The sequence below is a fragment of the Astatotilapia calliptera genome, chromosome 15 (genome assembly GCF_964374335.1).
Source record: "Astatotilapia calliptera chromosome 15, fAstCal68.1, whole genome shotgun sequence".
Lineage (NCBI taxonomy): Eukaryota > Metazoa > Chordata > Actinopteri > Cichliformes > Cichlidae > Astatotilapia > Astatotilapia calliptera.
In genome coordinates this window covers 23730815-23801085 of record NC_137436.1, presented here as the reverse complement: position 1 = coordinate 23801085, position 70271 = coordinate 23730815, and the positions used below count along the sequence as shown (strand labels likewise).

The 70271-nt window shown below is 41.3% G+C and overlaps 4 protein-coding genes and 4 non-coding genes across 11 annotated transcripts in view; 3 read left to right on the top strand and 5 right to left on the bottom strand.

The window, feature by feature from the left end:
• Window positions 1–23070, top strand: part of cnksr3 (cnksr family member 3) — a 41666-nt gene extending 18596 nt beyond the window's left edge. The window contains exons 2-13 of the mRNA XM_026194824.2: window positions 2448–2611; window positions 8633–8835; window positions 9734–9821; window positions 12440–12481; window positions 14609–14728; window positions 15076–15135; window positions 15294–15362; window positions 16255–16404; window positions 19601–19731; window positions 19827–20011; window positions 21702–21788; window positions 22633–23070. Of these exons, the coding sequence (XP_026050609.2) occupies window positions 2448–2611; window positions 8633–8835; window positions 9734–9821; window positions 12440–12481; window positions 14609–14728; window positions 15076–15135; window positions 15294–15362; window positions 16255–16404; window positions 19601–19731; window positions 19827–20011; window positions 21702–21788; window positions 22633–22937 (1604 nt within the window). The 3' untranslated portion in view covers window positions 22938–23070. The remainder of the gene's footprint in view (window positions 1–2447; window positions 2612–8632; window positions 8836–9733; window positions 9822–12439; window positions 12482–14608; window positions 14729–15075; window positions 15136–15293; window positions 15363–16254; window positions 16405–19600; window positions 19732–19826; window positions 20012–21701; window positions 21789–22632) is intronic.
• Window positions 23071–29580: 6510 nt separating this feature from the next.
• ipcef1 (interaction protein for cytohesin exchange factors 1) lies at window positions 29581–43847 on the top strand. 2 transcript variants are annotated; one of them, XM_080290108.1, is made up of 9 exons: window positions 29581–29691; window positions 35960–36129; window positions 37225–37298; window positions 37504–37575; window positions 38264–38319; window positions 39738–39826; window positions 41801–42056; window positions 42134–42306; window positions 43301–43847. In XM_080290108.1, the coding sequence occupies exons 2-9, from the start codon at window positions 35971–35973 to the stop codon at window positions 43499–43501; spliced, it is 1080 nt and encodes a 359-aa protein (XP_080146234.1). In that variant the 5' UTR covers window positions 29581–29691; window positions 35960–35970; the 3' UTR covers window positions 43502–43847. The 2 variants fall into 2 exon arrangements, with proteins under 2 accessions (XP_080146234.1, XP_080146233.1); XM_080290107.1 differs by lacking the exon at window positions 29581–29691 and adding an exon at window positions 29706–29845.
• Window positions 43848–48424: 4577 nt separating this feature from the next.
• Window positions 48425–54670, bottom strand: rps7 (ribosomal protein S7). 3 transcript variants are annotated; one of them, XM_026194840.2, is made up of 7 exons: window positions 54519–54670; window positions 53920–54005; window positions 52561–52632; window positions 51798–51941; window positions 51182–51246; window positions 49248–49398; window positions 48425–48536 (listed from the first exon to the last, which is right to left on the bottom strand). In XM_026194840.2, exons 2-7 carry the CDS (start codon window positions 53992–53994, stop codon window positions 48459–48461), a joined length of 585 nt encoding a protein of 194 aa, XP_026050625.1. In that variant the 5' UTR covers window positions 53995–54005; window positions 54519–54670; the 3' UTR covers window positions 48425–48458. The 3 variants fall into 3 exon arrangements, with proteins under 3 accessions (XP_026050625.1, XP_080146235.1, XP_080146236.1); XM_080290109.1 differs by having other exon boundaries at window positions 54100–54525; XM_080290110.1 differs by having other exon boundaries at window positions 54192–54525.
• LOC113007203 (small nucleolar RNA SNORA73 family) lies at window positions 48818–49035 on the bottom strand. Its single transcript, XR_003269882.1, has one exon. It is a non-coding gene; the product is annotated as a small nucleolar RNA SNORA73 family (small nucleolar RNA).
• On the bottom strand, window positions 50230–50447 carry LOC113007202 (small nucleolar RNA SNORA73 family). The gene has a single exon (XR_003269881.1). It is a non-coding gene; the product is annotated as a small nucleolar RNA SNORA73 family (small nucleolar RNA).
• Window positions 51410–51627, bottom strand: LOC113007201 (small nucleolar RNA SNORA73 family). The gene has a single exon (XR_003269880.1). It is a non-coding gene; the product is annotated as a small nucleolar RNA SNORA73 family (small nucleolar RNA).
• On the bottom strand, window positions 52180–52397 carry LOC113007200 (small nucleolar RNA SNORA73 family). The gene has a single exon (XR_003269879.1). It is a non-coding gene; the product is annotated as a small nucleolar RNA SNORA73 family (small nucleolar RNA).
• On the top strand, window positions 54630–61894 carry rnaseh1 (ribonuclease H1). The gene is made up of 8 exons (XM_026194839.2): window positions 54630–55133; window positions 56090–56214; window positions 57414–57608; window positions 57773–57872; window positions 58014–58068; window positions 58762–58846; window positions 58961–59085; window positions 61567–61894. Exons 1-8 carry the CDS (start codon window positions 55006–55008, stop codon window positions 61681–61683), a joined length of 930 nt encoding a protein of 309 aa, XP_026050624.1. The 5' UTR covers window positions 54630–55005; the 3' UTR covers window positions 61684–61894.
• Window positions 61895–70271: the final 8377 nt, after the last annotated feature.

Here is a 70271-nt window from a genome sequence, read left to right as displayed (position 1 = left end):
CCTGCAGCAGGTTCTGGAAGCAGATCTTCAAATCAGATGCAGGACTGCTGGGTGCAGTCCAAGAAGCTGGAGTTGGAGTCTGTCATTCTGCAGGATGAGAGTGGTGACCAGATCACTCTATGAGGAAAGCTCAGTACTAAGTGCTTAACTTTCAAAATGATAGGAAGGGGATCAAAAGACAATGCATGTTTAAATCCGTTGTTTAAAGTCTGGCCCTCTGAGAATGTCCTGAAGTGTTGCCCATCCCAGATGGTCTAAATTTTACCCTGTTGGGGGATGAGCAGACGACCCGTATCCTCCTGCTGGGGCCTGATTTGGAGTGCTTCCCAGACAATTTCACCCCCTCAAACTTTGCTGAAATCCTGTGAGTCTTTATTCTGGCCTTTTATAATAAAGACCAAAATTAATCGAATCTTACCGTTGTACTATCAGTAAGCAAACAAACACGCTTTGTATTCTCGGTGCAACTCTGTGTCAGAGGCTGCTGAACTCGGAGGTGTCCCGTCAGCAGTTAGTTAAGAGGAATGTTCCTCCCTGCTGTCAGAGAGAAAGCGTGGGCCATCTGTCGTCCCGAACACAAACAGGAGTCGCAGCTTCTTTAATGACCACATGCTGGGGCAGTTGTTTTCTTCTCACCCTCCCAGACATTTTGTTGGCCAGTTCCTGCTCGGCTTCTGCATAACATCATCATCATCTGCCATTTGTTGAAAGCTTGTGTGCTAAAACTCTAACATTTATTTTTAGTATGATGCAGGATTCAAGTCTGAACTTAAATCAAGAAAAAGAACTTGTTGAAATGTTTTGAACAAAAACAATGCTGTGGAGTGAACTTTGAGATGGAGGATTTCACGCTGGCAGAACGGAGAGTTGTAGAGGCTGTTGAACTGTTAAATTGCTGTAGACAGTTCTTCTCTTTAGCGTACAATGTGTGCACGTATGCTTAATATATTTTTTTGAGTTTTTCATATTCTTCCCAACCAAACACATCCAAAAACCCTGCAGCGAACATTTTCTGTGCTCATGTGTGTCAGACAGTAACTGGTGCGTGATTGCTCATTTTATTGATCCAGCTAAGAGAACTCTTTGAACTCGTTCACAGAGGTCAGAGGTGAATGTTGGGTGCAAAGTGGCGCCGCTGAAACGGGCGCCATCTCCCTTGAGGTCTCATGAGGTCACGGGGCTGAAAGTGGGGTGCCCAGTATGACCATACCGGGCCACCAGAGAAAGATGTCATTAAGCATGCAAACCTGCGCATTAACCACTACTGGCAGAGCTATTAAATGTTAAATGAACCAACACTTTATGGATTGATGATTTGAGTATTTCTGGCATTTTAAGTGACAGTAGCCGTAGATTTGTGATGATGGTACAGAGGATTAGTGCTACGAGTTCAATACACGTGAGCTCCCCGACGATGTTCACATGCACGCGTGTGGTTGAGTTGGCTGTCAAGGATTGATTCATGCCAGAAATTCAATTTGTTCTACACATGTGGGGGGGAAAAGGTCTCATCCTGTTCCCTCCTTTCACAGTAAAGCTCTCTTCTCGCATATTCTCTGTTGTGATAGAGTAAGTCATGCATTAATAACTACTGCTTAAATTGTCAAATGTATTTCTTCAAATCAAATTAGTTTGAGTGTTGTTCCTGCAAATGTTTCACAATAAAAGCCTCATTAAGATGTGAAGGGTTTCTGTACAGTTACAAGTGCTATAGGACTTTCAATTTGAAATATACAGGAAGTGTTGAGATTGTAAGAAACAACAAAATGAGGCGACTGTAACAGAGAGACTGAGATTTTAAAAAACTAAATGGGGCTAATTAAAATTGTCCTAGCTATTTTTAGCTACTCAGGTAAAGTTAGATAAATAAAATCAGAAAAACATTATACTTGAAACAAAGTCTAGGACTAACAAACAGACAGTAAGTTATTGAAAGAAACGTATTCCTTTATACAGGAATGTGTTTCTTGGTCTGTTATTAGGTGACGAAAATAGTTTGCTTGTTGGTTGGTTGACGGAGGTGATGGATTTAAGAAAAGGTGTGGTTTGGTGAGCTGGCAGGACGCTGCCAGGCTGTTGGCTGTCACAGTGACTGATTGAGTCAATAAGGCGATGTTGACTCAGCAGCTGTTTGCTGTAAGACCTGAATGGATCATTGAGAGATGACTTTCACTGAAACTCAGATGCTGAAGTCATGCTCTGGTTTACTTGCATGTGTGTGCCTTAAGAACTCCAGGCTGATTGGTGATCCATGATATACAACCTAGAAATGTGAGCGATCAAAAGCACTTCTGTTATAAAACACTAATTGTGTTGCATCCCTGATGAATTTGTCAGTTTACTCAAATAAATTTCAAACCTGAGTTTTGCTGAATTAAAATGGTGAATTTCATCAATAACCTGTTCTGTGAACATTAAATGTGCTTCATTGTCGTTGTCTCTCTCAGGTCTGGATGACAGCTTGCAGCAGTACATCCCATCCTTCCAACAGCTGCAGGTGGATGGGGAGAAGCTGCTCAGGATGTCCCACCAGGAGCTGCTGTCTCTGGGCGTGGCGAGGGTTGGACACCAGGAGCTGATCCTGGAGGCGTTGGATCTGCTCTGCGCTCTGGTCAGTTAGAAATCAGAAAATCCCACATTCTCTTTTTACTTCTGATAACGTTCCTGTTTAGAAATGTTCCTCTACTATATAACTGTGGATTTCAGTGTCCGCTGTCATCACTCATGAGTCAGCATGTTAAATATACCAGTTTCAAGTCCTTTGAGATATGTCTTTAGCAGTGTTGACCTCCAATTCTTGTTCAATCAAACAATTTCTAATGATGCTGATGAGAAACTGCCAAAGCTTCTCTCCGTGTGAGACTCTGCTGAGATGGTGTCTGGACCACACAAACACCTGGCTTGTGTTACAAACCATAAAAATGTTGTAGGCGAATGCATGCACTGGAGTTAACTGAGTTAGCAGTTAGTAAAGGGGATATCTCAATTTGAGCTTCCACCCATTTTTGGCCACTTGTCATGTTTTTCTGGCTTGTCCAGGGAGTCCACTCCAGGGGAGGCTCAGGACTGGAAATGCCTTGGAAAGTCTGGAGAGTCCAGGAAGGAGGGAGGTTTGGGAATCTTTGCTTAGACTCATTGGCTGATACTTATAAGTTCAGCAGCAGAGCAGAAGATGATCCTTTTCTGTCCATCACTGATGGCAGTGCTGTAAACCTTGTGTAAAAGTTTCTAGAGCAAAGATTTGTTTCTTTTAAATAAATGTTTCAGTTGCATTTAAAAACAGCACCACAGCTACCACCATGCACATTACACGCTGCCTGAGGGGGCATTAAAACAGCTCAGTGTTCATCATAACAATCATAAGACCAGTGCTGTGATCAGAATCCTACTGCGTCTGATATATTTGGACAGTTTTTCTCAGAAAGTCTGAAAACTGAGCAAGAGAGGGATTTTCTAGGAAACTACAGAGTTTATCTTTGGTTTTTTAGGTTTAATGCCACAAATGAATGAAAGTTGAGCAGTAGTTTGTGTTGTGATTCTCCTGTTGTGCCCTTTAGTGGAACTGAGTTTTGGTTTAGTCGGTCGTGGCTAAAAAGTTCAGTATTCCTGTTTTCACTCAAACAAATCAACGGCAAACATTTATATGATTTCTAAAAAAATTGTTTCGCTGTGAAACACAGAGCTGTGTGATATGTTTTTAATGCCCAGAAGGTGTCAAACGGGAGCAGAAATCTTTGTTTAAAAGCACGTCAGTTATGCATGAAAATCAGTAATGAATGAAATAACCAGTGACTTAAGCCGATGACACGTGGACATTGAAACAAAGAGACGACAGAAGAGTAAATGATCCGGTGACTCAGCATGGAGAACGTCATAAGAGGAAACTTCATCTATCATAGAGTTAATATTGGAAGGAAAACAGAAAGGGTAGTAGTGATGTTGAAATTAAATTATCCTGAAAGTCACTCCAGCTTAGGCTGGTTAACCATATCCAGACACAAAGGTGGAGTTAACTAGCAGGTAGGTTGGTTTGCAAAAGGCAGACTGGATGTGCGAATCACCTGACCCTGAAAAACTAACATTGAGGCTTCATAATAGCTGTGTAGTGGCTGCAGACTTTGGTGTGACCCGTTTAAAGTTTTGAAGCACACACAGAGCCCCTCAGTCAGCTGTTTATGGGCTCTAACGTCTGTGTGGTGGTGAAAAGGGGGATTTACAGGCTGTGCTGAGGTTTAATGTTGTGACTGGCCTGAATAGGATTCAGTGGCTTTTTTTAAATGGAGACTGACACTCTGCTGTACCCGCCAACAAATGGTGACGATAAAAGAACAAGTGACCACAACAGACACTTATCAACCGCACTAACTACAAATTACTGTGTCCACCATATCAACTTTTCTCCAGTATAGTTGTTCAGATTGTCTGACTGCTATCTGATAATATGACATTTACACGCAGACATCTGTAACTGAACTTTTCAAAGTTTGTTTAAATGTGAAAAGCATTAAAACACAGAATACTTCATTGGCTGAAGAGAAGATTCCTAAAACTCCCAACATTTCAGGGAAAAGTCTTTTTTTATATATATTTTTATATATATGGCTTTTCCTCATAACAGCTGGGGCTGTGCGATATGACCAAAATCTCATATCCCGATATAAGAATTCTATCATCCGATAACGATATAAATCACAAAAATGCAACATTTTCTGTAAATTCTGTGAATCTCGGGCAGCTCGACTTGCGGGAAGTGTTTCCAGCTGCGCGTCATGTAGCTGGAGTCGAGTGTTTTAACCGATGCATGAAACTATACATTTTTAGACATAAGTTGTAACGGCCGCCGTTTTCTTTGAGTATTTATTACACGGCGTGCTGCAGGGAAAAGCCTGTTCTAACGTTTGAGTCTAAGGTTTATTTTTTAGCACCTGATGGCTCTTTTTTACTTCTCATCCGTAAATAATCTGCTCTTTCACGTGATTTAGTTTATTTAGAAAAGTCTCAACTGGATCTTGAGCTTTATTGTGAAAGCTTTATGTGGACGCCCTCAGACATCGGTGCGTTGGTGGTTCTTTGTGTCTGGGGGTGGGCGTCCAGGTACACACCGGCTCACTCCTTGGCGGCCGCTTATCGGGGCCTGGAGCCTGGGGCTCGCTCGGGCCCCTTCGGGGGTGGGGTGCCCCCGGCCTCTCGGCCTGGGGCTCGGTCACTCAGGCACAGCTGGCGGCCGGCGGAGCTCACGGGCGCGTCACTGCAACTCCCCCTGGCTTCTGCTCCGCGGCTGCTGAGTGAGCCCTCATCTGGGACTCTCCTCAGCTCTTACTGGAACAGTGGCGCGGCTGCCCCTCTGTTGGTCTTCCATGGTTTCTTGTGTTCTGGGGGCCTCTGGATGTCTGGAGTTTTGATCTCCTCCATACCTGCTTCACACCCTGGAGGACGGGGCTGTGGCTCCCCCACACTCCCTAGCAGATCGTTACATGGAGAAACCTTTGGAATACAAGCGCGCTGATCCACACAGGTATGCACACGGGTGTTCACTGCTCGTAGACCCAAATTACACCTTTCTTGGCTGCTACTTCGAAGCACATCTGTCCTGCGTGCTGCACAACAACATTGAATATTTAGTATTTACTGCTGTTTACACTTAGCTAGATTAATGCGATGGTGTTGTGTTTAGTATGTTGCTTTGTTTTTTGTTTTTTTTGTCTTTTTTTGCTTGTTTTCTATTCTTCTCTCAACAGGTGATCCAGGAGATTTTTTTATTTTTTCTCCCCCCCTTTCTCACTGTCCCTCTCCCCTTCTGTTTTTCCTTTCCTTCCTCTTTCTTTCTCCCTTTCCTATCTCTCACTCATGTCTGTCCCGTCTGTAACATCTGAAAATAAAATATAATAAATAATAAAAACAAAGATCGACCAAATGGACCAATACGGCAATGCCACGATGATCCATTTGGCAAAGTAAATCCATTGGGTATCCTTGTTGGTCTTCAGACAACAATTCTGATGGCTAAAGAACCAAATGGGACAGGCGGAAAAAAAAAAGAAAAAAAAAGAAAGCTTTATGTGGAACATAAACAAGCGGACATGTGATGGCGTTACCGTCGTTGTTCCTAACCACAACGCATAAAAAAACAGGCGCTTGTCCGTCCGTAGTGTGGTTATATAAAATATAGGAGAAAGAGAAAAATTTATGAAATTAATATAGCCACTACAGTGACCATCAAAACGGTGAAAAAATATTGCCGTAAACAGTTTATTTTGCGACACCACGAAACAAACGATAGTATAAAATGAAACAATAGATGTTTTTATATCGTCATCCGATATATATCTGATCCCTCAAGCCATCCCTCAAGATTTTGTACATTAAAAGCAATGCATTGTCCGGGATTGTAACATTTAGTCCTTTACTGAATCAGTGGAATCGTTAGTACAGTCAGTGGGGGATTTGCCCAAATAAATGACAATTTATTTGCTTCTGGTTCATAACGGCTTTGTCTGTCATATGATTCAGTCTTTAGGAATGTCATAAGGAAAGGCAACTTAAAGAGTGCTAGTCAGACCCCTCCTCATACTGTATTTGTGTTTGCAATTAGCTGATCTTTATTAGATTCCTGACCCCAGGCAAGGCTGAACAACCTGACAGTAGCGTATTTCAGAGCTTTAGTCTGTATCCCACATCCTCCCTCAGCCATGTGACGGGCACAAGCGACGTGTCATTTCCTGAAATGCTTTCACTTACCTCTGGAAAAATACAGTTATGACATCACACTGAAACTAACCAATCAATGCTGCGATCAGAGCACACACAGCTCCAAAGTTTCAGGGAGCGTTTTCCTGCAGCATTCAAGCAAGGTCAAATGATGTGTTGTGGATATTTTTTGCAGCATGAGGCAGAGTTTGCTGCATTTTGGGGTGGAGCAGGAAACAGATGTGACCCTCCCACCTGTCAGAGACCCCCCCCCCCCCCCCACCCTTCCCCTGACACACACACACACATTCAAACAGTTTTCAGCATGTAGAGGAAGAGTTTTGTTCCAGCGTCTTGTCACATGATCAGTTTTCAACTGAGGCTCATTTAACAGAACAAGAGAGGCCTTTTCTCTCCCGACTTTAACCCTCAGTACATACCACAGACTTATTCTGATAATTGGAGTGACATTAGGCAGCCACAGGCTCTTAATGACCCAGATTTTGTGAAACAATCATGATGCACTCAATGATCAGGGAGGCCTGCAGTTGGGTTCACCGCTGTTGAGGGAAAAAGATGTTTTTGTTTCAGCTCAGGTCTCCTGATTGACTGGAGGCAGCTGTCTCTGTTCCACAACAGACGTAAAAAGAAATTACAGAGATGATGCTCTGGGGATAATAATGTGGAAGAAAAGAGGAAACGAGCATTGTTTTATACTGACAGTTACAGTAAACATTTTCTATAGATTTCGATGTGTTTGGCATATTAATTTATCCAGATGTTGGCAAGATTTCTGGTTAATGTTGCATTTTATAAATGATTTTGTGTGCAGATTGTGTGAGATAGTTGTTCTCTCTCTTCTTTATGATTTTTGGCAGTTTTGCCTCTCCATATGAAAAGAGTGGAGCTGACACAATTAATCTGCTACCAGAGAAGCTTCTATTTATGTGAGATGATGAAAATTTGTTGGTTCAGTTTGTTCAAATGTGCAGATTGGGTACTTTCTCTGTTTTTGAAGACCTTATAAATTTTGTTTGATCTGTAATACTTCTAGAGATCTTTCACTTCAGTGCCGTCATTTTCTGAAAGTTTTAAAATACTTGAACCTCCTAAAAACCTTCTGATAGTTATGCTCCTTGTTTCACTCCATCACAGCCCAGCATCATCCTGAGCTCTTTTCTGATTGACACCTAGGGATCACATCCTTTCTAACACGATTTGAAAGTTCTGCCTGAAACATGAGGTCAGGTGTCATGTTGTGTTATGAAGGATGTGTTTTCTGCGTTCAGTCAAGGTGGAACGTCGATTTGGCTCCAGATGTTTTGTTTGCATGAGGCCTCAAACATCTGAATCGCTGCAGGCGGCAAAGCGAATCAAAGGTCGTGTTCAGACCTGCAGATGTAATAACACATAAACGTAACACATCTGCACTTATTCATGAAAATAAACAAAAAGGTATCAGATTCATTAAACTGATTAATTAAACACGTGGCATTGATGAGTCATTTAGTTTGACGTTGATGTGGTGGGGAATTTTTTTTTTTTTTTTTTTTTTTAAGTCGCATAATCGCTATGGCGACTGGTTTGCAGGAATGTGTGTGGGGTTTTTGTGTGTGTGTGTTTTCATTAGGGAGACAGGGTGTGTTTGTGGTCAAGGGTCGTGGGAATCTCTAAATTCCCTCCAATCATTCCTGAACATTGTTGTGTGTTCTCAAACAAAAAGTACTTTGAGGTGCAAAATACAATGTGGACTACTCAAACTGCAGCTTCGTGCAGTGTAACGTTTCCGCAGTGCCTCTTTCAGAGTTTCCTGTGGCAGCATACTTGTGCTAAGGTTAGTGAGCCAGGAAATAGTGACAGTGCTGATGGGAAGTGTAGTCTTTATGTTTAATAATTGAGTAAGAAGCAGGTTTGTTTCACTGAATCTTTCATCTTTCTTTAACAGAACTATGGCGTGGAGTCGGACAACCTGAAGACTTTGGTGGGGAAGATGAGAACAGCGCACCACAACCTGAGCAGCGCCGTGACGCAGCGCAGGAAGAACCCCGCCTACCACAGCAAAAATTCCAATCAGCCCACCAATGAATTCCTCACCGCCGTGGTCGAACTGATCGGCACCGCCAAGAATCTGCTGGCCTGGCTGGACAGGTAACCACGACGGCATTCAGAGTATCCTGGTATTAAAAACGAAACATTATTTGCTCATTAAAACAACCGCGATCTCGTAAAAAGCATAAAAATAAAACTGGATACCATGATGTCACAGTTGATGTTTTCATCCAGGCTTTCTTTTGAATTTGTAAATTTAACTGTACTTGCATAATTGCTCACACAACACTTTCACTAACATGGCATTTGTTTTTATTAACGTGTCAGTCAGAAGTTCACTCATAACGTGCAGCTCAGTGCACAACTTTGTTCCTTCTAAGATAGCGGTTGTACTCTCCCCTCCGTTCTGATTATTTTAGTATCGTGTTTCCTCGCAGCGCTGCTCCAGTTTACTGCATCGCCGCTTTGACTGCTTCAGCTTTTTTGCAGCTTGTATCAGCTTGAAACACATTCCAGCTTGGCTGCAGCAGCTGGAAACAAACATGGATGCCCCATAATGCACCTGACATCTGAAGTGTGTCAGCTCGCTCACCCAGAAACACCTGGGGCCACTTTTTATTCAGTCTCCATCCAGTTATCTCATCCAAAAAATTTTCATACTCGATATGTTTGGGTTGGAACAGCTATTATGATCTGAAGTTAATGAAAACTTACAGAAAGTCAAATTTTCATTAATTTCTTTGATGTTCTGTCCTTTTTTTAAAATGTGTTTTAAAGTGTTCAGCATTGCATGCTGTTTTTTTTCACTGTTTTTCACTTGCTTACCATTGGCTGTTCATGGCCGATCAGTGTGAAGCAGTAAAAGATCAGAGGTAGTGTATAAAGAGACCGAATAGTCTGTGGCCCTGCTCGTATTTTGAATCCGTTTTAAAACACAGCCCTGTTGTCTGCCAGCACTGACATGATTCTATAATTTTAGTTTCTCTCTTCTTGCTAGGACTCCTCTGTCGAGTGCCAATGACTTCACCTCAACCAAAGGCAAGATCATCCAGCTGTGTTTGGAGCTCACCTCCACCGTCCAGAAGGTCAGTGACGCTCAGACGCCGCTCTGTGTTTTCTTCAGTGTTTCTGTGCTTTCCTGAGTGATTAACAGATCCACTCTTGGAAATACAATCTCCACATGAGACCTTAAAAGAGAAACAGATCTCTGATGTTTTCTGTGTGCAGCAGCTTGTCATAAAGACACATCAGAGAGGAAGGAGGTCATGAACTAAAATGTTTATTTTCTGGATCTGTTGTTGTTGGTGGTGATGATCATGAAGAAGCTCCAGATAACTACTGTATACATGAGCACAGTCATTTTGATGGCATATCTCCTTCCGATAGCTGAGATCCTTACATGTTTCATACTTTAGAAACTTTGAGATTATTACTAAAATGTAAATGAAAGCACAAGATGTGGAACTTCAACAAAACCAGTTCATGGAGAGTGGGAAATGTCAAGTACGTGTCCTGAATACATTTTAAAAGTTTTACATTTATAATTAAGAAGCATCCCAATTCTGTGAAGACGTATATTCATGCACCATCCTAAAATGCTGCTGCCCAAAGAACATGTCATCTAAGCAGTTTTACGCTCCTTAAGCTATAGACTGTATTTAAAAGATGGACATACCCCTGATGTCAGCTTTTGAACACATTTTGAAGCCTCAGTTTTCATATTTTGGTAGTCCACTTTACTGGAGCCAGAAGTGACCATTTGGTTGAGGTAGTGGAGCTAAGTTATCAGCTAATGCTAGCTGGCTTGATTATAAAACCTGCGAATTTCTCTTAATTTCAATGTCTTTACCACACAGAGGAATAATATTTGTCAGAAAGTTGCATTAAAATGCTCTAAAAGCACTGACAGCAAAAACATAGTTGGGAAGTTTAGCTGAGGTAAAGCCTAACAAACGGAGACTGGCTACAACCACTCACGTGCTTTTCACCCGTCATTTAAAGTGACAGGCCCCTAATTATACACAAGCATAAACTATTAAGAGACTTTTTAAAAAATTCCCTCACTGTACAGTTACCATGAGGAGGGGAATTAGCGTCACAGAACAGTTTGTTTCACATCTCCTTCTCAGCTATCAGTTATCCCATAAAGAAAAGTGAAAAAAATCAGGTTTTCTCAGCTCTGTTAATGCTAAATCCACAGCTTAAGGATCTATTCTATACAAAGTCTTGTGCAACCAAGCATAAAGTCATGAATCAATGATGAATTGTATGTAACCCTTTACATCGTTGCAGAGTCTACCTGAGGCAGTCGTGCTGTCACACGACAAAATATGAGGGAACTAATTGTGTGAGAAGTTCAAACATGATGCATATTAATGCAGCTGAGGCGTACAGACATGTTTTATGCAACGGCAGAATACTTCAGCTGCAAATCAGCCAGACGTTTCATTAGTTTAGAACTTTATAATTTCCTTTAGGGACGGCAAAAGTTTGTTTCAGAGCTTCACATTTTGCAATAAGCTGGATTTCTCTTCATTTATTGAAGTATTCAGAAGCGGATGTGCACTTGGAAGTTTTCTGCAGCGTGCCACCTCCCTGCATGTGTCTGCAGAGCCTTCTGAGGCGTCGCCCTGCTGCGCTGTCATGCAATCATCCTGTCAGCGTGTTTACGGGGAACTGTTATTTCTCCGACCGCAGCAGGAATCCTCTCGGTGTCTCTGGGAGGCGTTCACCGTCCCTGCCTCCTGGTTTCACTCTCCTGTAGGCTGTCATTTCTCAAATATTTGTTTTGCCGCTGATTCCCTTTCTCCTTTCCCGTGTTTGTTTGCCACACTCACAGTTCTGGCTTCTGAATGGAAAACCTGCCAAATTTGATATGAGCAAGTTCTCCTTTTCCCCAGATGTGAAAATGCTCCACTGCATCTGTTTTCTGAAACAAAAAACTTCTTTAACCATCAAGATGAAAATATTCTGTCTGCTGTACAGTAACACGATATTAGCCTGAAAGTTCTTTCCAAATACAGAACAACATAAAAATAAATTTACTGTCGTCATGACTTTTAATTCTCTTCCATAACTAACTGTAAAGGTATGACTGTCAAGGCGAGACCCCATACAAAACACAGCTGTAGTTGTTTGGCACCAGAATGTTGTGTGGAAAAAGTCTTATTTAGCAAATGATTAAAAAATTACAATATTAGAAAATTGATCAGAAAACAGTAAGAATAGGAGTTAAAGAAGAGGAGGTGAAGCATTGATTGATTGCCATCACTGAATGACATTGTATGGAGATTTTGTTTGATATCAGGTTTTACAAATTCAGTCTTCTAACGTGAAATATTACCAAGGACATCCAGACTTCAGATCTGTGTTCATGAACTTCTCGTCCATCCTGACACCTAATTCAATTTAGTGTGAACAGTATTTGCTTTTGAAGCAATACTAAATTGGGTCACATAGTTTAATCATGTGACTCTGTTTTCCTTACCAGCATGGGTAATTTCCCAACTCTTATCAGTTGTTTTTGTGTCATACGCCACTTCAAAATAAAAGCATACAATTAAAAAAACCAAAGGCAGGGGCTGCCTTGTTTCTCTGATATTTTTTTGTTTTTTGTTTTCTCTCACAGTGATGATAATAAAGCAGATGTTGGACAGATGTTTGTGAGATCTCTTAGTCTCTGTGTTTATGTCTGTAATTCCAGGACTGCACAGTTTATGAGATGGAGGAAAAGATTCTGGAAGTGGTGAGTGCTGCTTTTGCTTTTCTTTCCTCTGTTCGAACATAGGTGTGTGTGTGTGTGTGTGTGTGTGTGTGTGTGTGTGTGTGTGTGTGTGTGTGTGTGTGTGTGTGTGTGTGTGTGTGGCTCAGGCACATCCACTTCCTGTCTTAGATAAGACTTCCTGTTGTTTCAGGATTCACACTTGGATGAAGTTCAGTCACTTTCCTTCTCATAGCCAGTTTGTCATGTGACCTCTTTTTATACAGTAGCACTGCTGTACTGTTACAGCAGTGGATGTTCATTTTACACATGCACGTTGTTTAAATTCATGTGGTCAGAGGATATTTGATATGTAAGTAATCAGAGTTTTCTTACACAGGAAAAGCGCTTTGAGTCTACTTTTTCTGTACTCGTCACATCTATAAGACGTTAACTTGGGCAAACTTGGCTTATAGTGACAAGTGGACAGAAAAGCTTCAGCTTACAGTAAACAGAACGTGGCTGGAAATGGACCTGATGTTTAATGTACACACTGTTTTAATCCTCATGGAGACAGATGGGCGAGTATAATGTGAATAAAAGTGTCTTTCATGAACTAAAGATTTAGTCCTAAAAACTGCTGAAGTATAACATTGGTTTTGCATTATTTTTTTAGTAATATTTCCAGTACTTTATGGGATAAATATCTATGAAGCAAATTTACTTTGTCTTTGTAAGGGGAGCAATAAAGTCACCATATTTGGAAAAAAACAAACAGCAGGAAGCTGACCAGCTATATCCCCAGAGGAGCATGTTTTCCTGGTTTACTTGTAATTTCCTGCTGGTTTGTGTTTTCCTGGTCAGCTCTCTGCTTCCCATGAGCTCGGGCTCGGTGCTGCGCTCCAGGCCTGGGTGTCTGGTCATTTGTGATGATAATATGAGGCTGTTCTCGTTCTGCAGAGGCATCAAGCTCTTCTCCCGTACAACAAAACCAAGCACCGTCCCCACGTCCGTATTTGGAGCTTTTATTTGATGCTTTTCCAACTCCTGTTGCATCTGTTGTTTTCTTTCCCTTTTCCACTGAAAGGTCAGAGGTTTGGATCAGGCAGATTTGGTGCAGGAGGCGATTCAGCATTTCAGACTAAATTTAGAGCACTTTATAGTCATCATGAGAGATGTAAGCTAAGACCACCATGCTGCCAATGGCTTTCTGTCTTGAATCATGTTTTATTCTTTATTCGAGAGAAAACGCACGACAAAAAGTACCTGGTTTCGTTTTCAGTCCAACGATATTACACAAGCTATAAAACACTAAAATGTAACCACAAGACAAGTCATAAAATCAAATATGCAGTTGATGTCGTTTAAAATGTAACCGTGAAACTCAAGCAGTGTACAAGCTGGTGTGTAGAGTTTGATTCCAGAAGGTTAGCAGTCAGAAATGTATTATTTTATTATTTATATAATTAGACATTGTTGCATATGGTCAAAACAGTATTTGCAGTTCAAGGATCAGAAATGCCACTTAAAAAATGGTAACCAATAATTTTCTCGATTAGATCATGGAAACAAGATAATTATTGTCAAGTCTTTCAACTGTGAAATCCAAACCAGCACATTTATTCTTACATGTGCATGTTTGTTCTACAGCAGGGTAGGGTTTAACCAACAACAGCAATATGAAAAACTAGTGTTAAATAAGGCAACACAGACTTTAACTCATATTTACACAAACCAGTCAGGTGCATAGTCACCACCTCGGGCCCATTTTGAGGATGGAAAGGCCCAGGTGTATAAATCGCAAACCTACATAGATACGCACCTACATAATGAATGACACCTTTACAAAATCAATGTAAACCACGTATATGCATAATTATAAACCGCTAATTATACAAAATAACAATGTTTTCCCTGGCATTTTTTAATAACTACCAGGTGGGTGACACCTGTGGTTTCAAAAAGGCTTCCAGTTTTATAAAAGTGTATAAAATCTGAATCAGACTCTTATATCTTTTGAAATAATTTTTGGGGTTACAGTATGGGACAGAAGAGTGAGCAGTGTAATAACACACTGTAATACAATTGTTGCCTGATAACTGGGTGAACACTTGCATGTATCCATCCATTGGACAAGCTGAACCTATTTGTATATATTTTCTTGTTTTTCAGTCCCGAGCGCTCAACAGCATCTGTGAGAAAACTGTCCAAGCGACTTCTGACCCCGCAAAAAGGGAAATGTCCTGTTTGGAGGAGGTTCACATCACCAATGTCAAGCCTGGGGAGGGACTGGTGAGGATTTTCTTTTAAAGGGCATAGAATAAAAAAATAAAATACACAAATGGGACAGAAATGATCATTTCCCTGTTGGGCTATGTCAGCGGGACGCCGCTGTCCGATAAGTACTGACTGCTGTAAAAAGAAAAACCCACAATATGACCCCACTTCCCCTCAGAATCATTAACAGGTATTTTAGTGCTACGCCATGAACCACAACCAGCGTTGAATCAAAAACAGAAACAGATGTAGGTCCAGAAAGGAAAACCCCATCGCCACCGCTGCAGCGAGGAATTACAGAGGAACTGTGGGAGGTGTATTTATGCAGAAGATCCATGTTTAAGTTCTGTTTTATCTTTCAGGGGATTTACATCAAATCCACCTACGACGGGCTTCACGTCATCACGGGAACAACAGAGAACGTGAGTGAGCCTCTGGGTCTTCTTCGCCGCTCATGTGCCATTTATAGACTTAAAAAATCTCTCCTGAAAGTCTTCATCACTACCAGAGATCATGGAAACATGCAGTCAATGAAATGTTAGTCTGTTAAACTCTGCGCTTCTCTTTGTGTGCTGTTCAGTCTCCGGCAGATAAAACCCAGAGGATTCACGCTGGAGATGAAGTCATTCAGGTCAACAAACAGACAGTGGTGAGTCGAATAGCCACAAGTTTCTCATCATTTTGGGAAATGGCCTTAGTCATTTTCTTAGATGGAGAGATCCCACACACGTCTGCGAGGCAGGACGTAGCTTCAACACTTGACTGTAGTGTCAAGTACCTGAGGATTCTCAGGTATTAGTTGTATAACAATCTTCCTGGATGACACGTGAAACATGTTCACAAACTTCACAAAGTCCAGCTGTCTCTTTTTTTTTTTTTTTTTTTTTTTCAAGCGACAAGTTGTATCTTCTTTATTTTGTCTTATGTATAAACTGAAGTGTTGCGACTTTTCAGTATGCAGGACTTTTTCCTTTCTGTCATATATTTAGTGCTACAACAGTGAACACTAATGTTAAACGTGGCCTTGTGAAATAAAAGGTCAGACTTCAGACTGCTCTGAACCATTTCAGATAGGCGAAGAAAACACAAGCTCCACCCACCTACAGTTCAGATATGCTTATTTTTAGCAGGAGCAGCCAATCAGAAGGAAGTTGGCTTTAACATGTTTTTCACTAATGAAGATATCACAATATTTATTAAATGTACATACTCCAAATAATTATTAGTGAGATTTATAGATTTTACAATCATGCAAATGCATTGATCTTAATAAAATATTTATTATCATGTAAGTGTAAATGTGATGTGAATTACATGAAACTGACTGTAAGCCAATAAACAGCTTGTTTCAGACAGTACTAAACCAAGGCCAAGTATAAGAGTTGGATCCGTTTCCGCAGGTTTCATAACAGTTCACAGCTCACAGTACGTGAAATGCTTCATTAAACGCTGACGTTCAGGGTCGTGAAGTTTAAGGTCTTTCCTCATGCTAGCGCTCTCTAGAGGCTGCAATTCTCTGACTTTTGCTCTGGTTGGTCCAGGTGGGCTGGCAGCTAAAGCACCTGGTGGGGAAGTTGAGGGCGGAGTCTGGAGGTGTTGTCTTGATGCTGAAGAAGAGGCCCTCTGGACCATCTGCCAGCTTCGCACCGGCTCCACTGAAAAACCTGCGCTGGAGGCCGCCGCTTGTGCAGGTGAGCCGCCGCTTGTATTGTGCTGAAGTGCTTCTCAGCAAAATAAACGACTAACACCAGGGACTGTCTCCTCCTTTTCATCCTTCCTGATGGAGGCCCTCTGTGGTGGCAGATTGTTCTCCTGTCGTGGAGAGGTCAAATGATGTGGGAAATCCCAAGCTGGAGTAGAAATGGACAAGTACTTGTGTTGCAGTTTTTCTACCTTTTTTATCCACAAGTTCCACATAATTTGATGAAACCAAAAACATGATGACTGCACAATAAAAATGAGGAATTCAGGCCTAAAGTTCTGTGTAAAATGCAACGCTTGAACATGATCTGGAGTCTTTTTGTTTTCTAATGTATTCTCGCTTCTCTTTTTCGCTGTAACATGAGCTCAGTATTCGGACTTCCCAAAATGAATCTGAAATGCAGATTAACAGTCCTAACAGCCCCCGTCTCAGGAGCGTTTATTTGTGTGCTTGTATGGACGAAAAGAGAATTTTCATCAGTGAAAAACTTCGCAGCAGAATTGAGCAGGTAGTCTGTATATCCTGAAATCTCAAATTCGCTACATTACCTGTGTTTTTTCTTACACACAAACATTTTTGTGAACTCAGTCACTGAGAAACTGAAGGTTTTATTTCCCCATCCACAGATAAATCAGTGTTTGGCGTAACACGTACTCAAACCTGTTTGCTTCTCTCTTGCTTTCCTGATGCACAACAGAATTTTAAAACATCAAAATTCACAATGAAGCTTTTATGATTCACTTTCCTGTTTTTGTCGTCAGGATTGAAACAGTGACACAAATTCACCCAATAAAACTGACTGATTATAATCCAGCCTTTACTTGTTAACACACTTCTCTTCACTGTAAAACAAAGAAGTCGTCCTTGTTAAGATTTTTTTTTTTTGTTCTTCTGATATTAAAACATGCAAACATGTTCTTGTAAACCTCTAAAATTAAACAATGAGCTTGTAAAGGGCAAATCTTAAAGATACAACATTTTCTGAACATTTGACCTTGAAGAAGAGCTCAACATAACGTGATATTTAGAATCACCATATCATTTCTTACATCTTTATATGTTGTCAATACAAACAATGGCATTAAGAAACATAGTTTGAAATAGCTCTACATAACTTTATTGACACTTTGGCCTTCAGATTCATCTACTGGCCCTGAAAAAGAAGTGAGGAGAGGTTCTTTTTCCTGGTTCAAACTGGACATTTGGGAGTGATTGTATTTTCGATTTTAGAGAAGTCAAAGTTTTTCCTGTGGGGGGAAAAAAGAAAGAAAGAAAAAGCACGAGTGTACAAAGTTCTGGTTAATAACGGTAAATGTGGAAGGATAATGGATTCTTTCTGCAGAATTTCCAGGTGAGGCGTAGTTGACGCAGGTCCTGAACCTGCAGCAGCTGTAGTGTTGTGACAGACGTCACTGCATGAAAGTGAAGCAGACTGTGTCGGTAAGAAAATCAAGCTGCACGTGGTGGTTTTCAGTCTTTGTCGTAGCTTTGAGGTTTTGATTCGAGCAGAAAACGCAGCAGCCGCTCAGTCTACAGCTCCTCTGAGATGAGCGGGTGAAACAATGGAGCCCTTCTTCCCTTTTCCTGAAAAAAAGGAAGATAGGAAAAACTCTGCGTTGATGTCAGATCTGCGGTGGCTGACTCACACTTTAGTTCACAATGTGACAATCCTGCATTCACCAAACCACCTTCAGGGGTTTTGTGCTGACAGGGGTCCAGGATGTGTGTGTTTAGGGGAGATAGGAATCCAGAAAGGCGCTGGGTAGCTCAGCTGATGAGCTCAGGCTCTAATCTCAGTCTTTCAAAACGGATCTGAGATCTCTTATCTCATCGTCACTCCCACCATTCACTTCAAAGGTTACGCCACCTGCACTTACATTTGTTTATCTTTTGTTTTGTGAAGTGGGAACAATGACAAGCCTGAAACTATTAGAATGAGTAATAATAAGTTAGCTCAGTCAGCTTGGTGTTAAAAACAGATGACTGAATCAAGTAGCAAAGACCGGGGTCACTAATGGAACCTCTTATTCTTATTTCGTGAGACAAGAGCTCCACCACTGGAGCCACACCCACCCAGGTGAACTCATCTGTCAGTGTTGGGGAATTAAGGTCATAAACTGAGTTGACATGACAAACAAGTTGTCCCAAAAACTGCATTGCTGTGTTTTAAACGTCCGTGTTTTATGCAAGAAAGTGAGAAACTGCAGCAGGACGTCAGCTGTTTGCTTGTTTATGAAACAACTTTGTCTGTTTTATTTTTTTCTTTGTGTCTTAATGACTTTAAACACTGAATTAATAAATCTGCTGTTTAAATAAGGAAAAAAGTAAACTTTTGCTAGTTTTAGCTGTACATGAGTTCTAGGGTTAAACAGCATCATAAACACTTTGTGTTTATGATGCTGTTTTTTGTTTGATCAAAGGGCTTTAGAAAAATGTCTTGCTCCTTATTTAAACACTCCTAGGCATTTAAATGTTGGCAGTTATATTGAAGCATCTTACTGGGTCTTTACATATTTCAAAACTGATTCATCACATTTGCTTCGTAAACATCAGGTATACTGCAGCAATCCTGAGGTTGACTGAATAAGATAAGACAAGATAAAGATAAGACTTTATTGATCCCACAACGGGGAAATTTTTGCATCACCTCAGCTCAGGTACAGATATCAGAAGGAAATACAAATAGTACAATCAATGAAATGAACTTAACGATGAAATGAGCCCTTTTAAGGGAAGTGTATGTGTGTGTAAATGGGTGTAAAAGTGGTAATGAAACCACTCAGTTTCTGCTTGTTTTGGTCTTTCGTTGGATTTTTCACAATTGGGAGCATTCACAGTATCGCCAGACTGGATTAAGTCTGGCATGGTTAAAAGTGGCTGCATTGAAACGTCCTTTAAACGTGTTTTTCAAAGTGCAGGTGAAACAGAAAACGAGCTGAATGAAGTTCCTGTGTTTGTGAGAACATGAAAGTGAGGAAGGAAACAGAAAAGCCTCCTCTGAGCTGGAACGACTTTCGCTTTTGTTTGACGATAAACGCAGTTCACAAAGTCATCGTCTGTTGTGTGCTGAGACACAGAAGCAACCAAAAACACAGATTAGAAGAGACAAACCAAACGTGTTAGTTACATGTGATTCTTTTGTTTCCTTTATTAAAGGGCTTAAATTTGTCTTTTTTCTTTATTAGACCTCTCAGGGAGCGCCAAGTCTCTATAAATCACGAGAGTCAGAAACCTCAGATGCTCCTGGAAAGAGAGGGAAGACGACCATCTTGGATTTGTATATCCCTCCTCCCCCAGAAGCGCCATATGTCCCGCTGTAAGTACCTCACTCAAGCTTCAGTATTTCAGAATCATCTTTATTTATTTTCTTTTTTATGCCTGTAATGCTGAGTTTCCTGCTCCTTGTGGCAGAGATGGGAACACAAGCGTATTTGCAGGTGTGAAAATGCGTCCCAAGTCTCCAAACTCGCATCTGGATGCAGACGTGCGGCAGCGGCGCTACACTGTAGCAGAGGAAAACCGGACGTCTGTCGTCCCTCCACCTGAATCCAGTCATCCTATCCCAGTTCGCCTCAGGCAGCGCTCCTCCTCACGCTGTAAGGACACAAAGGCTCTTAACCTTACTCTAGAGCAGGTGTGGGCAACTCCAGGCCTCGAGGGCCGGTGTCCTGCAGGTTTTGTATAATGTGTATGTGTTAGTCCCCATAGGGAAATAGTTCCTCTGCATTTAACCCATTCACCCAGTGAAGCAGTGCAGCGCCCGGGGAGCAGTGTGTGGGGACGGTACCTTGCTCAGGGGTACCTCAGGGTAGCCGTTCAGTGGAGTCGAACCCCCGACCTTCCGATCATGGGGCCACCACTCTACCTACTGAGCTATCCCTGCCCTTTTAGATCTCACCCTGGGTAAACACACCTGAATCAAATGATTAGTTAATTACCAGGCCTCCAGAGAACTACGAGACATGTTGTAGAGGTAATTTAGCCATTTGAATAAGCTATGTTGGATCAAGGACACATCTAAAACCTGCAGGACACCAGCCCTCAAGGCCTTGAGTTGCCCACCACTGCTCTAGAGCTTAGTCTAACAATGAAAACAAAGCTCAAACTATACTTTGAATAAGAAGGAAAAAGTTTAGTCCTGTCCCAGTGTTTTATATCCAGACTAAGTTTATAGGCTGAGTGATTCCATGCCCAAGGGTCAAAATATGAAGCGACAGCCAGCAGCCAGTCATCACAGCACAAAGACAAAATAAGAGCACCACAATGAGGGGAAAAACATGTGGGTTATGATGAGTTATACAACACTTACAGTACCACAGGAAATGAAAGCACATAAAACCACAATCAACTGTTTTTTTTTAGTTGTTGTTTTTGGTTTTTTTTGCTTGATGCATAGACTGTTCTCACACATGCACAGCAGCCCTGAACTTTTGTCAGAGGCTCACTTTAACCTCACAATCCTTTAACCTCCTGAGACCCAAACTCTTTCATGGCATGCGTTTTTAATTTGTCTTTGCTATTTGGGCTGATTGGGACCTGACGAACGTAAAAACAAAGAATTCCCTAAAAAGTTTTTTTGTTTTTTGTTTTTTTTTTACCTGATTTTTGTTTCTGAGAAAATGAGATCCACATAAGAGGACAATCATTTTACATTTCGATAGAACAGTGGCAATATAAGAGACTAGACTAAAATATAATGTCCACACATGAGGTTAACCTGACAGTTCTGTAGTTCAGTCCCTGTGATTTCATGTGAGAGAATAGCAGATCAGATGATGTCATGTGTCTGGACCAATCTAGCCCCATCAAACCAAACAAAGCGTTTCTACTAATAAGACTGTGTATCCTCAGAGAGCTTCTGTTGACTTTAAGGCTTGATTTCATGAACAGTAATTCCTCCCTGCTGAGTTTGGAGCCGTTTTGTTCTGGTTTTGGTTGGAAACACTGGGATATAGTGCCACCTTTGTCTCTGGAGTCACCACAAAGCAACCTGAATGCATTGTATTATATTTTGAAGCTTTACTGGGTCATAGTAATCAAGGACACCTTAAGCCAGGAGTGGTTCTTTGGGGATTTAAAGATGAATCATTGATTTAGAAAACAGCCTGATTCTCCCAAGAAGAAAAAACCCCAAAAACATTTCTGTTAGACTGACTGCAGCTAGCTGTTTATGGGCCATATTGGTTTGTGCTCTAATATCTGGCTAAGTGTCAGCCTGAGGTGGAAGTAGAGGAGTAGTGTCTCTGAGATGGAGCTGATGTTTTGCTCTTTCTGGACTCTTCGCAGGTAAACCCAGACCCATCTCCATGCCTGTGGAGGCATTTTCAGGCGTGTCTGACCGGCTCTCCAGGCCCAGTACTCAGGGAAGGAAAGGTAAGTCCCACCTGTCCAGCTGGACCAGACGCAGTGAGCGCCAGTAATCTGACAGTTATCAGTAATAGCCATCTGTCCAACTCATTAAAAGGCAAGGACAGACTGTAGCAGGGATGGGCTGCGTGCTTTGAATTTTTACCTGGTTAATCATTAACCCCGAAAGCTGCCACTGCATCTGCGCGACTCATTTCATACTCTGCTCAGTCTGAGCGTTAGAGCACTTCACCTTGACGAGCACGGTGCATGTTGGCAGTTTGTCCAAGATAACAGGCAGTTAATGAACGGTTAAATAAAGACACGTGAAGAAGTGGACTGTTTTCCACTGACGGCAAACACGAGGCCGACAAAAGAGCGAAGTTTACACACTGCTGCATGAACCTGTGAGGTTTAAAGTGGAGTCATCCTTAGAAGTTCAGCGTCGAATTTATTTCTAAAAATATTCTTTTTTTTTTTTCTTTTTTTTTTTGCTTTGTTTGCATTATTACTTTTCTTTTAAATGAACAATTGAAACATGAAACGTCAGTTATGTCCAGATTTATCTCAACTGTTTCTTTAAAAAGACTTGCTTACTTGCTTTGACCTGCAACTTAACAAGTCAACTGTTACTTTTAGCTGTTTTGTACGATTCAACAGGGAGGATGGAAGGATAGAAGCTCGTTTAGGGAGGAGGACTTGCTTATTATGTCTTTTCACTCACATGTAAATCCAGTATGTAGGACTACCTCCTTTCTTCTTCGGTACAAGGTTGTCGTAATTAGGAACATGAAAGCCGTCATTTAAAGGTCTCGCAGCTAAAATGAAACAAGCCGAATAATTAAATAATTAACCTGTTGTCTTCTAACAGGTAAGGACGTCCTGCACATGTATCGGAGTAATGAGGGCATTAGCACTATCACGGAGGAGGAGCCGTGTTTCCCTCTGCCGTACCGAGGTCACCCATCTGTACGTGGCGTCGACCATATCAGGGGCAGCCAGTGCTACATTAACGCCAACCTGCACAACACAGCCACCATACCTTACCAGGAAGTGGGGTCCAAAAAGGCTTCTGCCTCCACTTCTGCCGCTGTCTCTCCCACTAAGGGTGTAAACAAACAGTCCACGTCGCTGCTCGGCGGCTGGCTGGCTCGACTCAAACTGCTCAGTCACTGAGGAAGAAAAGCTCAGTTTGAATTTTATTAGATGAGACAATTATTCTCACCTGGTTTCTGGAAGAGTTTTTAATATTCTGCTTTTAAATATCCATTTAAGTTTCACGGTCCTGATAAAAGGCAATGCAGTACATCATTTTATAGTTCTGGATAAAAACAGCAGATCGTGGACTGTTGGAGTTAACCGAACATGTTAAGATGGTGAGGAATTCATCTCAAAATCTAGCACCACAGCAAGGAAAAAAACTAATCCGGCATAGTGCTTTCCACTTAATGAACCTGATACTGGAATCTACTGATCGCTCATTTTCTGTTTGATTTATCAGTCATGGAAAATTTGAAGATTTTAAAGTCGTCAAGGAACCTTTGACAACACCAAGCTGAAAACAAGCCCCACCCGGGGGGAAAAAAACACTGCAACTGTTACAGTTTTTATATATATATTTTTAATCATAAAGGAAAGTTACATCTCAGAGTTAGTTTTAAAATTGCTGCTATCATTTAGCAGAATTATCTGCAGATGTATGGATGCTTGAAGGATTGGTTTGCTGCAACATTCCAGCTTCCATGTTTTCCCTTTGGCCTGTAGTGCTGTAAATTCATCCAGATACCTATATATATTTTTTTGCCTTCTGGTCTATGTTACAGACCTAAATGTCACCTGTGTTGTGGCCCAGTTACTCTAAAAAGACCTCTGCAAACCTTGTTACGGAACTGTTTTCCTACCACTGTTTACACCTGACAGCTAAACGAAGAGCGCAGCAAGCTAAATGTAGCTCAGCCAAGGTGATTCAATTAATGTTTGATTCTGTTGTTCAACTTCATCACAGGTAGATGGAGCCTGTTTATTGCAGGGTGAAGAAAGAGTTGTGATACAGGGTGTAGTTTGGTAAAGAGAAAATTGTTATTTCTCAGAACTGCTTTTGGAATAACTATGTCAGGATTTCTGGAAATAGACTTCTCTGCTGTAGTTTTTGGCACTTTTAACAGCACAAAAAAATCTCACTTGGACAACTCAAACCAAAGCAGTCTGTAGACGGATACAGAGGACTACATGCGAGAGGTCAAATATAGAGATTTGAATTTGTGGTGAACTGTCCCTTTAAAGTTTTAATTTTATAACCTGATCTTCCTCACCTACCCATATTGAATGTTTCACATGTAAGGAGGAAAGGGTTTTCTAAAGATTATTTAAAAAATGCTTCATGACAGAAACTTCAAATATAAAAAAATATTTTGAAGGCGTTCCTCAGGGAACCATCTCGGAGCTCTTCAAGTTTTTTTTTACCCAGTTTCTAGGTCATGAATATTTGGTGCCTTTTTTACTAATGAAACATTATGCAAAAGCTCCTAAGCTGCTAGGGTGACTCTTACTACAGAAACTGGGCAATATGGCTACAAGTGTTGTTTTGTTTTCATTTTAATCTTCTTTTTCTTTGGATTTTTTTTAATCGTAATACTTTGGGTGGCAACAGCTAACAATGAAAATAGCTCAAATGTTACTCTGAGTTGACCAACAGAAGTCAGTTTCCATCTTCCAGTTAGTTTTATGTCAAAGTTGAAGCTGTGATTCTAATGTGGAAGATTTTATTTTCTGTCACAGTGTACAATAATAACCTCTTCAAGCTTTTAGGAGAAGATAATTTAGCCGCTCATATCATATATAATATACAGATTTTAAATACAGCTTAACTGTTATATTTAAAGAGGACCTTTTATTAATTTCCTGTCATATTTACTGTTTAAACAGTGGTTGCTCATAATTAAAAATGGCCAATTTGTGGGTTGATTTGGATGCTTTTACTTGTGGTTCTTCTACATATTCTACCCACTGAATTTGAAAAGAGGCAGGCTTTAAAGGGGGAGGAGCTTAAAAGGCTTGTTTTAGGAGGATGAATGAATTCATCAGTAAGGCCCAGGATCACATAAATAAGGATTCTTTTGAACTGCCAGTCATGGAAATGGACACTACTAGAGTCCAAGAATGAAATTATGATGGAAATAAATAGATCTGGTTTTTGATCTGTTTAGTGTTGAATTAAAACATTTCTCAGCATTGCTTCTTTTTTTTAACATTGAAAATAAAGGTTTCACGTGTTGACCATCCAGATTTAAGGCAAAACTTCTATTTTGGGGCTTTGATCTGAAATAACAGATTATAGCATGCTGAATCTGCTGAAGATGAAGCTGGTTTTTGTTTTCAGTAGACTTCTTGTTTTGTTTTTTTTGTTTTTTTTATTTTCAAAACTTATCAGTGGATTATCAGAGCCTTAGCGTTTATGATTGTTGAAGTATTTTTCTAGTAAAAACACCATTTGTAATTAAGGAGCCATTAGTGCCTCTTTAGATATTTTGGTTTGTATGCATAATATGGTTTCTAAAAATGTTTTTATCTTTTGTTCTTTTCTCAAAGAACTTAAGATTTGTATACATTTCTAACGTTATCAGGGACATGAAAGTGTTAAAAAGAAGAAAAAAATGCACATTTCTTTTTAACAGAGGGAACACGGCAAATAAAAACAGTGAAATGATTAACCAGTGTTTTAGTACAAGGATTATGATTTTATGATTTCAGAAAGCAGTTCAAAAGCTACTCTACCTGAAAATATGCTGCATCCTTTTGTAATAGCTCAGAATGTAAACACTTTGATTTATTCTTTGTGCTAAAAACACAAAGTAAAGAGAAAAACTTGAACCCTGACACAGAGTAGACTTGGTAAATATATTATGGGGTGGAACAATTCTGAATCCGAAACTGAAATCGGGATAGAAGCATCCCCAGTATTGCATTATGGTTCCAACTTGTCGTACTGTGGAAGCTGTGATGTTTAAACATTGAGGTAATAAATGAACTGGAAGCATAGCACATTTAGTGTAATTCATTTCATCTCATGATCCAGTCATGATCGAGTGATCAGGCCACTGTAGCTAATTGTGGTTTCAGTCAAATCTATTTTACACCCCTAAAATAGATTTAGAATTAACTTTGATAACAGATTTAACGGATTTAAATACATTTGAAGTATCTAATATAAGGTTTAATTATCTTTGTCATTTGGCAGATTTGTCTGCAGGAAGCTGACAGAAATTTTAGGTATACTTAAAAAAAATTTTTTTAAAAATGATTACTTTCTCATCTCAAGTATTTGTTTTTCTTTTTATTAATGGACTCAAGAAAATGTATATTCTCTTAAGAAATTCTTTGCAGGTTTAAGGTTTCTATAATGAAAAATTTCCCGAGGGCGTCCCTCAGGGAACCTTTCTGGATCCACTGATATTCAAGAACTGTGGACTTAAATGTTGTTGTTTTTTTGTTTTTTTGTTAAGTCTTAACTTTTCTAAAGGGTTTTTCTAATTCACATTATTTGCTTTTATACAAACGAAACCTTATGCAAGCATTATAAAAGATTCTCAGCGTGTATAGAAAATTTTTAAATGTGTTTGAGAAAATCTATAATGTGTCATTTTAAAAGTGAACATAAATCTCTTTACTTTAAAAAAAAATAAAGTTTAAATGAACACACAATAGAAAACAAAGTTGCTTCATTGTGAATGCTTTTGGAGGGAGTTTGTGTTACAGCTTTACTTTTTTTGGTAAGTGGCCTGTATTTGTATAGTGCTTTACTAGTCCCTAAGGACCCCAAAGCGCTTTACACATCCAGTCATCCACACATTCACACACAGGTGATGGCAAGCTACATTGTAGCCACAGCCACCCTGGGGCGCACTGACAGAGGCGAGGCTGCTGGACACTGGCGCCACCGGGCCCTCTGACCACCACCAGTAGGCACCGGGTGAAGTGTCTCGCCCAAGGACACAACGACAGAGACTGTCCAAGCCGGGGCTCGAACCGGCAACCTTCCGATTACAAGATGAAGTCCCAACTCTTGAGCCACGATTAAAGAAGACCCGCTTCTCTTTTCCTTTTCTTCCAAGTCTTCTGTTCCAATTGTGGATGTTTATATTATGTATACTGAGAGGTGATAACACGAACATGGTCATGTTAGGCTCAGAACCACACCCGCCACCATAAACTGAAACTCGGTGAATTAAATATAAACTCCAAATCAAATCACAAACACATAACAAAAACTAAGAACCCAGAAAATCCAGAAAAAATCTGATACATAAAGAATACAAAGATTACAAAACTCAACCAACACCATAACATCAGAATCCAAACTTGACTAGAAATGAACCAAAACTATAAAAAAGAAGAGTCCAAATATCAATACAAAGTAAAAGCTCAGGCACAAAACCCAGAGTCCATGACATAAGTAAAAAATGTAGGGCGTAGTTGAGTGAGGTAAATGAGTTTTGTAGAGAAAATAGAAGTTTGACACCATCCTTTATTTTTGCAGAAAAATTAATAGGATTTTTTTTCATGCTTCTGTAAATATATAAATAAGTTGTAGAGCACGTGAGGTGCCAACTGTAATGCTGTGTTTGAAGTGGGGTGTTGCAGAATTGATCTAAATGTATAGTAGCCATAAAGACGGAGGAGTTAAAATGCCTTGTTTCAGAGGGAGGATGAGGTGCAGGAAGGCCCAGTGGTGAAAAATGAAAACCTGGAAGTGGAAATGGGCGGAACTGATCCCTTTTAAATCAGCTGAAGTGAATAAGGGGTATACATTTATTTATTTTCCTCTAATGGCCACTTTTGGCAACAGCTGTTTAGCAAAGTTAAAGTGTTGAAGTTCACTTGTTTCTTGATGATCTAAAGTGAAGCTGGTTTGTAAAGTTGTCCTTTTGTCAAACTTCATGCATCATAATCTGATTTTGCTCTGTCTGATTAAGCACAAACGGTCCCTCTTCAGAGCTCTGTGTTTTGTTGCCTCTGTAATGCTTTGGAAAAATAAAGTGCAATTTATTTTGAAACTTTGCGTTCAATATTTTTATTTTTTGGAAGTTATAGCAAAGCTTATAATTTATATATTTTTTAATGTTAAATTAGCAGCTGGATTATAATGATAAGTATTAAGCTACAAAAACATAAAAAAATGAATTTGAGTGCAGAGGGTCAGTAGGGTCCTTGGTTCTCAAAAATGTGAGGAGCACTGATATTCTATTAGTACCTGACAGTCATATGAGATAAAACATTTGAATATATATTTTAGAAGAAGCATTTTAATTTGGTGACTGCAGATAATTTAAATACTAACAAATGACAAAACCATTTAACCCATGCTGTTTATGTCCTGTCCTAGATTCTGTTTAATATTGATGATATAGAAGTTTCATAAACTCCCCAAACCTCATGTATCAGTTATGATACCCCTGCTGTTACAGGGTTAACCTGCATTTCTGCAGGCGTTCCTGAGCCCATGCACCAATTTCCATGACAGATTTGTATTTTTTTAATGCAGTGATGCCTGAGGGCATGAAGGTCACTGGCATCCAATAGTTACTTTCATCCTTGTTCTTTGCACACGGAAATTTCTCCAGATTCTCTGAATCTTTTCATGATATCATGTAGTGTAGATTATGAGAAGGTCAGTTTTTCATTGAGGAACCTTATTCTGAAATTAAAGATGCATCTTTTTTGCAGCTCGTAGTTTTCATGGAATATGATAATGTATTTGTCAGGCTCCGGGGGAGGCTGGAGCCTGTTCCAGCTACCAGTGAGCAAGAGGCGGGGCATACTCTGGACAGTTGCCAGTCTCTCACAGGGCTAACAGGATATTATTTAAATATTTGATAGATTTTTATGTTCCACTGGGAACAAAATATTGGCTCATGAGATTTGAAAAATCATTGCATTTTGTTTTTTATTTACATTTAACACAATGTTGTAGCTTTTTGGAGTTGTGTTATAGCTGCAGATAAACCTTCATAAGAAAAACTGAGATGACCATGTTAGGAATATCTCCTCCCACTGACTCAAGAAAAAAACTGTCTGACACCCATCTGAGCTCACAGAAAACTTGCACATTCACTGATTTATTTATTTTGTCCGATTTTAATATGAACATCCACCATTTTAAGAGTAGATATATGACAGAAAACAAGAAAAGGCAATAACAGGTCCACTTTAATCTGTTTAAATGCTAAATCAAACTTTAGCTTTTCTGGTGTTTTTTATTTTATTTTTTATAAATAATTAGTGAATTCTGTTGTTTGAATCGGGCTTTGCTGTGTTACAAGATCAGTGTCAATGAAGCAAAGTGTAAGCTGTTCATTATCTGGTTCTAAATGAGCTAGTCCCTCAGGTAATAATCTTAAAGGGCACATATGAAGCTGTCAAAGACTAACAGCTCCATCTCGTGGACCCTGTGGTGAACTGCAGTTTGAACTTATGCCTACTATTAAACTCTCATTCAGCTCTGCAGCTGTGTAATAGACAGACTCAGGTGTATCTTTAGAATAGTCCACATTTTCTTCTGTAATATTTGAGTGGATGCTCAGGAAATTTGTAGCAAACAAATGTTTAGAGCTAAAATATGCAGACTGGTGCATGAACACATTTCACCCCACTATAGTTGGCAATAAGGCGGCCTTGAAGTTTTATTTTCTGCTACAAGAAGGCTGAATGTCAATGACATGTGTCTCTTTGATTTGACTGTAAGAGGGAAATGGTGTGAGATACTGAAGTCGGATGTCTCCACTGTAACTAAACAGCACTGCATAAATTTGCTTAATTTCCTGAAAATAAGTTTTATTTTCTACAGAGCAAACGGGAAGTTTCTGAGAAACAGACGAGGGCATAAAGATCACGAAGAGCACCGAAACAGGAAGGACGCTGTGGAGTCTGAGTGGTGCGTTTATGTAGAGCGTGAGTGTGATTTTGTGACTTTGTGGTCTGCTGATGTGTTAACATAACTTCTCACAAGCGGAGCACACTTCAGTTCCTCCTGTGCTGCGCGTCTGTCTGCAGGAAACGCATTACACTGCCGGACACCCAGACTGCAGGTAAGGGCGCTTGTTTCGGCAAAGTTTCTTGCTTCAGTCCCCCCTCTGTTTCATTTGGCGCGTGTACAGAAACCTTAGCTAGACAGAGACATGTAAAGTTAAGACTAACGAGACCACAAACATCTGCCCAGTCTCATACAATTAGCGGTGAGTCTGTAGAGGGTTTTTTGTTTTTTTTTGGTGACCGAGGTAAACTGGTTTTAGAGTACACAGGAAAAACAAAAAAAGGAACCGCTAACAGATGAAATATGCAGCATCATGCAATATCTCTAATACTGTAAACCTCTAAAGTGCAAGGTAAAGTGTTAAAAAACAGACAAAGAAATCAAATTTCATTATATCATATATTATTTTTAGCTGTTTTGGACCTCACAATTACACCACGTGATCTTTACAGGTATGCGTTCATACACTTTCCTACCAGAAACTTGTGATTCAGTGCAGTTGCATTTATACAGCATCCCATGAAACTCTTTTATATTGTAAGGTAAAGTAAGGTAAGCACTTGGTGATGGTGGGGAAGAAGAGACCTCCAACAGAATCAGGCTCAGGAATGGGCGGCCATGCTGTGACTGGTTGCAAAACGATGGGAAAAAAGACCAAAAAACAGGATAAATAATTCAATGTAAATATTAATACATGTTCAGCTATAAATGCATGTGGAGTGGAAAAGAAGTGCACAGTGCATCATGGGAAGTCCCCCAGCAGCCTGAGCGTATAGCACACATGTATACCACCTACTAAACAGTGGAACATGACACCCACAGAGATGTTGTATACTCAACTTTGGTATCAACATATTCATGATCAGCATGTCCAGGATATCTTTGCCTTATCTTCACAGAGATGAAACGCAGTGTAAAGGCTGAGGACAAGTGAAGTTTAAATATCAAAACAGAACTCGGACCAGGAAGTCCGCTTAGCCTACTTGCAAGGTCAGCAATTATAAAATGTCTTGCTGTAGCAACCATGATTTAAGGCATGCTTAACACAAAAAATCTTTTTAATCTTACAGGAAAAACACACACAGAAAATCAGTGTTTCCTGTAAATTATGCTTGCTAATTAAGGAAAGGCAAAGACTTCAAAGACATCAGACTGTCTCTAAAACCTACAGACTCTCCTATACCTGCACACTAACAACTGAATTTACATAATTTACACAGAAGTGACTGGACAGTACATGGAGACTTCTGCATACTACTATGACGCATAAATTACCACCCCCGTTAGAAGTGAAAGGTTAAACCTGAAGTTTCCCCAATAACTTATACAGAACAGTGCAGAACTGTGATGCCCCTCCCTGCCCTATCCTATTTGTGTGAATGTGTTAATATTCATTAAACCAACTTCCACACTGTGATATAAATGAATACATAACTTCATTTCCTCTTCCTTTCTGTTTGTGTGAGTGTATCTGACATCAGACAGCTGACATGAGAATGTTGTCAGCTGCTGCAGGTCTCTCTTCCATCCTGTCTGGCAGCAGTCTTCTTTGCTGTTTGTGTTTTGCTAGTTTTGGGTAAATACCTAATTTTGTACTTAAGCAAAGCTTCTTGCCACATACCGTGCGCACATTTAAGATGAATGGGGGATCATCCCGGATATTCACACCATGTTAGTGTTTGGGCCATTGTTGAAACCACCTTTCCTTGTCGTTGCTAAATGCTAAATTAGGTAGAATGGCTTTCTTGGGTCAGGCTTAACATTTTGTTTAGATGCGTTACTTGACTCTTGAGTTAAGTTGTGGTAAAAGAGCAGCTTAACTTAAGTTCCTATTTTTGTTCCTATTTTTGTGTGGTACATATACTCATCTGTTCTCTTCTATAACCACATAAGTTCATGAGTCATGTATTCCTTTAGTAGGTTTACTTGAAGTGAGCTTTTAATGCTGGTAAAACTGGTGTGTAAATACCCGTCATGCATATCTGTCCGGAATCAAGGTTTGGGATTAGTGTGGGTGGATTACCTGGGACTTGTTGTTTTTGTTTGTTTGTTTGTTTTTCATTTTACATTGAATATATGGTTACCCTATTCAAGAAAAAAAAACTATTTAATGCTCACGTTCATGGTCTTCATGCCTTTATTACTCCAGCATAGCTCTCCTCTCTTACCTGTCTCACCTACCTGTCACTTCCTCTGTAGCCTGGCTGTGGCTGTGTCCCAATTCAGGGTCTGCACGCTTGAAGTATGCACACTACACATACGTACGTACGGTGCGTACTATAAGTACGAGCAGTGCGGAAGTGAAGCAACCATGATACTAACTGGGAGAAACGTTACATACAGCTTTGTTTGACAGAAATGAAGGAGAAAAAATGTTTTGTTGGTCATTCATTTTTGTCATGACATCACTTTGATTAGTTGAGTATCTGAGGCTGAAACCACGGGACTATAAAACATGATTGTTGGGCTTCATTCCTGTACTGAACAGTCATTTCAAGATTACTTAGTAAATAACAATTAGCTAATGTTGTTCATGAGACTAAAGTCATCTCACTGTGGTAATGTAAAAATATATATATATATATATCCTTCAAGCTCTGGTCCTCTACCAGAGGCCTGGGAGCTTGAGGGTCCTGCGCAGTATCTTAGCTGTTCCCAGGACTGCGCTCTTCTGGACAGAGATCTCCGATGTTATTCCCGGGATCTGCTGGAGCCACTCGCCTAGATTGGGAGTCACCGCACCTAGTGCGCCGATTACCACGGGGACCACCGTTACCTTCACCCTCCACATCCTCTCGAGCTCTTTACTGAGCCCTTGGTATTTCTCCAGCTTCTCGTGTTCCTTCTTCCTGATATTGCTGTCATTCAGAACCGCTACATCGATCACTACGGCCGTCTTCTTCTGTTTATCTACCACCACTATGTCCGGTTGGTTAGCCACCACCATTTTGTCCGTCTGTATCTGGAAGTCCCACAGGATCTTAGCTCGGTCATTCTCCACCACCCTTGGGGGCATCTCCCATTTTGACCTCGGGACTTCCAGGTTATACTCGGCACAGATGTTCCTGTACACTATGCCGGCCACTTGGTTATGGCGTTCCATGTATGCCTTGCCTGCTAGCATCTTGCACCCTGCTGTTATGTGATGGATTGTCTCTGGGGCATCTTTACACAGCCTGCACCTGGGGTCTTGCCTGGTGTGATAGACCCCAGCCTCTATGGATCTTGTACTCAGAGCTTGTTCTTGTGCTGCCATGATTAGTGCCTCTGTGCTGTCTTTCAGTTCAGCTTTGTCCAGCCACTGGTAGGATTTCTGGATGTCAGCCACCTCCTCTATCTGCCGGTGGTACATACCGTGCAGGGGCCTGTCCTTCCTCGTCTCCCTCCTCTTTCTTGGGTTTCTGCTGCCATGCCATGCATGGTAAGGAGCTTTCTTGTCTTTATGTCAGTAGCTTCTATCTCCTCCTTTGGCCAACTTATTATACCAGCTGGGTACCTGATCACGGGCAGGGCGTGGGTGTTGATAGCCTGGATCTTGTTCTTACTGTTCAGCTGACTCCTCAGGACTTGCCTGACCCTCTGCAGGTACTTGGTGGTTGCAGCTTTCCTAGCAGGCTCTTCATGGTTCCCATTCGCCTGCGGGATCTATGTCTGCAATGTTGCCTTCTGGTAGTTCAATCCCCTCAGTTCTGACTTCCCTCTCTTTGTTATCATCCGACTACACTTCTCCAGCCCGAATGTCATTGCTGTATATCCTGGTAGTGTGGATCAGTGAATCGATGTCTCGTTCACTTGCATAGATTCGCATACAGCTTGATGTCATCCATGTACAGGAGGTGGCTGACAACTGCTCCATTTCGTAGTCGGTATCTCACTGGTTCAGGCCTATGCAGAACAGCAGTGGGGACAGAGCATCTCCTTGGTAGATCCCGCACTTGATGGTGACTTATGCTATGGGCTTGGAGTTGGCCTCTAGTGTTGTACACCACATACCCATTGAGTTCCTGATGAAGGCTCTTAGGGTCCTGTTGATCTTGTACAATTCTAAGCATTCCTGTATCCATTAACATCATCTAGCAGACCTTCTGAGGGTACTTCACTTAATCTTGGTAACTGGCTACGGGGGATCCAGGTCTCAAGCTTGGCCAGTTCCTCTCGCACTCAACGATCCTTCTCCTATTGCACTTGGGGCTTACTTGCATAGTAGCATTCCAACAACGCCCTGTTTTCGTCTCTTGCCCACTGATGCCTTCTTGTTCCAGTAGCCCACTTCTCGTCAGGGTGCCCTGGTTCCTCAACACCTGACCTTGTTGAACCGGGCGACGTCCGAGCTTATCCCAGGGTTAGGGATAATACTGATGAAGACTTACACTTGGTAGTGACATAAATTTTGGATAGAAAAGAGAGAGAATTTATTCAAAACATAGACAAAATTGAAAACCTTTGCCCACTGGGGCAACAGGGGCCAAACTTCACTTTGAGTGAAGTTTGGCTCATGTGAGAAGAGAGCAGCATTAGTTCCTATTTTTGTTTGGTTCATATGTTTTTTTGTTCTCTATTGTAACCACATAAGCGTATGAGTCGTGCATTTCTTTGGTAGGTTGACTTTGGGTGTTAACTTTCTGTGCTGATAGAATTGCAGAGCATTAATGTTAGTAATATGAGAGTTAAGATTATATCACAGATGTTACAGAGTAAAATGTCGCAGTTGGGAAACTTGCCATGCAGATAATGCAGCATATGAAACACACTAAATACCCCACTCTGTCAGTATAAATATACAAAAAGGGTCAGACAAACACAGAAAAATGACTCTATTAGTGCCACCTTTGAGCGGGTTAAACAAGCAAACCCCAAGGATGGTAAGGGTCCACAATGGCACTCTGCACCTTTGAGATGGTCCAAATTTCAGATATACTGAAGGTTATCATGGTGGCACCTCTGATCGCATTGCACAGGTCGACTTTTTTTCTAGTTTGTTTTGAAACCAACAAATAAAAAAATGAAAGTTTACAAAAACAAAAAAGGAAGAAAACGTTGCTCTCATGGCTTTTGTGACAGATGCTCTTCAGTGGGGTGGGTAGAAGTCCAACAACAAAACCCAAACCTTGCAAGCATAACAGCTCAAGCATTGTGTCTACAGGTAAAACTATGTTTTGAGATGATTCTTCAAGCAGTTTGGCAGAAAACTATCAACATGCATCAATTCTAAGTCATCACTGATCCTAATAAAAGTAAAAAAAGTTTTATCTTATGACAGAGTGCCTTGCTTGTTCTCTATTGTTATTAGAATACCACAAATTATCTGTCAAGACTTCCTGAAACTTGTTTTTATAGAAAATGAAAGGGCAGACTCAACAAAGAAAGAATGAAACAGTCTCATCTGTATGAGTTGATCAAAAGAGACAGAAAAGCAGCTCAATGATGTTGTTTATTCTAAAATTAGTGCCAAAACCGAACATCAGAGTGTGCAGATAAACCGGTAAACAGTGGAATTAGGACAGCATGATTTAAAAACATTTGCACTACCCAGGCCTTTGTATTTTTAGGACACACTGAGGTCTACAGAGAAGATCAGGAGTCTGTTTGAAAACTCATAAATACCAAATCAGGAAACCAAAAGTGGCTGAACATAGGATGACCACTGCACCGAGGCTCTGTGGGTTTCAGCCTGCTGCTCACAGCTGCAGGCAGCGTGGGGCATTTGACAAACGTGACACAAATGTACAAATTTACTTAACTGCTTGTTAAGTAAAACTAAAATAAGTTTCAATCAATAAAATAATGTTAAAAGTAAATTAAAAATGGAAATACAGGAAGATAAACTGCAAGAAGAACAGACAATGAAAATCTGTCTAAAAAGATAAATGTATAATTTAATAAGGAGCTGAATAAATAAAAATGGATATACAATAAAATAAAAGTCAACAATAGAGGTAAAATAAATACAGGTGAATAAGTTAAATATTGTACATTAAAGTGTCTCAGGTCTTATAGCTGAAGAAATAACTCAATAAATCCAATAAAGTAAGCAGGTCTGAAATTAGTAAAAATAGTTGTCCAGTTGTCTGAGTACATGTGAGGCCCCTAAGGAGCATCATTGTTGGATGGCTCCTCCCTCTGATCTGAAGATCTGAACCTGTAACCTGCCTTCCTCCTTCTCCTGCAGAGTCTGCAGCCATGAGTCGGCGTCGGGTTTCGGTCAAAGACCTGGGAGCGGTGGACTGTCAGGGATGGCTGCACCGGAAGAAGGAGAGCCGTAGCTTCCTGGGAAGCAGATGGAAGAGATACTGGTTTGTCCTGCAGAGGAGCTCTCTGTACTGGTACAGTAACGAGATGGTGAGCCACAGTTATCTCACAGTTAAGCCCTACAGCTCAAACAACGTGCAGTAGAATTCAGGTCTGACATGTGCGATTAGCATCAGAAAATCTGTTCCCGGTTTGCGGAGACTTTGCAAAACTTGAATGAGCACTGTATTCTTAATCTTGGACTCTATTAGAGTGGCTTTGCGTGATTCATAGTTCAAAATAATCCTTCTTTATCTTATACTCCTCATTTGATCCTCTATCCTTATTTGAGCTGCCCACCCTACCTTGAAGCTAGCTTGATTCTGATTGGTTGCCCCTCTTAAAAGTTTAAATAGAAGTTGGGTGGGGCTTTTGGTGTCTGAGTTGACCATATTATGGGTACCTAACTCTGTGACATCACGCAGAGATAAAAAGTAGACCTAAATATCTGAGTGCTGAAGCTCACAATGTTTACCTGTACACACAGTGACCTCGTGAAACTTTCGGATATGATGTGTCAGACAATTGCATGAAAGTTGCTCCTAAAGCCACGAACATGCCCAAGATATCTAGTTTAAAGTGGAGGGGAGCTCTAAATAGATTTTAAGTGGCTGAGTTATACATGAAAATAACCTTTGCAGTTGAAGTCCAAACTGTTGTTGAAGCAGGTTTTAACATGGGAGTCTGTGGGGCCTGACTCACTGTTGAAGTGAGCCTTAGAAGAAGTGCTGCCTGTGTGTGACACACATGACATCTTTTAGAAAAATAAATAACTAAATTACGTGGTTTTGAAATTTTTTAAGTTTCTACTTTGATACAAATACATTAATATTCCATATAAATGTGTTTAAATAGAAACATCTCTTATATGTTAAGAATCATATGTAAATCCCTTTATCTCTGTGAAGCTGTAAATTTAAATAAGCATATAGTCAAACCACACTAAGACACGAAGTAGGTCAAACTGCAACCAAACAGACAGACAGAGCACAGTCCACAGCGATGTGCATCCTCTGGCTCTGACCACTGACACTTTGCTGAGATCACACAGGAACCTGAGATACAGACACATTGTTTTCTGCAGACTTCACTGCATTAAAGTGTTTCTCATCAGGTTTTCTGAGCTCTTTTTGCTCCTCTCTGCAGGCTGAGAAAGCTGATGGATTCATCAACCTGTCAGGCTTTACCATCGAACAGGCCAAAACCTCCAGGAAGAAATAGTATGACATGTTTTGTTTTTTTAAATTTTCCCCTCTTAAACCACAAGACTTTTTGCTGTTTGTACACTCTCTGTTGCTAAAGCATCTTAAAAAAATGTCTCAGTGGTGAGAGATCCACTGCAAGGCATTTGTTTTCCACATCTTCACCAACTGCTTTATATAGTGCATTGAATGTACCATTACTTTGCTCTGTGTTGTGTTTCAGTGTCATAACAGCCAGTCATCCTAATGTAGTGACTATTACTATTGGTGCTGAGAGCTACATAGAAATGAATAAGTGAGTACTTTTAACCCATTGTTATTATTTTATCATATGTCATTGAGTTGACTGATACTGCTTCTCTTTATTTCCTGTCATTGACTGCGTACACTTACAGGAATGAATTCTTCTATAAAATATGACTTTTGACAGTTTTTATACACTTGGTGCTGAATGATGTTATAGAGATTTGGATAGAGATGCCCCTCCCATCTACTGTTTAAACCTTACACATGGAGCAGCCAATCAGAGGTTGGCTTAAAGGGGGTCAGTTCAGTCTAGTAATGCATGTGATGCTGGAAATCAGCATCTTAGGCCCACTTTGAGGGTTTATACCAGCAGAAAAATGTCATTATAACTTTTCAAACTAATCCACATAAGGCAGAAACTGTTGAGATTTTGCAGACATGCTTGTCTCAGAATGTCCTCTCCTGACTTTAGTGGCTTAGTCTTATAGAAAAGAGTGAAGCCTAGAATTAGTGACATTTGCACTTCAGCCAGTGGTGGCTGAGAAACTTTGCTCTGAACTAATAAGTATCACTATTCTGTGTCAGAAAGTACAGTCATTTCCTCCTCCCATCCTTTTAATGTCATGTTTCTTTTTATTGATTCATTGCAGTACACCGTGTAGTATGTTGCATGTTGTGTGTCATTTGTAGAGTTTAATGCAGTGTGTGTGTGTGTGTGTGTGTGTGTGTGTGTCCAGGTGGATCAGTAAACTGACAGAAGCAGCTGAACTAGATGAGGCAATCAACAGTGAAGGTGAGAGGATTAAAAATAAGAATCTACCAAAATGATGATGGTGACACAGCTGCAGTCTGAAGTTTCACACACTCATGAGCATGACTGTCAGGGTAACTCTGGCTTTTAATAATTTCTTTGAACTCTTTAAATCAAACGTAACATTATGACCACTGACAGGCGACATGAATAACACTGATCATCATGGTGGCAACTGTTAGTGGGTGAGGCACATTAGGGTGAACATTTTGTTCTCAGAAACTGGCAAACATAAAGATTTGAACAACACGGGCCAAACTGTCATAGCCAGACGTCTGGGACAGAGCATCTACAAACCTGCAGCACTTGTGTGGTGCTTCTAGTCTGCAGGGGTCAGTATCTGTCAAAAGGGTTCCAAGGAGGGAACGGTGGTGGACCAGTGACAGGGTCACGGGGGGCCAAGGCTAACTGATGCACGTAGGCAGCAAAGGCTGGCCTGTGTGGCCAATCCAGCAAACAAGACGTTGTAGCTTAAATTCCTGAAAAAGTTTATGCTGGTTCTGATAGAAAGGTGTCAGAACACGCATGGTCTGCATAGTTACAGACCAGTCAGGGTGCCCATGCTGACCCCTGTCAACCACAAAAAGTAAAGAAGAAGGACTACCTGCAAATTCTTCAACATTGCCTCAACTCTACATTTGAAACTTGTTGAAACTGACACATTTGGGTTCTCCTGTGGGACAATGATCCCAAAAACATTAAAACTGATTAAATCAAATTAACATTAAGCTTTTAGAATGGCCTTCCCGAAGGCCTGACCTCAGCCCTAATGAAAATATGTGGATACACTCAAAAGCTCAAAAGTCCAGTTTTTTCAGAGTCATTAGAGATGTGTGCTGTGCAATCCTTCCACTGTGGATGAAGAACTGTGCAGAGAAATCATTAATGCCAAAAAATACCATGACATACTCACGATGAGTGTCTGTAAACGTCTGACCACAGTTACTTCCCACTAATGTATCTCTCTTACAACTAACATTTCACACTGCACCCTCTTCTTTTCTTTGATTATCCCAGCTTTCCTTTCCATCTTCACAAATTTGGTTTTCTAAAATTTCTTTGCTCATTCCTGTCCCTTTAAAGGAAGGTGGTATTTTTCCCTTTTTCATATATTTTTTCCTTGACACACTTCCTCTCCCTTTCCCATTGCTACATCTTCCTTTCCAGTTTTCATTCCTTTTTTCCCATTTACCCTTTCTCAGTTTTTCCTTCTTTTTTGTTTTTTCTATCATTCTTTCACTCTGATTTTCATCACATCTTCACATGTGTCTTCCCATTTCTTGTCTCATGTTATCTCTTTCACTGATCTGTTGGTCCTCTAGTTTCCTTCACACATCATCTATTTATTTTCTGCTTTGCTGCTTTCTTTACATTGTCTCTATTTATGCATGTGTGTGCAGAGCGCTACAGTGAGGGGAGTGATCAGGATGAAGAAGACTTGTCGTTTTCTTCTCTTGACTCTCAGCTGGATTCAGTGGCCACCCAAAATGTAAGTAAATGCATGAAGTCCATAGAAGAGAGCTTAATGTAAAAGTAAAATAGGCACTAGCCATACTGTAGATGGGGTAATACATTTGGGAACAAATGGTCTTTGGGCTGCAGCATTTTTAGCTGCAGTACCACAAATGACCACTGACGAAAACTCTGGCAAAGTTTGTTCAGGCTGTTGTATTGATTTTGATTGATCGATTTGAAACCATAGTTGGTAACACCAGTTTCTGAAATACCTTGGCATTAGTTTGGGGTGTCATCACGATGCCCATCTTTATCTACACTGATCAATAACATTAATACAAGCTGCACTCTGTGCATGATGAGGCCAAAGAAGCTATAACCTGTGATGTCACGTCCGCCGGCACAAGCTGTTGTTTTGGTGTTGTTTCAGCCAGTGGTGCATTTCTCAATTTTGTGTGAGACTGTGTCGGTTTTCTAACCCCAACCCTTTCTGAAAACAAAAAACCTCAAACTCTGTGATTAGTTTGCGTTCAGTTTTTACTTCCTGTAACAGCGCTGATGTGAAACTTTTGACTGAATGGGAAAACCTATTGTTCAGAAAGACACTGTGGTGGGTACGCACGCTGTAAATGCTGGTTTAAATGGTACGTAGCTGTGGCTATAGCACCATCAGTATTTGAAGCAACCTGTGCTGGTGGGTGTATTGGGGCACTAAAAGCTGAGTACCCAGCTCCTAGGCCTTGTTCCAGATTCAGATCTTCATCTGGAATTCCCCCTCAATTTGGATTTCCTATTCACAAAGTTGGAGCAGCCCAATTAACTCAAAGTTAACAGTGGCAGCAGTGAATGATACATGATTGGCTCTACCTCTCTAAGAACCAAAACAAGTCCTTCTTCACCAACCTTGCATTCATTGTAATTCTCTTCCTTTAATAATTCCTCCAACCCTCACAGAATCCCAGCTCGAACTTCACTTAATTATTCCAGCACACTGATTTCAGATAATCTCAGGATCTTGGCAAGAAAAGTGACTTCTTTGAGTTTTTTTAAGTCTTTACTGTACATCTTTGCTGATTTGATGAAAGCTGGCATAACCTTTACATTTGTGTGCTCCTTTTGTTTCCCTGATGCCTTGGAGGGAACAGTTTCTGCCCGCTGTTGGAGGGTCCTGATTACTCTAAGTTTCTTCCAGATGGTAGTGTCAGCATAGGATTATTTAATGGTCTGTGTGCATGGGCCTCCGGTAAACTTCAATGTTGAGGTTTCCATTCTCCTCAATGTGCACAGCACAGTCCAGAAACAGCAAATTATTATTATCCTTTGTTATATCACTGAGTTGACCTGAACAATGATTCACGTGAACAATTGGTGTCATCCACGTATCTGTACCAGAGGCTAGGTGATGTTCCTTTCCTGTTCCACCTAGCCACTTCCACTTCCTCCATACAAAGGTTGGCTAGAATGGGTAACACTGGGGAGGTCATGGCGCACACATGTCCTGATAAAGACCCACATCCTTTTTCATACCTTGGCACATGATCATTAGTAGGTCAACGAAACTCATGAGCATCATGAAACCAAAAATACAACAGGGAAGATTCAGAGTTGCTGAGCAGCTAGAGTCCTCTGTGAGACTATTTTGACATGTTTTCCTGCCAGAACATTTGAAAAGAAGATTCAAAAAGGGATAAAAAGAGATATCATATTTTTATTTAAAATGGTACACTTGCTCAGTTTAAACATTTGATAGGTATGTTCTCCTGATTCCTGAGTGGGTTTTTTCCAGTTTCCTACCATATTCCAAAGACGTGTATGGGGTCAGGTTGATTGGTTGTCCTAGCATGCCTGTGAGTGTGAACTGTTTTTTCCCCTCTGTGTTAGTCCTGTGACAGACTGACAACTTGTCCAGGTTGTATCTCTCACTGGGATAGGGGTTAATCAAGGGTTAATCTTAAATTTAAAATGACTGAAAACACATATTCTGAAACACTTTCTGCCCTTTTCACAGGGAAACCGTCTTCAGCCACCCTGGGAGTCTTTATCCTGCACCTCACTCCCCACCGTCTCATCAATAATCACTGAAAGCAGAAGCAGAACCAGCTCGGCTGGAAGCTCTATGAGCAAAAACCGAAGACAAAGACCAGTTTCTGAGGGCAGCGGTCGTCTGTCCTGGCTGGACCTCCCCAAGCAGGATGAAACCAGCGGAACACAGACTCCTCCTCTAATTCATGTTAGAGAGGAAAAAGAGGAGGACACAGTCCAGGGTAAACACCTGCAGCTACACGTGGTTATCATGTCGTCTCCTGCTACTTAACCTTACTGATTTTTTTCCTGTTTCCAGAAAAAACGCCAGATGAGATGGAGAGCCTCTACAACCATCTGAAAGCAGCCAGCGTCAATCCAACTGGACAGACATTTCAGAGGGACTTCAGGGCCTCATTTATCCGGCGATGTAAGAATGAAAAAGTCAACGAAAAGGTTCACCTGGTCCGGATACTCAAAAGCACATTAAAGGTGAGTCTGAACTTTTGTCTTTAACTAAATGCCAAAAAAAAATGAAAGGGTTAGGGTACTCAGTTACACGTGCTGTTATCAAGCAGCAGACCCTGGGGCTGAAATGTCAAAGGGCCATCATTCATCAGCTGATGGAGGAATCCAAACAGCGTGTTGATTCCTCTAATGGCTGCTTCAGCCTGGCTCCAAAAGTGAGTCAATCCTAAAAGACGTGTTAAAGTGTCCAATTTTACAGTCGAAATTATCATGTTTACAGCCAGTATAAGAAGCTAAACCACATACTTAGATAATATCAAACAATAAATTCTTTATTTATCCCAAAATTTGGAAAAAATTACTGTGTAACACCAGTTAATTACATAGAAATACACATATACACATACGAATATGATACAGTAAGGAGCTATTCTTGAAAATGAATCCAGGTATCATGGTGGTAAGGATTGTCTGCACCTGTCCTTGAAGCAGCAGAGCTGTAACAGATGTTAGTCTTCGGCTACATGTGTGGTAAGTGGTGCAGAGGGTGTTCAAGATCCTTTATTGTTAACTTAGTTTGGTTGGTGATCAATAATTAATGGTACTCGTGGCCATTGATCAGTGGTCTTTGATCAATGGCCAACTGCAATGTTGAATTGCTAAGCTATCAGCTAATGCTAGCTGTCCTGCATAATACAGGGTCAATCGATGTTGATATGCAGACTGACTATCTAATAAATCCCTAGATTTTTATTTAAGGAGACTACTTCTGTGACTGCCTCTGACTTTATTAACAATAATATCTCCAAACTATCGCTCCCGACCTGAGCTGTTTTCTTGTAGCAGGTCTTTTCTTCTGTAAAACTGGACATTTTAATAAGGGAGTTAATGGGAACTGACCCGCTTTTGGGGACACCCTACACTAAACATTAGAGTAATCTACACCCTGTTTGGATTCCTCCATGAGCTGATGCCTGATGGAGGATCACTGCATGTTTCTAACACTCGTGTTTTTCAGGCTAAAGAGTCCGAGCTGCTGGCTTTGGAGAAGATCCTGAATGAACCAAATCTCACAGCGCTCATGTACAGGGAGTGGAGACTCTCCAACACCATCCTGCTGCAAGATATCCTTCAGCACAACCAGGAAGCGGAGGGTGCCACAAGCCCAGACGGGATAGTGTCTGAGATTTTAGAGCTGCCCAACACTGCTGTACAGTAACGTTATGAAGTCTGAAAGACACTGAAAGACAAAAATGTCTAAACCCCACCATCATCCTGTGATGAGAGGAAGTTGGTTCCTACTCTGGATTGAATAACGATGCTACAAGTTTACTCGAGGTTAACCTTTAAATGCTTTTCACCTCACTTCTTTTCATGCAGCAGATTGGGATGTTTGTAGGTCTTTAAAGCTCAGGAAACACTGTTTTTAATTTCAAGCCAAAACTTTAATTTGTATTTGATTAATGTTGTTTTTTTGTTTTTTTTTGACGATTTGCTTTATTTTGTGGATGTATTTTTTTAATATATAATTTCTGTTTATTTTATTTAAAAAGAGATGACCTCCACCAAGTAGCTTGTGTGACTTTTTTCAGTTTCTTTAGCAGGAATACTCCAAAGGAAATGATGGATCTGCATGATGGTTTTATGTGAAGTGGGGATCATTCCAGCTTAGAAGTGACTAAAGTGTTGGATTCAGCAACTTTTGGAAGGATTCTTTGAAATTGGAAAAAAATTGACATGTTGAGTCACAGCTTCACAAATACTTCCATCCATCCATCATCATTCCCGCTGCTTCACACTCGGCTGCGAACCGTTCCAGTGGGAGCTGGAGGCCATCACTCAATGAAGCCAACAGAACCACATCATCCGCAAAAAGCAGAGATGAGATTCTGAGGCCATCGAAGTGAAAGCCCTCCGCCACATGGCTGCGCCTTGAAATCCCGTCCATAAAAATTATGAACAGAATCGGAGCCCACCCATATGGAAAAGATATATATAAATCTTATAAAGTTTGTATCTGTCTTGTGTGAAACTTGTATGAAAAGCATACAAGAGTGAAAACAGATATAAGATCCCTTGAAAAATTATATAAATGAAACTTGTATGTTTTGGATACTTACTAAAATAATATCTGAAGGTGGCCACTTTCATGAGTAAATCATATAAGCCTTATATGATTCACTATATGAAGTAGGCCACATCTTATGCAAGTCTTTTATAAGTTTTTTTCTATTTCTTTTCCATATGGGCATCATCCGCCCAGGAACGAGTCCGACTTATTGCCAGCAATGTGAACCAAGCTCTTGCAACGGCTGTACAGGGATCGAATGGCCCGTAGCAATGAGCCAGACACCCCATACTCCCGCAGCACCTCCCACAGGACACCCCGAGGGACACGGTCGAATGCCTTCTCCAAGTCCAAAAAACACATGTAGACTGGTTGGGCAAACTCCCATGCACCCTCAAGTATCCTTGAAAGGATGAAGAGCTGGTCCAGTGTTCCGCGACTGGGACGAAAACCGCATTGTTCCTCCTGTATCTGAGGTTCGACTAGCAGACGAACTCTCCTTTCCAGCACCCTGGCATAGACTTTCCCAGGGAGGCTGAGGAGTGTGATCCCCCTTCTTAAAGATGGGGACCACCACCCCAGTCTGCCAGTCCAGTAGTACTGCCCCTGATCTCCACGCAACATTGTAGAGGCGTGTCAACCAGGACAGCCCTATAATGTCCAGAGCCTTCAGGAACTCAGGGCGGACCTCATCCACACAAGGGGCTCTGCCACCAAGGAGTTGTTTAACTGCCTCAGTGACCTCGCCCCCAGAAATTGGCGGGTCATCCCCGTCATTCCCAGACCCTGCTTCCTCCTCGGAAGACGTGTCAGTGGGATCAAGGAGGTCTTCGAAGTACTCCTTCCACCGCCCGACAAATACTTTTCATGTTTAAATTTAAAAAATCTGGTAGACATTAACTCGGTATATGGGCTGGTTCTTATTCAATGCTTTTTTTATCTACTCTTCCTGAGCACTCAAAGCGCTTTATTCAACACGTTCACACATATCCACATCCACCTTTTTCTATGTCTAAGTGCTTTCTATCTAACATTAACACTGATGGATGCAGGAGCAACTCGGCGTTCAGGATCTTGCCCAAGGCCTCGTTGACATGCAGACCGGAGCAGCCAGGAGTCGAACCTTCTATGCCTTAACTTATTGTTGTAAATAAAATATTACAACTAATCTGGATTCAGGAGCCGAGTTCATGCCAGGTGTCCCTTCCAGTTATGAGCAGTGTTAAAGTTTACTCAAAGTAAAAGCAAATATTGATGTTTGCAAAGATTTAAATGAATTTTCAGTGAAAGAAGAGGCGGGATCTGTATATATTTGTTGATACTTTTGTTGTGTGAACAAGTCTGAAGCAATGATTTTACGACAGCTTGTTTTCTACCTCTGAACTCGTTCACTGCAGTGTCGTCTTGAGAATGTCTCACATTTTTATCATCCAACACAAAAATCCCATTCAAGCTGGGGCTGCGGTCGAATGCTCAGTTTGAATCTGCTCATCATCAAGCTGATGCCTTGATTTAACATTTACAATAATTCAGTTTGCGTTTTTACATTCAGGTATAAGATACTTTATCATAGGTGTGTTTTGTTTGTCTCTGAGCGGAATGAAATAACACAATAAGAACATGTTGTATTCAGTCTTCTGACTGCAATACATCTAGAAACTCTAGAAATGCTGTGAAAATATTCTGCTATCAAACTGGTGGAAATGTAGGAACGGGTTCCCAAAAGGCACCGAAAGTAGAACTGGGTCTAAACTGGTGCTGCACCGGTGAAAGACAGGTTTTAAAGTCTGTTAATATTTTGCTTTTTGCTGTATTTATTGTACATTTGCAGTAAAATGTTTGAAGTTTCTCATTTTGTTGAGTCATTGTTTTACGGCACACTGTAGGAACCCAGTACTGACATTTCTCCACATTCAGATTTCAAGTTTGAAAAAGCGATTTTAACAAACTAGTGTTAGGAGGTTGAGGCTCCAACAACACGCGTTATTAAAACTCCTGGATTTGGCCTCTAGATGTCATCAGGTTAAAAACAACCAATGTTGGAATCCTGTTTATGATTGAGGGCCACAGGTAAAATGCATGCAGGGGCAACATCAGTATTTATAAAGTGTGTGTATGATGTGTATAAGTTCTTTTCATTAAAAAAGAAAAGAAAAAAAAAGGTTTCCTTTTAAACAGTAAGGTGGCATTTCTTGATAGCAGAAAAAAAGCTGCTGCTGACAACCCACCTCTGGCGCTGGTGCCCTACCCTCAGTTTTAAATGGATATAGACACTGAGGGTTTTCGGGAGGAGCCTGGGTCTAGGTGCGGCTTGCCGCTCTGCGGCGGGGGTACCTGGACCTGGGATATAGAGTATGTTTGGGGAGAGCGACTGTCTGGGCAGTGTCTATTTGTGTCTGTCTACACGTTGGGTGAGTGTCGAGTATTTGGTTGTGTATATGGGGGTGGGAATGCACGTTTGTGTCCGCGTGTGCCTGTTTGTCTGTGTCTATATGTCAGGTTGGGTCTTAGACTCAACCTCTCTGGGTACATCTCAGGCCCTCTAAAGTACGGAGGCCTATCTCCCCTCACCACACTCCCTGCCGGTGGCTGATGCCCTCAGACGTTGGTGTTTTGGTGGTTCTTGTCGACCTGGGCTGGGTGCTCATGTATGTACCGGCTCACTCCTGGTGGCCGATTGGCGGGGCCTGGCGCCTGTGGCCCGGTTGGGCCCCTTCCGGGGGGTGGGGTGCCCTCAGGCCTCTGGGCCTGAAGCTCGGTCCTCTCTGGCACAGCTGGCTGCCGGCAGGCACGCCACTGCAACCCCCTCTGGCTTCTGCTCCGTAGCTGCTGGGTGACCTCTTGTTTGGGGCTCTACTCAGCTCTTCCCAGGAGGGTGGCACGGTTCCCCCCCTTTAGTGGTCCTCCTTGGGTCCTCGTACTCTGGGGCCTCTGGATGTCTGGGGCCTGGATCTCCTCCATACCTGCTTCATGCCCTGGGGGACGGGGCTATGGCTCCCCACACTCCCTAGCAGATCGTTACATGGAGAAACCTTTGGAATACAGGCCATGATGATCCACTTGGTAAAATAAATCCGCTTGGCATCTTTCTTGGTCTTACGACAACAATTCTGATGGCTAAAGATCCAAACGGGACAACAAAGAGGGGGGGAAAAAAGCTGCTGTGACAAAGAAAAATCTGTCAGCATGAAATCTTTGGACTATAATTACACAAAATAAATGCATAAAATTACAGAAAAAGTTCTGAAAGCTCATTGTCCACACGTTTTGCTTTGTTTAAATTTAATGAAAAAAAAATTCTGTCATTTAATTACTTTGCAGTATGAACGGAGGGAGGTTTTAATCTGTAGGAAAAGCTGTAAAGCTGAAAATACTAAACTCCAAAACCTCTTGTGGTGAGCAACAGATCAAATGGCTTCAAGTGCACATTCAGGCCTGTACGACTCATTTAGACATTGAGCCAAGGCTCTGTAAACATGCACACATGTCTGCCATTCAAATACACTTTTTTGAATATAAAACTATATACAAACTAAACTGTAAATGTAATTCAAAGAAACTATTTGTATTTAGTTTTCATAAAAAGCCTTAGTTTAAGTCATTTACGACTACTTGGGAGAACTCAAAGTGTAAGACCTGGACAAGTTTGAAATCTCCTGTCCTCCACAATGAAAAATGGATCAACATAAAAATGGGTGTCATTATTCTTAAATAATAATGAAATGCAGCCAGATGATGCAGATTTTATGTTTTCGCCCATTCCCCCTCCCGGACAGGCTAGCATTTAAATCTGGGCTCCGATCTGTGTACCTGGCCTGTATCACTACATTCACCGTCTTCGGTCAGCCACCCACCCTTCTTTCCAGTAATGGTATGATCTGAGCTTTTGCGAAAAGTGTGCCAATCAAAATAAAATCCTGCTTTCATGGATTTTCAACAGGGCTGAAGATTTTGCTCCCACATACTGACAGGTTATTAATAATTGACATATCGTTTGAAAAGCTTAATAGTGCTCCGCTGGTCTCCAACGTGCCCTCTGAGAAGGAAATCAAAGACCACAACCTGCAACAGTAGTGACAGTAAACAAATTTTATTTTGTCATCTGCATTTACAGCTGGAATTCTGGGAATTCAAACACGACGTCTTTGCCTGTGAGCTTCTTGTAGACACCAGAGAAGGTCTCCACCTGAATCAGGAAAGAATAAAATCAACGTTAGTTTAACTTAACCTGCCTCTTATTTACCATCACCACTTTTTCTTTACATGATATAAAAAAAACAAAACAGCAACAACCAAGGCTGCAGGACAAACTCCTGTCTGCAGCTGAAGGATTTAAACAGGTCTATTTTTTATGCCAGTATGTTGTACTTAATACAACCCTTGGATTTTGGATTGGACTTTGATCTGTGCATAAAACTCAAAGTAAAGGACAAGTTAAGCCATAAATTCAATTTCTGTTTATGATCAGTCTGTGCACTGCATGGTTTAGCTCCCCAGTAATGGCCCCAAAGGACTCTGGGAAGATGTAGGAATATGCAGGACGCTCGTCCTCACCGGCCAGCAGCCGGGGACAGAGCTTTCTGTCCGACATTGTGGAACGGGACTGTACGTCTCAGCTCAGAGCTACGCTCCCATACGCCACCAGGACAGAGCCAGGAGAGCAACTCTCTGGATGTCCACGTCGGAACAAAAAGGTTTCAGACTTAAAACATCTCCAGAAATTTAACCGAGGGACACGTGCTCCGTCTTATCCTTGTAATAAATCCCGTTTTTGGGAGGTGACTTTTTCCACACCAAACAATCCTTCCACTGATTAATACGTTAAAGACTGACACTTGAAAGCATCGTTATTCGTGTTTCCTGAACATGCAGACGCCTCCGCTGCTTTAAAACTCACTTTGTGTTCGACGTTGTTCTGCTGAGCCTTGTCCAGGTGGACCTTGATGAGCCTGCTGCTGTCCAGTTTCACTCTGATCCTCTTACCCACGATCTCACTGGGGAACACCAGGTCCTCCAAGATGGCGTCATGGACCGCGGTCAGAGTGCGGCTGTAGAATTGGGGGAAAGAAAAAAGGTCATCAATGCGTCATTTCCAACTCCGTTTAGTTTCAGTGTGTGTCCACAGCGAGTTTCCGTGCTTCAGTTCAGTTTGGTTCTTATTGGTTGAAAGCTTTAGGTTCTACTTGAGCTTTTATTACTTCTCTACCCTGGTGGGGTATTTATCGTGGGCAGAAACACTTAATCATGCTGACATCCTGCTCGTGTTAATAACTTCGAGCAACAAGACATTTCTTCCTCCTCAAGTCCGGTTTTTATTTCATTTCATTAAAGTAAAACATTTTCCCCGATAACAGTTTTATGTTACAGCAATAATCTTGGGAGTGAGGCCCTGAAGGTCAACACCTGAGGCTTGGTGTTGATTACAAAGCTTGTCTCCCAAGGGCAGCCATGGGTCCCTGCAGGCCTGCCTCCACTGCACTATGTGTGGCTGCAGACCTGCACGACAACCACAGGCCGATCAACAGGATGCCAGCCTAGACAGCCGCCACCTCAAGCAGACTGGAGGGGTGGCAGACTATGACTTACAGAAGCAACGGGCACCGCTATAGTACCCTAATGAGTTTCACTTCCTCTAAATAAATCTTACTGAGAGTTTTAGTCAGCCTGGTCCGAGCTGAACTTCGGATTACTGTGTTTTACCAAACGGTTGAAAGATTTAGCTCGGATAAACCGGGGACCAATAATCACATCAGTAAAGTTTTCCTTCCAAAGCACCTGCAGCGCCCTTTCAAACATCCAACTTTCAGCAAAAACCGGGACTCTCTTCACAGAAAATAAAAACATTCAGTCACACCTTCTTTGGTTTCTATTAATGATCAGTCTGTGCACTGCATGGTTTAGCTCCCCAGTAATGGCCCCAAAGGACTCTGGGAAGATGTAGGAATATGCAGGACGCTCGTCCTCACCGGCCAGCAGCCGGGGACAGAGCTTTCTCTCCAACGTTGTGGAACGGGACTGTACGTCTCAGCTCAGAGCTACGCTCCCATACGCCACCAGGACAGAGCCAGGAGAGCAACTCTCTGGATGTCCACGTCGGATTAGATTTACAAATGGGTTTATAGCATCATTCTGTCCAGTTAATAAACCTTTCTCCCGTTTTTTTAGAAACACATTTGTAGATTTAAGTTTACAGTTATCCTCACAATCTCTTTTATTTTGAAGGACAGAAATAAATCTTAAGGGTGTTACCTGAAAAAAGATGCTTCAACACAGTATTAACATACATCTTTTAAAAATCATTTATACACAAAGCAATTTCTAAAGCTTAAAGAGAGCACTGCAGATGCATTAACATCATGTGATGAAAATTAATATCACAAGAACTATTAATTTTCATCACATGCATCTGGTAGCATGCATTGCAACAGTACCTCCACAAGGTGGTGGTAGATCGCAAGTAACCACCACCAGGCTACCCGACGCTGGACTGATAAAAGGGGTCTGAGAAGGTGACAGAAGATCGAACACTTTACAAACCGAGAGAACACTGAAGTTCAGAAAAACGAAAGTAAACTAAGCACAGTGTAAATGTTGCCAGCTAAAGTTCATTATAGTGTTTTTGTATGAGCTCAAAAAAAGAAGGCTCAAGAGTATTAGTGGAAATGCTCATCACTGCACCATCTTCCCTCCGTTCTTTCACTTGAATCATTGTCAGAGCTGGAAAGTTTCTAACATTAAAGACTCCAGATCCACTTTAACACATTGACCCACTCTTGCGAGTCAGCCGCAGAAATCTGTGATCAGATTTTAAAGCCAACTCTCGGCACTCACCTCCTGGGACGCTTCTGCTTATTCTTCGTGCGGCTTTTCCTGGTGGGTTTGGGCAGAATTCTCCTCTGAAAGTCAGAAATTGTTCAATTAATCTCCAACGAGGAATTGGGCAAACAAAAGCAACTACAGAGCAGCATGAAGGTAACAATCAGGTTCAGGCTGATATTCTTGCTTACATAAAGAGGTTTTATTTCATTATCAGCCTATAAGTTGAACCCTGATTTGAAAAGATGTGCACTGCATGGTTTAGCTCCCCAGTAATGGCCCCAAAGGACTCTGGGAAGATGTAGGAATATGCAGGACGCTCGTCCTCACCGGCCGGCAGCCGGGGACAGAGCTTTCTGTCCGACATTGTGGAACGGGACTGTACGTCTCAGCTCAGAGCTACGCTCCCATACGCCACCAGGACAGAGCCAGGAGAGCAACTCTCTGGATGTCCATGTCGGATAAAAGAATCACCGCAACACACGGACACATACCTGAGCTCACGCCTGTTCTTAACAGGGTTATGCATTTTAAGTAATGTTTTCCAGGCATCCAGCTTGAAAGCAAAACGTAATATTTCTGGATATCAAGTAAGTAATCAAACTGACAGTCACAGCGATGGTATCCTCACCTGTGCAATGAAGACCACGTGCTTTCCACTGAACTTCTTCTCCAGCTCCCTCACCAGGCGCACCTGAATCTTCTGGAAGGACTTCAGCTGAGGGACAGGAACGAAGATGATGATGGCTTTCCTGTTTCCACCAACCTCGATTTCCTGAAAAGAATAAAGCAGCAGTCATTTAAGAGCACAGGGGCTCTGAAGTGTGATGTGACGCCACCTGGGCAGGGCAGGAGCTCTCCACGAGGTGCCCAAATCCCAGCTTTGGATCCTTGAAGGAAATTGTCTTAATGTTTCGTAAATCTGTGGCTGTTAAAACTCAGAGGAACATGCATTGAACTCTAGGTTAGTACGAAAGAATTTTAGTAAAACACGACGACCAGTACGTATCAAAAAGTGTGCACTGCATGGTTTAGCTCCCCAGTAATGGCCCTAAAGGACTCTGGGAAGATGTAGGAATATGCAGGACGCTCGTCCTCACCGGCCAGCAGCCGGGGACAGAGCTTTCTCTCCAACGTTGTGGAACGGGACTGTACGTCTCAGCTCAGAGCTACGCTCCCATACGCCACCAGGACAGAGCCAGGAGAGCAACTCTCTGGATGTCCACGTCGGATTAGATTTAAAACGTAGCATAAAGATAAATTAAAGCTTGATTTTGAGTCAGTGAAAAGCAGCAAACACAGCAACAGGCTTGTTAAAACAAAATCTATGTATCAGTTATGTAAATAATTCAATGACACGAAGCTCATGCACACAGGTTCATGTGAACTCTCACCTTTGCTGCAGTGATGTTCAGTTCTCTCAGCTGAGCCTTCAGGTCAGAGTTCATCTCCAGCTCGAGCAGAGCCTGTGGAAAGACCAGTCAAATGAGTAAAGCAAGCACAACCACATCACTCATCCTGACTAGCTCAAACGTTTTCTATTAGCTTCATATTTCTGCTTCTCTCTAAAGGAGAGCCCAATCCCACTGGTGGCAGATTTTCCATGTGGTCATTAAAAGAAACAAAACCATCCCTTTTTAAAATACATTATAAAAAACCTGAAAGTTATTTTGGGAGACTCAATTATCAGCTGCTGCACCAGTAGGTTCTTCATCCTGAAGACAGACTAACAACTCCACCATCTTGGACTCCAACTGGTGACGGTTATGCTCTTGAGCCTCAGTGAGCTTCAGCTGCTGAAGGTTCAGGATTACATCACCTTCCAAGTTACAGGATCTCTCCACAGCAAGGGGAAAGACTTCCATCACCAGCTGCTGTCCAAGACAGCAGAGTTAGAATCTGAGACAGCTGACTGATTGCCATGAGAGCAACCAGGTAAGCTTTAGGGAACACTAGATGAGAAATACCACAGCCGCCTGGTGAGCAGGGTTAAAACATCACTTCAGTTATTGTTAAACTAATCAGTTAAGCCAGGGGTACAGCTTTCTGTCCGACAGTGTGGAACAGAACTATGTTGAGCTTCAGCTGCTGAAGCTCAACATAGCACTCACAGGTGCATTATTTTACTTGCCTTTTCTTTTTTTGAAAGAGAAAACATGACCTGGGTTACTTTTTTTGCTTACTGAACTTAAAATGTATCACCACTATTGCACTGCAATGCTGGTGCTGCTGGTACTTTATTCACCAGACACTTCAAGAAATATGATATAATTTTAAGGCCGCATCACCCCATCAGTCCACCAACCAGTAAGCGGACAAAACCACCAAACAGGGCTGTCCTAATGAAACACTCAGCCTTACAGGATTGAGAAGAACCAGCAGCTGAGACTTTAATGTCAGTCATAATTAAATCACATTAAAGACTCAATCACACACAGCCTTACATTCCTCCAACAGTACAATTCTTGTTTAAATAGTCACTTGGAGACAAAAGAGTTCTGATACTGTACATGAACCCCTGTACACAAAAAAAAATCAGTACCTTTTTTAAAAATGTAATCTGACATAAAATTGGCCTCATATTAACAGATAGTGCAGTTATGTAATGGCTGACCAATAAATCATATAGTTCTCTTACACCATATTTATTCATGATGCCCTTTACAGTTTTCTCCCCAACGGCCCCCACAGTTACTCATTCAGCTGGACTGAAGCTTCAATAATACATGGATCTGTGATGCCGACTTTCTTACCTGAGAGATCCCAGACTCAAACTCGTCTGGCTTCTCGCCATTAGGCTTCACTATTTTGGCGCTGGTACTGAACATGGCCTTTGTCTCTGCACGGAGAAATAAAAACATTTAGGTTAGACCCACCGGCATCCGAACATATTTAATATCCACCCTTTATTGAAAGCCCAGAGCACCGCTAACCTCCAGGCGTAACACCTCTGAGCTAACCGGGCTACACCACAATAGCACAGGAGATTGATATAACAGCCCAATGGACATAAAACGGCACATACACATTAACTACTTGAGTCACAATTAAAAGAGCTGAACATCCGACCCTGAAAATTAACTTAAGCTCTTTTTCCTTCGGTTTTGTGACGGCTAACTGAACACATGCACGGCCTGTTGCTAGCCGCTACTCGCTTGCCGAACTCATTGAGCAGAGCCCCTCTACTATGTCTTATTTAGACATTAAGATGAGCCATCCGATACTGCAAATCACATAATCTAAGCTATCACAGGATTCACTTGCCCTACTGTGTGTAAACCTTGCCATTAAATACATTTAAAGTACATTTTAAAACAGAAAAGCTAGTCCAGAGTAAAATGGCACGACTAACCTCTGTCAACGACGGCCAAGGAAGAGGCCGGAACATCGCGAGAGTTGGATTAATCCAATCGGGAGCGACCTTTTTTTCTATCGCGAGAATTGTAGAAACGCTTGAAGTGATAAGAACTATCGCGTGAGTGTAGTAGAAAACAGTCGGGGAAACTGCAGGCAGATTATTGCTGTGCGTTTAGACTGATTTTTGTTCGATTTTGTTTACTGCAACATTTTCAGATAGGGATATACGGCCAATGAAGAAACTAAGATGACTGCAAGACTTATTAGACTGGTGTTAAATATATATGGAATACTTTTTTGGGCTTTTTCGGGTTTAGCTTTCCCGGACATCTGTACACCTGGCTGCTAATTTGGTCCCATATTTCAAGATTTTATGTCAAACCACGCCTTCCCTACTCAAATCTATTGATATTTGAATGTATCCGAGTTAATATCACGATGCTAGCCACCTTTGTCCCCGTGCAGTGTGTTGGCAGACAGTGATGTTTAGGCTGACTGGTCTTTTCAGAGTTGCATGCAGGACCTTTTGTAGCGCTGCTGACGACATGGCGAAAGGGAAGTTTTTCTACGCAGTTAGGAAAGGACACAAAACGGGAGTCTACACTTCATGGTGAGGCCGGACACAACTCAATGCCTGCACATTTGTTTTTAAGAAAATCAATGTTATTGGCTATTCAAAGTGCATGTTCTTTCAGTGAGAGTGAGTGGATGCCAGCTTCCGTTCAGATGCACGAAGATTTCTTTTTCTCCTTGAGCTACAGTAAAACAACCCAGCGGGTTTAAGATCATATCAATGTTTCCCTGTCAGTACATCCCACACTTTAATTCGGCATGGAAGCATAACATACACGGCTTCGTTTTCTCCGTTTTTCAGGTGGTTAGCCTTCAAACTGTTAAATGTATTTCCGCCATTAATGTGGCTCATTTGTGAGTAGGAGGGCCTAAAATTGATTTATTCTTACATAATGTAGTATGTCTTTGGTTTGTTTATATTACAAATAAATACATATAAAATAAACAACACGCCAGTACCAGACCAGTGAAACTCCACCTTCTGTTAGTGCACAGAAGTTTAACTACACATTTAATCTTTGAGAAAATAAACTTTGGACCTATTGTTACAAGAAGGGAACATTTTTGTTATTGTTTTTCTGTTACTTAATTAGTTTAATGTACCGTAAATGATAGGAAACAGTCAAAAGTTAAAACACAGTTAAAGTCATCCTCCACAGCTGCCCACTGGGCCGGATTGGAGTCTGTCCTAGATATTTTCTCTCATTTCATTTTCATGCTGGAAATTCAGAAATCACTAGTTTCTGAAATATTCAGGCCAGTGTGTCTGCCACCAACAATCACTGCCATGTTCAGTGCCACTTAAATTCTCTTTCTTCCTCACTCCAGTGGCTCAGTTTGAACGTCAGTGGGTCATCTTGACCATGTCTGTGCCTGAATGGATTGAGTTGCAGTTGAAAAGGTGTATCATTAAAGTGTCCGGAGGGGAGAATGAAGACATCTCAAGGTTTTTATTCTCCTGATTTTTTACTTTTTATTTTTTTTGTCATTTAGGGACGAGTGTAAGAGCCAAGTGGACAAATTTCCGTCCGCCTCCTTTAAGAAGTTTGCCTCAGAGCGAGATGCCTGGGCATTCGTCAGAGGGATCGAGCCTTCTGCAGTTCCAGACGTGAAGAAAGGTGAATATTTTCTAATTTTATACTCTTCAAATACACACGAGAAACTATAATTACTTGGAGCTGGGATTGAGGCTGAACTCGGAGCATCTTGGTTTGGAAGTGGCCGTCAGTTTGGAATCCAAGAATATGTTAAAACCCTCTACTGCATGACTTTTTATTTTTTGGGGAAAAAAATATTTCTGGGGGAGCTTTAGGGTCCCTTATAATATATCAATCATAAAATTAAACAGATAAAAATAAAACAGATATTGGTTTGTTATTTCAAGGCAACACTGTGCGATAAGGGTAGTCAAATAACAAGTTATTCTATAATACGTTTTATTAGTACAACCAGGATGAACAAATAAATAAACAACAATAAAAAAACTATGTAAACATTTCACAGAACAATAAAACACCAAAATACATCCAACATTTGACACACACACACACACACACACACACACACACGTTGTGTTTCCATCACTTTTAGGGATATTACATTAACTTGCATTCATTTCCTGGAGACTTATCCTGACCCTACCCATCACAAGTCCCTGCCTGAACCTAACTCTAACCCCGACTCAAGCCTTCACCCTAAAATTGAATGATTTACCTTGCAATTGTCCCCATAAAGTAGGCTAGACCTCACAATATGAGTGTAAACAAATTTGTGTTCCCACAACAGTAAGAGACACACACACACACACACACACACACACACACACACACACACACACACACACACACACACACACACACAGTTACTTTACCAACTGACCCCTGAGCTCCTAAGTGTCCCTCAAACCTGATTCAGGGATCCACTCCTCTACTTCACTGTCACTCCCTGAAAGCTCACTGTCCTCACTTTCTGAGGACAGAAAGTGCACATCCCCTTGGTTTCCTTCCATAAAAGGTTTTTACATCCATGTCCTGTAATTGAAAAGTAGAACAAACAATCAAATATGCTTCTTAACATATTCATGCACATGCAAGTTTTTCTTTTATATACATTTATTTGTGTGAGGCATGAAAATGTGGTTTGTTGCCTCAGGGCAACGCTATGCAGTAGAGGGTTAACCCAGCCACTGTGTCTGTTTGAGGTGGTAATACAGCATGCAGGTCTGGATTCACACAAAGCTCACAGGTGATTTTAAGTGGAGAATCAGGTACTTGCTGCACACTGTTCTTGATGAACTTCTTGTGTTTGTGGCTTTCAGTAACTCAGAGCGTGGAGTCTGATGTCACTCTGCTTCCTAAACGAGGCCCGGAGCCGCTCGAGTACATCCCTCTTGGCAAAAAGAGATGTCACTCGGAGGAGGAGGCGGGGCACCAGCCCAAACGAGTTAAGCCATCAGAAAGCTCGACATCACAAAACTCGTCATCAGAGAGCTCGGACGGATTCACGTACATGGGTGAGATGTGCAAGATTTAATATTAGAGCTCAACTCCATTCAACATGTTATGGGGACAAAATCATGTCATTTACTACATACAGAAATATTTAAATATAAAATGTAGAAAATGGAAGCAATAAAACTTGAACTCCAGTCTGAACTGTTCTGCGTTCTCCGTACAGGTGACGCTGTGGTCGTTTACACCGATGGCTGCTGCTCAAGAAACGGACAGAGCGGCGCACGGGGGGGCATCGGGGTGTACTGGGGATGCAACAACCCACTGTGAGAATATGTGCACGTGCTACAACGAGCATGTTTTAAACAGTTCCTAAAATCTGCTCAGTCTAAACCTCCATAGTGAAAGTCTTAATTGCATAAATGGATGCATCGGTTTCTCACATTTTGTTGCCTCTGGCTTTATAGAAATGTTGCAGAGAGGCTGCAGGGAAGGCAGACCAACCAGCGCGCAGAGATACAAGTAAGATTTACATCTCAGCATGAGAGTTTCTGTCTTAAAAGTCCAGTTTAATGCTCAGTGTTAACTCTGCAGGGCTGCACTTAAACAGTACTTTTTAAATTTTTAACACTAACATGGGGTGATTTTCATTCTGTTGCTTTAGAATCTTTTTAAAGGGACCACCATGACACCCTTTTTTCCTTTTGTGAGATGTTGTGTAGAGAGAAATAAAAGAAGAGCACTTCAATTTGCCACTTATTGTTGTGCTTTAATATATTTTAATGGGAAGTATGTTTTTTATTTTTTGTTTTTTTTTTGGGTGTCGGGTAAAATCTACCTGACATTAGTGATAGTGTTATAAAACTGCATGTTAGTGTGCTAGGGTTAAAGAGAAGAGAGGCTGAGGCAATTTTAACCAGTTTAAACTACTGAGGGCCAGCATGTAAAGAGGCTTATTAAATGTACAGCAAATACAAAGAAGCGCCACCTGATGGTCATAGAGGGAACAAAACTAAAAATGGCACCATGAGAATGAAGGTTTTAAACTCAACTTCTGAAAAGTTTCCTGAGGAAGCAGATATGTAAATGTACCTATTTATTGGAAAGAATAGCAAGACGCAGGCCTGTAAATGCCTGTTTGTTATTTTATGCTTGGATTTTTCTCTACAAGCTTTAAAGCATAACTAACTGTCGTCTCTGCTCTCGCTGCACCAGGCGGCCTGCAGAGCGCTGGAACAGGCCAAACAGAATAACATCAAGAAACTCGTTTTATACACTGACAGCAAGTTTACGATAAACGGTGAGTCACAAACTCGAGTCATGCTGCAGTCATGTTGCATTACCACTCAGATTTCAGCTTTTGAATTTCCCACTGAATGGGTAAAGGTTTTTCTTTTCTTTTTCCTTCATGCAGGTGTGACCAGCTGGGTGAAGAACTGGAAGCTGAACGGCTGGAGGTTGAAATCTGGAGGTCAGATTACCAACAAAGACGACTTTGTGAAACTGGACAGGCTGAATGGACAGGTGGAGGTGGTCTGGGTAAGTATCAGTGTTTCTTTGCGGACGGGGTCTTTAGATTCATGCAGGTCAGAAGTAAACAATGTTTTTACATTTACCGCAGGAGTCTTTTTGCAGTCAACCGCCCCCTGCTGGGGAGGTGATAAATCTGTCCATGGCCTGAAAAATGGCCACAAGGGGGCACGGAGGGCTCAGTACAGTCAGACAGAGCAAGCAGCCGAACAGCTTTCCTCAGAGGCTAAAACTGTATACCGTAAATGTCGGGCTATAAGCCGCTACTTTTTGCACAAGCTTTGAACCCTGCGGCTTTTAGTCAGGTGCGGCTTTTCTATGGATTTTCCATGATTTTTGTCATATCGTAAGACGATTTGTTTTGTGTGTTCCGCTGTTGTACGGCACTACGTTGCCTGGCGGAAGGATCGGGGTTCAAGAGTGGTATGTTAGTCACATGTCCGTCCGCCAGGCAACGTAGTGCCGTACGAAGTAGCGCGAAAAACAAACTTCAAAGTAGCGCTACGCGTTCAGCGGGAGTCGTGGATGATGAGCGGCGATAAACTTGCAAGTTATGCCCAAAAAGCAAGTTATGCCCAACTCCACCGGTGGATTCTGACAGCGTGGAAAAGTGTGAAAACATCCACGATCACCAACGGATTTTGAAGGGCTGGACTGCTGCATGATGGAGAGGAGGACACCGCCACGGCCCTTCTGAGGGTGTTCGACTCTGACACTGACAATGAGGATTTCTTTGGTTTTGAAAGTGACAACGAAGGAGAGAAGAAGAGTGGATGACGAAGCCATCCTGAGCCTGTTTGTATCCGACACTGGAGAAGAGGACTTTGGTGGTTTTAGTGCGTAGGAAGAAGAGAAAGATGGTGAATGACTGACTTTTCTTCTTGTTAAAGCTGTGTCACTGCACCTGAGCCTAAAAGGTAGGCCGAATCTATTGTTCTGGTGTGCTGTAGGTTATTGTTATGTACTACATGTGCAAATATGTACCCATAACTTGTTTTTCAAAATATTAATAAAAGTGATGTCTCCAAACAGCCATCTCTTTCCTGACAATTCCCTTTGTGCATATTCTCTTACATATGATAAGTCAACATTGAAACACCTGCGGCTTTTGGTCAGGTGCGGCTAATGTATGTACAAAACAGGATTTTCCCCTGATTTTAGCTTGTGCGGCTAATATTTAGGTGCGCTTTGTAGTCCGGGAAATACGGTATATCAAAGGGACAGTTTCAGTGGATTACTTGGATTAAGATGATTATGTTTTGTTTTTTGTTTTCTGAAATCTTATGCTTTTGATAAGCAGATGAAGTGTTACATATCCAAATAATTTTGCTATTTCAAACGTCTTCAAAAAAGAAAAATCTGAGCATTCGGCTGAAGACAGGTTCAGCGTTCCTGTTTCATTTTGTTTGCACATTAGAGTCTTAATTCAGAAAAATATCGTAAATTTTTATTCTTTTAATCAGCTCTGAATGATAAAAATGTTAAATGATAGAAACTCCCTGGTTTGTTAATAAGACTAAGTGTTCGACAAGTACACATTTGATACTAAAATATGCTAATGTTTCTTTCATTAGTACTAATTAAATGTGCTAATTTGCATAAATGTTGAATAAACAACAACATTTTATTCAGACTAGTCTCACAAATGTGTAAAAGGTTCCTGCACTGCGTCACCTTTCTGTTCTTTGGTTAAAAAAAAAAGTAATTTTATTCCTCTTGCTGCGGGATCATCTGTGTTTTTATTTTAATTGTACGAAGTCAGGCTGGCACAAGGTTGATTGTCACTTAATTTCTGATTCAATTATTCGAATGCTTAAAAATGTAAAATATACGTTAAAATAAGGGTCCACAAATAAATCGTGAATGCCAGAAAGATATTACGAAAGGGTTCAGATTATCGTGAGGGAAGAATTAAACCCCCTCAGTCCAAATTAGGCCCAAAAAAGGTGAATATTCAGATTTTTGAAGGTGAAGCCAGAGAAATTCAGCATTTTCTGCTTGGAAAATTTAACTTAAAATGATGAGCTCATTATTACATTGTTCTCTTCACTTCTGGTGGATTGTTTTGATGTGCAGAAAGTAGTCTGATCTGGAAACGGTGTGACAGGTTCAATTTAAAAGTAACAGTCAGAGAAAAGCATCAGCAGTATTGTTAATGCCTTATCTGATGGATGAACCGGTAATGGTAAAAACCGCCTGTTTGAAGGTCGTACGTATCAGGATGTAATGAAAAATCTTCTGGTCATTTGCAGGTCTTAATGATTTAAATGCAACCCGTGATGAGCACCCCATGATTTGGCAGCAATAATTTGAAGTGATCATTTTACTGTGACTGCATTACAGGCCGCAGTAGTAAACAGTCTTAGTGCTGCATAGTACAGCCATATCCAATCATTTGTTTAATGCTCAGTAAGCGTCCAAGTGATTGATTATTAGTTGTTATTTTCATGTTTTTATACTTACTTGTCTGCCCTTCTGGTCCTCCTCCAGATGCACATTCCAGGTCACGCCGGCTACAGAGGCAACGAGGAGGCCGACAGGCTGTCAAGAGAAGGAGCGGCGAAGCCTCTGCAACCAGAGCACAAAGAAAAAGACGAGCACCTTTAAAGAAATCTGCTGCAGGACTGTTTAATGCTCTTTTTCTGGTTCTTTAGCTTTGAAACAAACCTTTGAGAGGTTTGTTTCTTGTCCGTGTCAGTTGTGACTGTACCGAAGCTTGAAGGTTGCAGAGAGTCTGCACGCTCATCCTTTTTCTTTTTTTTTGTGTTGAATGTAAATTTCGATTTGTTTTGGGTCTGAATAAAGATTTTAAGTTTCACCTGTTGTTTCCTGTGAAGTAGCAAGAAGTGAGAAGACAGTTCTTGAGTCTAAGAAGTTGAGGAAATCAGGTGAGCTCAAAAAGGTCAAGGAGATGGAGACATGTTGATGAGAAACTTGGACGATGTTTTTAGTTTATTCTGTCTCGTTGTAATCCCCGCAGCCTTCCAGCAGGAGGCGCTCCAGGTTATCATTCGAACACAGACAAAGGGCTCCTGAGGATTTGGGGTTTATTTAAGGATCTCCTCGCGAGCTGATTGACACATTTTGATGAACATCGTCCCAAACACGACAGTGCTTGGGGAATATTGTTTTCAAATCACATGTAAGTAAAGTTTATTACAGTGAAACTAAAATGAGAACGAAGGGGTTTGAGATCAGCGTCTGAATCCTGAAAATCCTGTTTCTCTGTCACAAAATTAAACTGGGAGATGTCTACTCCCAGTCTGACAAACCAGTAATCATTATCACATTATACAGTATTAACTCTCCTTATGGGCAGCTTATCAGAGTAATCCTTGTTTCCTGGACTGAAGATGTACATTTATTTTAGTTTTCTAAAATAAAGTTTTATTGTGAAAAACACCTTCACTACATTAGCAGCAGGTAAATTCCCCTCAGAGGAAACTCTGACATACTGCTGAGGGCAAACACGAAACCTCCTAGAGACTGAAAGGGACACTGTGCATTAAGAAGTTTTTTTTATTTAAAAAAGGACATGTTAATTAAATTGAACGCTTAGTCATGCAGGCTCAGTTTAATATGCAGGTTGGTGGCATTTATAAAGGGTAAAAGAAAAGCAAAGATGAAGAAGACAAAAGAACATCATTGATAGAAGCATAATAACATTAAAGGCCACTTGTAAAGCTCACAAGCACAAAAACACACGAACCTGATTAAAAACATGTATAAAACAGTATTTATCTTTAAAGACTTGGACACTGCAGAGACAGACATCACCTTTCAAAACAATTGAGCCATTATTGTAAAAGAAACCGGAATCCTAAATAGGAGCATAAATAATGAAAGGAAGACATCTGTAGAACTAACAGCTGACAAGGAGGAAGGGCAGCACTGTCTCCCTTTATTGCTTAAAATGTACATTCTCAGTTAATCTCCTCACATCTTAGCCTTCCTGTGGTCCACCAGAGAGGAGCAGAGGAGTAAAGCAACAGGCATTTAACTTAATGAGGCATCCTTCTTTCAGAGCCTCATTTTAAACCAGCTAAGTAGCCCAACTAAATCTTTGTCTCAGATGGAGCAACAGCTTTTTGGAAGGGACAAATATAAGCTAAATAATCAAAAATCTCCAAGGCACTCTCTTTTTATGTGAAATTATATTTCCTTAAGCTCATGGCATCATTATACTCAACCTAAAACTCTGACTTGTTTAGACAGACACACACACACACACACACACACACACACACACACACACACACACACACACACACCTGGAAGAAAACGGACTCCATGAACACACCGACTATTTTCCAGTTGGTGCTCTACCAGTAGGAAACTTCCATTTAGGTGAGAGCGGAAAATTCCACCAGGAACACTCCACCAATAGGAGGAGTCTTCAATATCCTAGAATTAACCAAAATGAATCAGATTCAATCCAAATCAGATGAGAAAAACAAAACACAGATAACATAAATGTTATAACAAAGTAATAAAATCTTAGTCCTCATTTACTGTAAGTTGGGGTATTCAGTAGTTTCCTTTTGGTTAAGATGCCTTTTTCTTCAAGATGTGGTAAATTCCAAGTGTTTATATTATAAAAGTCCAGGTAGTGCTTGGAGGTAATGTTACATGTGCCTATAGGATATTTTATATTCCCAAATAAAACAGTGATTTAACGAAACGTGTGCTGCTTAAAGAGTCCTCCTGTATTTTCCAGCCATGCTGTGGCATATTTATATACTTAAAGGTGACCTCCCCCTCTGAGGATACACTTGTGCCTCCTTGATTATATCTCCTCCGTCCTCCAGATGCTTTTTAACAATTCAGACGCACTGAGACTGATTTACGTGTCATAAGCAGGAAATCAGAGCGACGAAGACAGGAAGTCAAGCCGCATATTATCCAGTCAATTACAAATGTTTGACTGTGAATTTAGTACATAGGTCTTTTTATATTTTTATTACTTAACCTGGCAGGAGTTACATATGGTCATATTAACCAATTATAAAGTGCTAATCTGAGGCTGCACCTGCTGAAATTTCAGTTTCCAGTATTTCCATTCCAGCGTGCAGTCTCTTTAATATGCTGCGTTGTTGTATGCATCGCTGCTGATAGGTTAACTCTTCATACATGCTCACAAGAATGAGATTAAACTAAAACTACTATGTTGTTACCACAGTGAAAAGTTGTTCACTTGTGTCCCTTAAATTGATCTAGTCCTTTCGATATTTGGCGTAAGCACCCTTTAAACTCTTGACATCGATGATGGCCGCTAACCCTGCAAGTAAACCCAGAGCTCCGCAGAAGTTTGAATCACAAAAGAAGCACCTCCGAATCGAAGGATTTAGCAATGCTCCCAGTCTTTTATTTTGAAAAAACCAGCTTCTCTGTGTAAGTCCTGTGTCAGGCTTCCTGACCTCCTCATCTGGTCTGTGCAGCCCAGCAAGCCTAAAAAATAGACACAGCTATATTTTAAGTGAAGCTCAGTGAATCAGATGCTTAAAATATTCCTGGTGGAATGACAAACATTGTCTTGAGGAGGTGACAGCATTGGAGCTGGAACGCGGTCCAGCATGTGGGATGTTCTCGTGATAACCCTTTGCAATCAGAACATGGAATTTATTATTTATTTAAATTGTGCTTCCAAATATTAGGAATCAGTGGGCAAAAAATTGACATTTTAACTGACACACCTCAAAAAAATAATGAAATTCTTTCCAAATGAGTCCTGTTTCATTTTCTTTAAGACATGGGCTTGGGTTTGTGACCTCACAGGGTTCAAAATGACACTTGGTTGCAGTTGGCAGAATTGTTGTTTTGAACATTTTGGAAAACCCATCTGAATGTCTTCTTCTCCATGAGGCCTAAACCTTCTGCTGCAGGACTTGTTCTTCTCGTGGCTGAAGTTAGTTCCTCATCTGCAGCTGCTTCAGAAGGAATTCAGAGCCAATCAGACGCCTCCCTGATATTATTGGATAATAAATGGAAACATCTTGTAGGCCCAAAACTTCGGCACACACTGAGAAAAGCTTTGTTTCTCCAACACGGAGAAAGAGGAATTAGACTCATTTGTCCTTCCTCCTCCTCCTCCTCCATTCTCCTGCAGCCTTTCGATTGGTCGGTGTCGATGTTGGAAAAAGGACGGAGGCTCTGGGTTTCTCGCTCTGACCTCGACCGCTGCCTTCCGGCAAGCGTGGGGCACGGCGACCCCGCCAGAGGCAGCCCAGTCTGAAAGAGAGTGCCTCTGAGGGTCAAAGGTCACCCCGCAGCAGCTTCACCTCCTCGTTGGCTGAGACTCGTTAGCACTCCTCCTCAACACATACATGCCTCCTTAGCAGAATGAGCTCTGGCATCGTTCCGCCGCTGCCCTGCTGGAGGGGAGGAAGACCAAACAAACTGCAAAGAAACTTAACTAACCAGACATTAGAAACATCCTGCTCACACTTCAGCTGGAGGTTTTGTCAATTTTTAGATCATCTGCTCTAAAATAAACCACAATGTTCTGCCGGGGTTGCAGAACTCTCTGACACCGCAGACCATCTGACACTGAGCGGGGGATGTTCGCTGAAGTGCTCGCAGTGCTGACGGGGAGAAAAGAAAACTTCACGCAGGCGTTCAGCCGCTTGACAGGAAATCAACCCGGTCTACGCCGCTGCGTTAGCCAAGTCGCTCCATTCCAAGTAAAGTCTCACGAAGTTTGAGGCTTCGGAGTTAAGGTCCTGCTTTCGGTCGTGTGCAGGTTGACGAGGCTGCACCAAAGTTAGAGCTAAAGTGTCTCACATGGTGCTACTCAGAGCTTTGCACACACACATCTAAATGTTATAGCTCTACTCTGTCAGCAGGGGCAGTGTTGAGAATATTTATAATAACTGGCAATGTGGGCTGCTCGTGTCCATCTTGGTCCTGCCTCTGGTCCTTCGGCCACAAGCGGGGCGCAGCTGACTTCTTTCCACTGAAATGAAACACAGTGTTGGAAACAAGTGAAACTCTACTGCAGCAGCTGTCTGTGCTCCTCATGCAAGGTTTTTTGATCTTTTATGTAGCACCTTTTCCTCTTCGTGGAGAGCAGTGTTGGTCAAGTTACTTGAAAAAAGTAATCAGTAACTAATTACTGATTACTTCCCCAAAAAAGTAATCCCGTTACTTTACTAATTACTTATTTTCAAAAGTAATTAATTACTTAGTTACTTAGTTACTTTTTAAAAACACGATTTACAACCTGAAGAGGTGATAAAGCGATAGATCTTTCAGCCCAATTCTACTTTTTCTACATAATCCATCATACAAAATGTAATCAAATGGAAAAGTCTCTTTTTTTTTAACTTGTTTTATCAGTTTTAATCTTTTAACTTTATGCATCAAGCAAAAATGTAATTATATGCAACATTCTCTGCGTTGAATAAATTAGTTTAACATTTAAACCTATTTTCTGCACATTCCAGCACATAAAATAAAATATTTTTTGTGTTTACACTCACTCTTTCAAATAGATGCAAGTAAAACACAGCAGAAAGTAAATAAAGTCAAAGACTCAGCGGTCCTGTTGCTCTATTTTCACCTATTAAGCAGCACTGCGGTAGGCGCAGGTTTACCCTGGTGCAGGTGTGCCGCGGTCAGTTGAAGAATCCGCGACTTTCTCTGCGAGTTTCCCATTACGTGGTAGCGCACTCGGTGCTTGCTTGGAAGTTTAGGGTTTTTTTTCACTGTAAAAAGAAGTTTTCTTCCCACGCACAACGGACGCTAATGTTTTTGTCACTTTTTATGGAATCAAACTCAAAGTAAGGTCAGTACTTCCACGCTTTAAACGCTGCACGCTCATACTCTCTCCCACAATCGATATGTGATCCATTGTTGATCTGCACACAGCTGTTGTCACTAACGGCGCACTCGCTTACGTCACTGTCGTGAGACATTCTCGCAAAAAAATCACGGTTTTAGTAACGCAGTAACGCAGCGTTCCTACGGGAAAGTAACGGTAATCTAATTACCGTTTTTGCAATAGTAATCCCTTACTTTACTCGTTACTCGAAAAGAGTAATCAGATTACAGTAACGCGTTACAAGTAACGCGTTACTGCCCATCTCTGGTGGAGAGCTCCGATGTGGTTCTTCTTCCCTGTTCAAGTAAACCTTTTAACCAGTCAGCAGTCTACCAATGCAGAGCTACATGCTGTTGGCTTTTTGGGCTCTGTGCTCGCTGAATTCCCATAATCCTTCCCTTCATGTAGCTGCAGAGCTACGAAAAATGGACATTAGTGCAGGACCAATAATTGCAAAGTTTATCCTTAAGTCACTAAAGTCATGTCTAAATGTTTGAGTCCATAAACACTGGGGTATTTTCATATGTGAGCATCTGTGCTGCTGCTTAGCATTGGATACTTAATGGGCGTGTTGCAGTATGTGCTCTCCCTCTGCTACCACTGTGCAAACAACTGGCCATGTCTCAATATGCGTACTTGTGTGTACTTGCGATCTTGTGGACTTATGATACATCATCAGCCGCAGATCAAGTACTGTTCCAATTTAAAGTATGCTCAAAATTCCCAGATGTGTTCTCGCTCCTCCTGTTTTGTTGAGCATGCATCAGTGGACTTGGCGCAGCCAAATATCCCAGAATGCATGAGCTGCCGTACCGCCCGCTCTTTTCTAGAATCGGACGCATGCCTGGATACATAGACAGTGAATGGGAGATATGCACATTATGCTGTGGCTCATTTACAAACTGGTTTATGACATTAGTGAGACGGGGCTGGCAGTCCCAACTCGTCATTTTCAGCATGCAGGGTTTGTGTTCTGGAAGGTAAGTCAATCTTGGTGCGTCAGCCTGAGCACTTAAAGACTGAGTCAAGTCAAAGTTTATTTCTATAGCACATTTAAAATAACCTCAGCTGACCAAATTTTACTCATGCTATAAAATCACTAAATCAACAATAGAAATGCAGTAAAACACACAATAGAACATACATTTAAATGATAATTTTCTATTATATTCTGCTAATCTAGAAACGAATGCCATCAAGACTAAATACGTTTTTGGAAGTGTTTTGAAAATCACTGAGTGTCTGGGCAGCTCTTCTATGAAAAATTAGGGATGGACCCAGGAACATCCAAGAGCAGTTGGTTCATAGGTCCAAACAGTAAGCAAACTGCAGGATGAGAGCATGCCGTGGGCCTCATATCTGAGTTAGTGAAGCCGTGGTAAGTCTGAGCTCATGTCAGGTGTAGCTGCTGTCATCCTCTGAGGTATTGTCAGAAATATCTGGGGTCATATCACTGGTTCCGGGTCTGATCACGGCTGAGCTCATGAGCCAGGCTCCTGCTCTGAAATGATTTCTTCCCCATCTCTCCAGTCACTGGTGCTTCCTTTTTCATCAGACATGAGGCAGAAGTGTAGCTCAGCACGGTGTCATCGGCGATCAGGGCACAGAAGGAGTCACAATCAAAGATGGTGAGATGTGAAGTGGCATCTGTTTCCATGACAGTTGCCTGTGTCCAGCTCCCTCCACAGGAAGAAAATCCAATCCAGGGTAATTTTGAGGTGACTGGGGAATAGTTCTCGAGGTTAACTGAGCTCCGTGTGTGTGTTTTTGTTACCGTCAGTGATAACATACCACCCCCACATACCATATATACATACAATATATATTTTCCCCTTAAAAGGGAGGTTTTCACTACTTCACTGAGGGATCAGACCCACTGCACATCCTGATCCCTATAATTCAAATCTTGTGGTCAAGATTTTTGTGCTTTTAATTGACTCTTCTGGTTTCCTAAGAGGAAGGCATTGGCCAAAATCTCTCTCTGATTTGTTAAATAATTTGCTCCCATCGGGATCTGATTTTTTTTATTTATTTTTTCGCTTTAACAAATCAAGCAAAGAGGCAGCTGCTCAGATTTTCCTCTCTGGGTAAATTTGTGCTAATCAATGAAATCAGAAAATACTCGAGGTCAAAACCCCGCCAGCTCTCAGCTCATTAAGAAGCTAACACATTTATCTTTAAAAATAAAATCTCAATTTGTTCCGTTGTGCTGATGTCAATCAGTCATGCTGACATCAGCTTAATTCCAACTCTGGGCTCACAAATTTGAAGCATAGTATGTAAATATATGTAGTCTGACCCTTTAGTCGTTGTGGCCATATGACCATGTGATGGTATTTCCTGGCAACAAAGGATACAAAGACTGCATTTCTCTGCTTTTAACGCTCGGATGGATGAATCTGTTGGTCAGCCAGGTCACTGAACGCACCGACGGCCTCAGTCGGACTCTCTGTCTGATCAATTTTTCCTTCATACCCACCAATCAGTGGATCAGCTATTTGCAGTTTGGCAGGTTCCTGTCATCCGGGGCTTCATTATCTCGTCTCCCTGCTGATTTGCATCGTGGACAGAAACGTATGAATCAATCTGTGCCCTCGTGGAAAGTTTGGCAGGCTCAGCGCCCCTGCAGCCATCTCGGCGTTTGTAAAGTTTCACTCCAAAATGAGATTTCAAGCATTTCAAAATTATGACGCCCACTCTGATTAAAAAAAAAAAGAAAAGAAGAAGAACCCAGATTCTGCCATGAAAGTAAAACTCATTATGGAAATACATTGAACTTATTGACTATTCATGGGATTTGCCTGCAAACGACGGGAAGTTTCCAGAAGGGTATCTGTGGTTTTTCAGATCCACAGAGGTAAATTTGTCATAAGTGATTATTTGTTTGGTGAGTGTATTACAGTCTGTGTTATTCCAGGAAAAAAATATAGAGGGTAAAGTTACAGTAAATATCAGACTCTAATTTACCTGTAAATGTCCTCTTCTGCATTTTTCTAATGCAACACAATTATAGCAATTAAAGGAAATCTTTATTTTGTATTGATCTGTGGCACAGGTGAGTGGTGGTTGACTCTCTTTTGCCTGTTCAGCAGGTGCGAATGTGAACATCTCTGTGTGTGTGTGTGTCAGACTGGTACCCTGACCGGAAAGATTTGTTAAGAAGATGGATGAATGGGTTATTTTGCGTGGATAAAACAATAATGAGCGCATTATGATGACCTCGAGGTTTTAAAAAAGCAGAACAAAAAGAAAAGAACAAGTTTTGGAAAAAACATTGCAGAGAACACAAACAAAATTGTGTAGAACAAAGTAACCAAACCTAAAATACTAATTTCTTATGGATGTTTTATATTTGAATTAATGTAATCAGTTGCAT

Bases quoted from the DNA above. Each gene is read 5' to 3' on its own strand.
- ipcef1 (XM_080290108.1), top strand. From the start codon at position 35,971: ATGAGTCGGCGTCGGGTTTCGGTCAAAGACCTGGGAGCGGTGGACTGT. The intron at 37,299-37,503 runs GTATGACATGTT...GTTGTGTTTCAG, and splicing joins AAAACCTCCAGGAAGAAATA to TGTCATAACAGCCAGTCATC. The intron at 42,307-43,300 runs GTGAGTCTGAAC...CGTGTTTTTCAG, and splicing joins TACTCAAAAGCACATTAAAG to GCTAAAGAGTCCGAGCTGCT.
- rps7 (XM_026194840.2), bottom strand. From the start codon at position 53,994: ATGTTCAGTACCAGCGCCAAAATAGTGAAGCCTAATGGCGAGAAGCCA. The intron at 52,633-53,919 runs GTAAGAAAGTCG...GTCTTTCCACAG, and splicing joins TTGAGTCTGGGATCTCTCAG to GCTCTGCTCGAGCTGGAGAT. The intron at 49,399-51,181 runs GTGAGTGCCGAG...CCAATTCTACAG, and splicing joins AAGCAGAAGCGTCCCAGGAG to CCGCACTCTGACCGCGGTCC.
- rnaseh1 (XM_026194839.2), top strand. From the start codon at position 55,006: ATGTTTAGGCTGACTGGTCTTTTCAGAGTTGCATGCAGGACCTTTTGT. The intron at 57,873-58,013 runs GTGAGAATATGT...CTGGCTTTATAG, and splicing joins TGGGGATGCAACAACCCACT to AAATGTTGCAGAGAGGCTGC. The intron at 59,086-61,566 runs GTAAGTATCAGT...GTCCTCCTCCAG, and splicing joins GACAGGTGGAGGTGGTCTGG to ATGCACATTCCAGGTCACGC.